The following is a 72,089-nucleotide window of genomic DNA, read 5'->3' on the forward strand; positions in this document are numbered from 1 at the left end:
ATGCCTGAATGGAGCCTCTGAGAGAGATAAACACACACACGCACACACACACACGCACACGCACACGCACGTGCACACACACACACACACACACACACACACACACACACACACACACACACACACACACACACACACACAGAGCGACGAGGGGATGTTTTTTAATTCAGTGGTTCTCAAACATTTTCATGCCAAGAACCCCCATCAAAAAAGAGTTTGCTGTTTTGATTAGCTTTAGTAGTACTAGTTCTACAACTGACTGAATGTGGAGAGGCAATAGTGGAGAGTGAAACCAATGTCATTGTTACACAATCTCTAACTTCTAGCCGGTGAAATACAAGTGAAATTAATCTGTTCTTCATTTAGCTGGGAAAACCCCTGGAAGCAGCGGCGTAGGAGACGGGGGGGTCCCGTACGTTTTGTCCCCCGTGGGCTGCGGACCACCAGTTGGGCTGCCGCGACGCTGAAATCCAAAAAGGAGAGGAAAAAAGCCTCAAATGGGGCCGGCACTAGGACCACGCGGACGCTAGAAGAGGCTGCGGTCAGCCCGTAGGCTTCCCTATGCTCGAAACCCACTCGAAACTGGTCGTGTCATGTAATTCTAATTAAGTCCATTACTTCCCAAGTTCCTGTAAGTAGACTTAAAAATAAAACCAGTTCCCAACGGGAGTAGCCTCTTATTTTGAAATCTAGAGAGGAAGTGAAGTGCTTCTGCTTGTTAGTAGCCCAATGTAAACAGAATAACTCACGTGTGGACCAGTGTGGATTGTACAAGCTTTTGACTAAACTAAAGTTCATATTATGATATGAAAACAATGCTCCTTTGACTTAAACAACGTACACCCTTTGAAAGTTTGTTAAACTTTGCACATCCGCAGAAGATTAGGTAAGGAGCTGGTTATAATTACCTTCTGCTAGTTGGCTTCTTGTTGTGCCTTGTGATAACTGATAAGAGCATAGATTGTAGAAAATAATTATGTTGAGAGGCATAGAGCTGTTGCTTTGGTGTTTCGACCGTCTCTTTCTCTTTATAGTTTTTTTGTCTCATCTCTCTGTGATACAGTAGTAGTTGTGCTCCGTGTGTACAATCATATACAGGAGTGTTATCAATTAAAACAAGCATGCATGTCGTCACTCATCATGCCGTCATGTAATTAACGGTTCATTGCTTTTAAATGTTCTAATGATATTTTGTATGGCTCTGTTGCACTGCACTGTTCGGCTATGTGCTCTAAATCAGTGCTGAAGTTTCTCCTCCATTCTGTTTTTGCACAGTTGAAATTGGCTTAAAAATCCACATTCAAAGATGTATTTGACATGTATTTAATGGCTGGGCTGGCTGGGCTGGGCTGTGAAAATTGATACTGTGTTGGGGCAGTTTGAGCTGGGCCAGAAAATGTAAATGTGTCCATCAAAACCCTACACGTGCATCACTAGTGTAGTGCATGTGTGTAGTGTGCACGTATGTACATGCTGCGCTGTGTGGTATAACTCATTGTTACACACCAGAACCGACCTGGAAATGCACACAGAAACCCAAACCAAACCGAATTTTCGGCCGATCCGAACCGACCCGAACCGCGATTTTTCGGCCGGCGCCGGCGAATAATACTGGACTAGGCTGTTGTGGGCTGGGCCGGTCCAAATAGGACCCCCCCACCTGGGAACCTAACGGTACGCCTATGACACTGCCTTAATATAGTGGTATTGAGCACAGCCCCTTCTTACAACATATACTGCAGTGCATTCCAGCTTGCAACATTTTATTGTTCCAACTCACCTTTCCCCTTTACTTAGTAGAATACAGCTGTATGAGGACGGTTATTTGCACCACATTACAACAGAGGCAGCTTATAGGAAAACAGCTCTAACCAGGGCTCAAGACTGCTGGACTTGATGAGGAGATGAACCCACAGGTGTCCAGGTAAAGGCCAGACCAATGCAACTCCTGGAGATAATGGTTGCAAGTAGTTGCATGTTGCAAGGAGTTGCATTGGTGTGAAGTCTGTGAACTGGCTACCACAGCATGAGGCAGAAAGGGAAAATGGCACAACACACAACAAGGGAAAACAAACAACCCTTGTAACAGATCATAATCATTGGTATAAATTCTCCTGCACTTTATTAAACAGAAAATATATTTTCCAATGGGTCGCTAAGTTCTTCGAAACAGGAAAGAAAACCCATTTATATCAGCTTCAATCTTATGGTGTTCCAGCTCTAATTTAGATTTTATTATGTTGCCTTATCTTATTTAATGTTTTGCCCCCCCCCCCCCCCCCCCCCCCAATTTAGTCAGTACAAAAATATGATATTTTAGAGATAAAATGTTTTTGTAATTTCTCTAAGATAGTTTTAACAGTATTTTATTTTTATTTAGCAATTTGACACAGCTCTCTCATAATTTTTATCCCACGATTTTGCAACCCAGCAATTTGACACAGCTCTGTGTATGCATGCCAAATTATGCCATCATTCTATTATAATTGTACATACATTGTTTAGTTTTGATTGTTTTATTTCACACTTGCTTTGGGCAATGTAAACATATCCCTCGCATGCCAAATAAAGCCCATTTGAATGGAACAGAACAGAATAGTATTCATTGAGTTGATTTGAATTGAATTGATGAATGGTCTCTCGGTCTAACTCTCTCACTCTAACAAGAAGTAAGTCGCAGTCACGCAACAAGACCACAAGATGTCGCCTCAGGACAACACAATGAGCATGGAGGTAGATTCCGCTTGGATCGTGCTGCTGCCAGTCAGCCAGTCTGCTCCCAGGAGGTCCGTGAAGTCAGCTGCATTAGCGTTTCCGGCCAGGCAGCAGGCTGCATTAAGCGAAGCTCCAGCCTTCAAAATAAAAGTCAACTAAATAATGTTTATTTAAAAGACACAAATGTATTTAAGAAATACGTGTATGATGTATGTCTCTATACTAGTGTACTTCTAATTGTCCTAACACATTTTCCAGGTTCTTTCAGATTGAAATTCGTGGTATGCGAGCCATTAAAGGCCACTTAACAAGTTAATTCCATTATTTCTATTGTAATCCATAGAAGAGCTTCAATTGGTTGTTGACACAAGTAGGCTACATCTAATGAGGTCCAGTTACTTAATTATCAATTTTACTTTATCTGTTTATTTAGATTGGGCAGATGTAATGTATGGTAGGCTACTATGGGCTATATCAATGTAAGTAATGAAAATACACTGTGTGTGCATGTACACCAGGGGTCTTCAACAGGGGGTCCAGGACCCCTATCGGGTCCTCAGAATTACTAAAGGGAAAGGCACCAAATCTATGTGTGATAGGACCATTCTTTTAGAATAAATGGACAACCCTCTCATCCCTTTTCTGAGGAGAACTTTAGCCAAAAATAGAAGATCTACAAGCTTGTAGATCTGCTATTTTTGGCAATAGGTTTGGTGTTGAAGTGAAAAAGCCGGAGACCAAGTACAGAGTGAAAGGTTAAATGTACTAAGTAAAAAATGGAACAAGGATGTAAGGAGTTCAATGTAAAAAAAAGACAACGCCCCCAAAAGCTCTAGTGGGCACTAGACAGGAGGCGGCCCTTTGCGTTGGCACTTTGAACACACGCAAAAAAGTGACATTTTCAGACAATTTCAAACTCTAGTTGGCGCTGGAGAGCAGACGGCTCTTTGCGTCGGCACTTTGGAGACACGCACACGTTCGGGGAGACCTCCTCTATCACTCCACACTCTCCGCTAAGCAGGAGAGGTGTAAAATCAATTTCTGTTGGCTTTCCAGTGCAGCCACTCGCTCAAAATAGTGACATTTTCAGGCATTTTCAAACTCTAGTTGGCGCTGGAGAGCAGACGGCTCTTTGCGTCGGCACTTTGGAGACACGCACGCGTTCGGGGAGACCTCCTCTATCACTCCACACTCTCCGCTAAGCAGGAGAGGTGTAAAATCAATTTCTGTTGGCTGTCCAGTGCAGCCACTCGCTCAAAATAGTGACATTTTCAGGCATTTTCAAACTCTAGTTGGCGCTGGAGAGCAGACGGCTCTTTGCGTCGGCACTTTGGAGACACGCACGCGTTCAGGGAGACCTCCTCTATCACTCCACACTCTCCGCTAAGCAGGAGAGGTGTAAAATCAATTTCTGTTGGCTTTCCAGTGCAGCCACTCGCTCAAAATAGTGACATTTTCAGACATTTTCAAACTCTAGTTGGCGCTGGAGAGCAGACGGCTCTTTGCGTCGGCACTTTGGAGACACGCACGCGTTCAGGGAGACCTCATCTATCACTCCACACTCTCCGCTAAGCAGGAGAGGTGTAAAATCAATTTCTGTTGGCTTTCCAGTGCAGCCACTCGCTCAAAATAGTGACATTTTCAGACATTTTCAAACTCTAGTTGGCGCTGGAGAGGGCCACTACATTTTCACACACTCCAGAGGGCCACAATGCATACCAAAAATAGAAGATCTACAAGCTCAAAACGTGTCGCATTTGCTATTTTTGCAAATGTTTTAATTGATATCCTTAAAAGTAATTGTTTTATTTAATTTCAAATGCATGTACAGGTTCTTATGTTACTTATGTTAGGCCTACTTCTTACTTTATGAACTTAATCACAAATGCATTTGACATAAAAAAAAGACTATAGTAGTAGGCTACTAGTCATCAAGAAGATACTAATATACAGTCGACTGACATAATGAAAGTGGGTCATGTTTTACATTTGGAATTATAACAGCAGAAATCAATAATATATCAGTATTCTGATATTTGCCTGTGGGTCGCATTAAGTGTAGGGCCCTGTTGCCCATGTATGCTCTAAGAACTCATTCGTTCTCATTATACCGTGACATGGTTTATAATTAAGTACAACTTGATAGAACATCTGTGTAGGACATATTTAAAATAACTTTATACTTGATGTTTAACCACTTGATCCCAAATTGGGGGGAATATTAACCAAAAGTGTCCAATCTACTAGCTCACTGTAGATCTGCTATTTTGGCAAGGGAGAAAAGAATGCAGAAAGTGCATTCCAACTCTAGCCACATTTAGGGTACTACTTTATGACTTTATGTGTGTGTGTGTGTGTGTGTGTGTGTGTGTGTGTGTGTGTGTGTGTGTGTGTGTGTGTGCACCTGTGTGATGTAGCCCTTGTTTCATGTTATTTTATACTGTTCATTATATTGCAATATATTTATTTATTTAGTATTACTCTCTCTCTCTCTCACACATTTGTGTCCACACACATATTTAAAAGATGAGTGAGTATATGATGTATGTCTCAATACTAGTGTTGTACTTACTATTTTCCAGGTTCTTTCAGATTGAAATTCGTGGAATGCAAGCCATTAAAAGCCATTTTACACCTCTCCTGCTTAGCGGAGAGTGTGGAGTGATAGAGGAGGTCTCCCCGAACGCGTGCATGTCTCCAAAGTGCCGACGCAAAGAGCCGTCTGCTCTCCAGCGCCAACTAGAGTTTGAAAATGCCTGAAAATGTCACTATTTTGAGCGAGTGGCTGCACTGGACAGCCAACAGAAATTGATTTTACACCTCTCCTGCTTAGCGGAGAGTGTGGAGTGATAGAGGAGGTCTCCCCGAACGCGTGCGTGTCTCCAAAGTGCCGACGCAAAGAGTCGTCTGCTCTCCAGCGCCAACTAGAGTTTGAAAATGCCTGAAAATGTCACTATTTTGAGCGAGTGGCTGCACTGGACAGCCAACAGAAATTGATTTTACACCGCTCCTGCTTAGCGGAGAGTATGGAGTGATAGAGGAGGTCTCCCCGAACGCGTGCGTGTCTCCAAAGTGCCGACGCAAAGAGCCGTCTGCTCTCCAGCGCCAACTAGAGTTTGAAAATGTCTGAAAATGTCACTATTTTGAGCGAGTGGCTGCACTGGACAGCCAACAGAAATTGATTTTACACCTCTCCTGCTTAGCAGAGAGTGTGGAGTGATAGAGGAGGTCTCCCCGAACGCGTGCGTGTCTCCAAAGTGCCGACGCAAAGAGCCGTCTGCTCTCCAGCGCCAACTAGAGTTTGAAAATGCCTGAAAATGTCACTATTTTGAGCGAGTGGCTGCACTGGACAGCCAACAGAAATTGATTTTACACCTCTCCTGCTTAGCGGAGAGTGTGGAGTGATAGAGGAGGTCTCCCCGAACGCGTGCGTGTCTCCAAAGTGCCGACGCAAAGAGCCGTCTGCTCTCCAGCGCCAACTAGAGTTTGAAAATGCCTGAAAATGTCACTATTTTGAGCGAGTGGCTGCACTGGACAGCCAACAGAAATTGATTTTACACCGCTCCTGCTTAGCGGAGAGTATGGAGTGATAGAGGAGGTCTCCCCGAACGCGTGCGTGTCTCCAAAGTGCCGACGCAAAGAGCCGTCTGCTCTCCAGCGCCAACTAGAGTTTGAAAATGTCTGAAAATGTCACTATTTTGAGCGAGTGGCTGCACTGGACAGCCAACAGAAATTGATTTTACACCTCTCCTGCTTAGCGGAGAGTGTGGAGTGATAGAGGAGGTCTCCCCGAACGCGTGCGTGTCTCCAAAGTGCCGACGCAAAGAGCCGTCTGCTCTCCAGCGCCAACTAGAGTTTGAAAATGCCTGAAAATGTCACTATTTTGAGCGAGTGGCTGCACTGGACAGCCAACAGAAATTGATTTTACACCTCTCCTGCTTAGCAGAGAGTGTGGAGTGATAGAGGAGGTCTCCCCGAACGCGTGCGTGTCTCCAAAGTGCCGACGCAAAGAGCCGTCTGCTCTCCAGCGCCAACTAGAGTTTGAAAATGCCTGAAAATGTCACTATTTTGAGCGAGTGGCTGCACTGGACAGCCAACAGAAATTGATTTTACACCTCTCCTGCTTAGCGGAGAGTGTGGAGTGATAGAGGAGGTCTCCCCGAACGCGTGCGTGTCTCCAAAGTGCCGACGCAAAGAGCCGTCTGCTCTCCAGCGCCAACTAGAGTTTGAAAATGCCTGAAAATGTCACTATTTTGAGCGAGTGGCTGCACTGGACAGCCAACAGAAATTGATTTTACACCGCTCCTGCTTAGCGGAGAGTATGGAGTGATAGAGGAGGTCTCCCCGAACGCGTGCGTGTCTCCAAAGTGCCGACGCAAAGAGCCGTCTGCTCTCCAGCGCCAACTAGAGTTTGAAAATGTCTGAAAATGTCACTATTTTGAGCGAGTGGCTGCACTGGACAGCCAACAGAAATTGATTTTACACCTCTCCTGCTTAGCGGAGAGTGTGGAGTGATAGAGGAGGTCTCCCCGAACGCGTGCGTGTCTCCAAAGTGCCGACGCAAAGAGCCGTCTGCTCTCCAGCGCCAACTAGAGTTTGAAAATGCCTGAAAATGTCACTATTTTGAGCGAGTGGCTGCACTGGAAAGCCAACAGAAATTGATTTTACACCTCTCCTGCTTAGCGGAGAGTGTGGAGTGATAGAGGAGGTCTCCCCGAACGCGTGCGTGTCTCCAAAGTGCCGACGCAAAGAGCCGTCTGCTCTCCAGCGCCAACTAGAGTTTGAAAATGCCTGAAAATGTCACTATTTTGAGCGAGTGGCTGCACTGGAAAGCCAACAGAAATTGATTTTACACCTCTCCTGCTTAGCGGAGAGTGTGGAGTGATAGAGGAGGTCTCCCCGAACGCGTGCGTGTCTCCAAAGTGCCGACGCAAAGAGCCGTCTGCTCTCCAGCGCCAACTAGAGTTTGAAAATGCCTGAAAATGTCACTATTTTGAGCGAGTGGCTGCACTGGACAGCCAACAGAAATTGATTTTACACCGCTCCTGCTTAGCGGAGAGTATGGAGTGATAGAGGAGGTCTCCCCGAACGCGTGCGTGTCTCCAAAGTGCCGACGCAAAGAGCCGTCTGCTCTCCAGCGCCAACTAGAGTTTGAAAATGTCTGAAAATGTCACTATTTTGAGCGAGTGGCTGCACTGGACAGCCAACAGAAATTGATTTTACACCTCTCCTGCTTAGCGGAGAGTGTGGAGTGATAGAGGAGGTCTCCCCGAACGCGTGCGTGTCTCCAAAGTGCCGACGCAAAGAGCCGTCTGCTCTCCAGCGCCAACTAGAGTTTGAAAATGCCTGAAAATGTCACTATTTTGAGCGAGTGGCTGCACTGGACAGCCAACAGAAATTGATTTTACACCTCTCCTGCTTAGCGGAGAGTGTGGAGTGATAGAGGAGGTCTCCCCGAACGCGTGCGTGTCTCCAAAGTGCCGACGCAAAGAGCCGTCTGCTCTCCAGCGCCAACTAGAGTTTGAAAATGCCTGAAAATGTCACTATTTTGAGCGAGTGGCTGCACTGGAAAGCCAACAGAAATTGATTTCACACCTCTCCTGCTTAGCGGAGAGTGTGGAGTGATAGAGGAGGTCTCCCCGAACGCGTGCGTGTCTCCAAAGTGCCGACGCAAAGAGCCGTCTGCTCTCCAGCGCCAACTAGAGTTTGAAAATGCCTGAAAATGTCACTATTTTGAGCGAGTGGCTGCACTGGAAAGCCAACAGAAATTGATTTTACACCTCTCCTGCTTAGCGGAGAGTGTGGAGTGATAGAGGAGGTCTCCCCGAACGCGTGCGTGTCTCCAAAGTGCCGACGCAAAGAGCCGCCTCCTGTCCAGTGCCCAATTTGTAAAGGCTATGCACTCCAGTGAACTGCATTTATCCATTTATAATGTTTTTCTAATGTTAATAAAACTTTCTTTTTACCCAGAAACACAATTAGCATTGTGTGTGTTCGTTTTAATGCTTAATCTATATTTTGAATGTGCATATCATGGGACAATTACTCGTTTTTCAACATTTTTCAATTGCCTCAGGGGTACTCTTATTCTGAAGAGATCGGCACCGGAAGTCTTATTGCAGCTAACGCTAATGCAGCTGACTTCACATAGGCGCTCCCAGGTCAGGCATGGAAGCATGTTTATAACCTGTGGATAAAACAGTCGTGCTGCATCTTCATAATTCCTGAACATTATAGCCTTCATACACACAGCAGCAAGCTATGTACACACTGCATCACTAAACATTAGGCCTTACTTCACTAGAACAAGGTCTGTTTGATTTGTAACTAGGGGTTACATGTGTAGGCTATTCTCTGGTGACCGAATTGTCACCAATGTCACGAATGGTGGATTTCCCCTGATGATCATCCATCTAATAGCTGGCATCATCTCCAGCACAGGTAAGATGAACGAACCGATAATAGGCTATGACGCACAGCAATGCGTTCCTGATTATTATTATGAATGTAATGAAGGCGACATTTTGCTTGCTTCTGCAACGCATATAGGCAGGTTATTATAGCCTATGCATCTTTCTAACTTCACGGTCTATTGACGCAGATTATGGCATTTATTTTGGCACCATTAAACTATAGGCTGCAACTGCTTCTCTAAATAGTCTTATAATAATAATAATAAACTAGTAGGCCCTACTACTACAACAACAACAACAACAACAACAATAATAATAATAATAACAATAATAATAATTATTAATAATAAGTGTAATAATGATAGACCTAATAGTAATATTGTTATAATTATGATGCTTATTATGCGTGCGCACGAGTAGCCTATAAAAGTAACCTATCCTGTGCTGACATCTCAAAATGCAAAAGTGGATTGGTCTTAAGCTTTTCATTTTTAATGAAAGAAGAATGAATGAATGCATTTGTGAATGAATTCGTGAATGAATGGCTTGCTCGGCAGATTGTAGTTGCACTAAATAAATAACAATCAGACCGTTATGGTTCCTATTTCTGCTCCTCTATCGCGGCCGGCCGCGGGTGTCGCTCGATCATGGAAAAGAACAGATCTAGAAGTCGTGACCGTGTTGTTATCTTGAACTGTCCCTTTTATGACAGGTTTTTGTCATACTGCGGAGCGGGGCTTTAACTGTGTGGAGGAGGTCTTTAGTGTGCGTGTGTTCCGCATTCCTCTCAGCTGGTTGGATGACGGTTTGAAAACACCACTCTCACTCACACCACTTGGAGTTTACACACCGGACGGACTGAGAGGACTGCATCAGATACACAGTCAGGTAGGCTACCTACAGTTATTACATAGGCTTATATTGAGATCAGTCCATTTACGATTAGGTCTAAACAGTTAGCCCATGGGATCAAGAGTCTCAGAGATCAGAGATTGTATTTGTGTGCATCTCTGACAAGCGCTTGAATGTGGTAATTTATGGAGAAGTAGTACGGGCGTTATAATAAACACAGCTGTTTTTGGGAAATGAAAGACTGACAGAGACAGATAGACGTCAGAATGGAAAAGAAAGCGAAATCTCTGACAGCTATAGGGTCTCTTTGTTGGGCTGCATTGCGCTCTTTCTTCTTTTTCTTTTATTGGCAAAAACTTCATGGTTTTGGTGGAGAACGATTACCTATTCGAGAGAAATAATTTGACAAAACGTAGGCCTAATACATTTTGCTTTACTTGATCATAATAATTCCACCTATAGGCTATTCTTTTTTTAATGTTATGTCAAAGTTCATTACATTTGTATAGGCCTATATGCTTTTAGGCTATCCTACAGGAGTAGCCTAACCTATGCATTCTTTGGCGTGTGCGTATCTACTAGTGGTTCTCAAAGTGGGGTCCGGGGACCCCAAGAGGTCCTTCTTTGGGGAAGCAGCAGTTTAACCACTTTAACCATACATGGTTATTTGGAAATAGCATATCTACAAGCTCACAATGCCCACATGAGCTTGTAAAATATTTTTGATTGGAATATTTATCAAACATTTTAACAACAAAATGTAGGCTAATCTTGTATGGCGGGGGTCCCTGGCACAACAATGTTTTCATATGGGGGCCAAACTCTCTCATCAACAGGAGTAAAAGTGAAGTTGGGGGACCCCCAAGCCAAAGATCCTTGCGACAGTGTAACGATTTAAGTAAACCTACTGAGAGAATAATAATGCATATCCAGATAATGGTAGCCTAGGTTTCATTCATGGGAAAATCTTGATAGTCTGACGTCCCATTAGCCCGACTAGGGGTTAGGGTTATGTTTAGGGTTAGGCATAGTTGTAATGAGGTTAGGGTTAAGGTTAAGGTTAGGGTTAGATATCTTCAGACTAATGGGACGTCTGAAAACAACGGTATGTCGGAACAACGCCACCCACCCCCCTGTAAGTGTCGAAGTGTCCTTGAGCAAGACACACCTCTTATCTGCTCCTGATGAGCAGATATGGACCCAGGGCAACAACGTTTTAAGTGGGGAGGGGGACATGCATAGACCCCTGGGGGACCCATGCAGCTCAACAAAGCTCATTGTTGAATGAATAGTGCGTTTATTCATTGTACTGAACTAACAGCCCCTGGCTTGAGATGATGGAGCTCAAGGGGTTTATCCTACTGAAAAAAGGTCTGCAGTAACATTTTCTTGGAAGCATGAAGTGTTGACTGTAAATAAATTCAACATTTATTAAGATGATGCGTTGACAGTAAAATATATCGGCATCCTACGTGAGCTAATATTTTCAAAACATGTCAGAGAAGAAATAGGAGCAGTTTCACCTTTGTAGACAAAAAAAAAAAGAATCATCAAAGAGATTTGTTTAGATGTACAAGAGTAGCCATAGGGGGCCATGGATCAGCTCGGTCAGCTGATTATATAATGTTTAAGTGGTTAGGAATACACCAAGAACATTATAAGCAGTTAATGTTGACATAAACCGAAATGCAAGTAGTTATATTTGTCATTCAGCCAGCATTCACAACTTTGTGCAATTTGGACATACAGTAGTATGGACTGATTCATTGACCAAAAATGGGTAAGACGATCATCGACTGTGGTTGTGGTTGTGGCTGCGAGTGTGGTTCTTCTGTATGAAGCAAAGAAACGAATGCAAACACAGCAAATGTGACACAAGTCACTAAACCGGAAGACTGGATCAGCAAAACGTCCTTTTCACCCAATCTCAACAAACTTGTTCGAAACACTTTTGTCTAACAGTCTGAATAGGTTAGTATCGAACCTGTTGTAGACAAAGGTGGATGCACCAGCTTGCTTAGTCGAGTGTGTGTTTGGGGGAGGAAAGCTGGACGGGGAAAAGATACCTTTGTCACTGCGGGCTGGGCCGCACCTATCAGCAGGGTGTGTTTGGTGGAAGGAATAGGACGGATGCCCTAGTCTACATCCTCCCGGTGGGGGCTCCTCACTGTCAGGAGAGCCAGTAGGATACACAGCACCTGGTCCTCGGGCCAAATACTGTACCAGTGTCATTTTGGGGCGGCATAGCTCAGGGGTAGAGAAACTGGTATTAGAGCACGAAGGGTATAAATCCCGAAGGGTTCCCAGTTCGAATCCGGGCTCCCCCTGAGTTAATGTCGAAGGGTCCTTGGGCAAGACTCTGAACCCCTAATTGCCTCCGGTGAGTAGGTTGGTGCCTTGCATGGCTTCCTCCGCCACCGGTGTATGAATGTGTGTGTGAATGGGTGAATGTAATGCACAATCTATGTAAAGCGCTTTGGATTAAAAGCGCTATATAAATGCACCATTTACCATTTACCATTTACCATTTTGGGGGTCCTTGGCACAAAGAAGTTAGTGAACAACTGATATAGAATTGATTGATTTAGACATTTGTGGGTATGTATTTGATTATAAAACAGGCAGTTCTGACGAAGCAATCCGATTGGTTGAAATAGCTCTCTACCCGTGATGATAATGAGCATCACGGGTCTCATCAAACAAATAAACTAGCTGTGCAGGTCGTGAAAGAGCTGCTGGGCTCCCTCCCCCAACATATGTTTTAAGGGTAACTGTTGTATAATCGCACTTGAGGGTTTGTGTTATCAATCATGATTATCGGCACTTCTACACTGCCTACGGAAGTCGCCTTCGGCTCATTCCTGCAGCAACGCTGGCGTGCCGATAATCATGATAACACACACCCCCTTGTGTAATATTGCTTAATTGATGCGAGGGTGGGGTTGTGATTAGGGGGATCGGCAGGTGCCCCAGGCCTCTCTGGGGGAGCAGGTCTTATCTTTATAAAGATAAGGGTGTGGCAGGCCAGGTGACAGAGGGGACGGCAGAGGGTTGAATAGACTGACTGCAACGGCGGCCTTGGGGAAGAGATGTAGGGCTGGGGAATTCACCCAACACATACCAAGAACGATGTTCTTCACAACGTGTCGCGTTATTTGAAAGATAATCACTAATCGTAATCAGGTTTGCAATAGTTGTGATATCAATTTGAAATCATATCGCCCAGCTTGTAGATCTGCTATTTTCAATGGATTTTATACATTTAAAAAGCTGTGAAGTGAGACTTGCTGCATAATGACTCATGAGTATACTTTAACTTTTGGTACTAGTGTAGCGGAGTGACTCACTCACTGCCTCAGTGTGATGACTTAAAAGTCTAATATCTCTTGCGGTGCCTGCTGGCCTAGTGGTCCGGGGCCTCCGGGCACACACCACATAATAGGCCTAGGCTAATGCAGCTTGACTGCAGTTTGAAAGAAAATGTGTAGAAATGTGAGTACTTCTTCTACCACTGGTGAGCGGACCACGCTGGAAGCCATGCAGGGGTGGGCAACTTTGATGATAGCGAGGGCCACTATATTTCCACCTTTACTCCAGAGGGCCACATTGCATATCGCTACGTCCTACTTTGTCATTCTAGTAACTCATACAAAAGAAGCAAAAATAGCAGACCTACAAGCTCAAAACGCATCGCGCTGCGATGCGTTTTGAGCTTGTAGATCGGCTATTTTTGCTTCTTTTGAATTGGAATCCAGAATTCTTTTTTGTTATTTTATAATTGGAATCCTGAAATGTAACAATTTGATTTAATTTCAATCGCATTTAGTTATATACTCATGTTAACTTTATGAATCTAAATACAAATACATTGGACATAAAAAAATACATTTTAATATAGTAGTATTAAAATGTATTTTTTTACATTAAGTTACTAATATAGACTGACAGAATTAAAGCAGGTCATGTTTAGATTTGTTACAGCTGAAATCAATAATATATCATTATTCCAGCATTAACCTGCGGGCCGCATTAAGTGAAGGAGGGGGCCGCATGTGGCCCCCGGGCCGCCAGTTGCCCATGTATGTTGTACAGTATGGGATTTTGGGCTCAGGGAGATTGCGGGCACTTTTTAAAATGACAAATGGGCTTAGTGTCCCAACTGGATGGCAAGCATTACAGCGGAGAGCTGCAATTTATTACGGTGTAATCCAGTGGTTCTGTCTTCTTTTTCTTTTTTCATCTCTTGACCGCAATCATAATTTCAAACAATCCTCAAGGTCCACCGCACCTCTCAACAACTATACTGTATACAGTTTATCATTGCTGTCTGGCAGAAACCTTTTATTGAAAGTGAAAGTGGTTATGTGGTGCATTCACATAGCGCCTTTATCCAAGGTGCTTTACAGAGATCGTGCATCACATTCACCCATTGACACATACATTCATACACTGACGGCAGAGGAAACCATGCGAGGCACCAACCTGCTCATCGGGAGCAACTAGAGGTTCAGAGATTAACTTGTGCTTGTGACTAAATGATAATTACACTGGATCCAAGTTTGGACATACAGTACAAGGTTTCTATTCTATTCTATACAGGCCTACACTACAGTATGTATTTAGTATATCCGAAGGCATAACACCTTTGTATTATATATTTGTATTGTATTGTATTAACATAACTGACCTTGAAGGCAGATTTATTGCGACCGAAGGTCGCAGTTTAGTATGTGAAACGGCACATGCTGACTCAGTCTTTCTGTATGTCTGGGCATAAAAGGGATTGTATGTGATGTACGATGTCAGATGTCATAGACGTCATAGGACGTTCAAATAACAAATAACTGAGTAAGCATGTTTGGGCTCTCACAGCATATCTCCATATACAGTACATGGATCTCCATATATGGGTAACTGGTCTGATATACACGTACATCACTGGCCAAGACATGGCGCGACCTCGCCGAGGTCGCTTGTCGCCCTGAGGCATCTTACTAGTAGTTGCACCAGAAATAGCCGATCAACAAGCACCCCGATGTTACTATAACTAATGGTACAAAGTTGATGGAAGTTGAACGTTTGCATGTGGTTCATGTGCTTGCCAGTCTTGGATTATTAGTACATCATGGCACAGGGGGGGCTAGTGGGGGTATATAATTCTGAAACAGGAAGCGGCCTTCCGCAAATAATTGTCATTGCAGCTGTAAGAGTTCCATTCACTGGAACAAAGGTCAGAAATGATAAACACTAGAAACACAATTTAGAAAGGGCGTCCACTGACTTTAGTTTGTTTCTGTTTCTGTTACAGCTTTTATATTACCAATATACCGGTATTCCGTTTTGGCCCACGTTCAAGAATGACTTGCGGTTTGACATTATTGTGGTTGGTTAACTTCACAGAAGACACACTGTGCATTGTTCTCTGCACTTTATTTGAGGGGGAAAGGGAGGGGTCTGTTATTGTGGTCACTGAATGTGTGTGTGTGAGTGCGCGCGCGTGCGTGCGTGCGTGTGCGCGTGTGTGTGCGCGCGTGTGTGCGCGCATGCACACCAGCAAGCAAGTTCAAATTGGGATAAACTTGTTGACATTTTATAGGGACTGACAGCACTAGGGAGAATGCAACAGTATGCAGGATTTTAGGCCTTAACCAAATGGACAAGAAAGGTTAGGAATATTTCACCTCTTTTGTCAAATGAACTTATTATGCATATTGCTGTTGTTATCATTCCGGGGGGGGGGGGGGGGGGGAGACGACACCCTGTGAGTCTGCGAAACTGTGGGCTCTCAGGCACTGATGGCCATATAACGCGAAACATGAAATGTACGCACATTCCCTATAGAGCATCGCAGCGGAAGTGGATTCCTGGGGTCACTACGTCATTCCCCATTCATTTTCGCCATAGACTTTTCCAAAAATATTTATAACAATTATGTTAAGCCTCGAACCAAGCCATCCAGGCTGGAGGTGAATCATGACCATATAACCTTTGATCCTATGTGAAAACATATTTTAATATTACATTATTTGATATACTACATTTAATAACTACCCTTTGTTTAGCGATTTTCAAAATGTTCTTTTCATAGAAAAAAAGGTTATATGGTCATGATTCACCTCCATCCTGGATGGCTTGGTTCGAGGCTTAACATAATTGTTATAAATATTTTTGTAAAAGTCTATGGCGAAAATGAATGGGGAATGACGTAGTGACCCCAGGAATCAACTTCCGCTGCGATGCTCTATAGGCCAAGGAAGAACCTCCTACCCCACATGGTGGCCTTATGGTGGCGCTATAACTGTCCGCTTTGCATTTTGGCCAATAACCCTTCAACCGTAGGTCATACAAATAAACCTTTCTGCCATTTTTCTTCAAGACAACCTTTTGCTACTACTCCTCCAGATTTCTTTTTTTCCAAGAGTCAAGATGTTTCAGTCAGATGGGTCATATTCCATTTCTGAGTGCAAAAAAAAGAATCATGAACAGCATTCGCTCTGCGAAATAGAAGCTTCAGTACCCCACTATGCCTGGCCCTGGGCTTTACTTGTGGTTATAACTGAAACACTTCAGTTGATGTGAGTCTGTGAGAGCTTCCCTGTGGTCAGAGTGTCAATGTTTTGCGACACAGAGCAAGACCAGTGGTTGTCAACATGTGGGTCGGGACCCCCAGGGTGGTCCCCAGATGATTTTGGGGGGTCCCACAGTGAAGTGACGTAAGACCTTTTTAATAATAATTAAAAAAAAAAATCAAATCAAAAGTAATTAACAAACTATGCCATAAAAACTGGTCAAACATTGCCCAAATTGTCAAATGATATAAGAAAGAGGCAAACACTTGAAAATAGCCAATCTACAAGCTCACTTGTGAGACACTGTGTTACATACAGTAGACTACAGGCACAATGTGAAAGCCACCTCTAATGTGCAACTGACTGGGTGCAGTGTGTCGATGTGTCTGTGTCCGACCACAAGCGCTACAATTTGTTTCCCCTTTTGACAAACAACTTAACAACACAACAAAATATGAACACAACGCAGCGCAGCACAGTAGGGCTGTGTCACGATCTTGAAATATTACTTGACAATTATGAATTGTCACACAAGTAATTGCGATTATGATTTAATTGTGTTTTTTTGGCCTTGGGCATTGGAACATTGGAACAAATTTAAACTAGAAATACTGTTCCTATATGAAACAGCTTTGAGTGAGCCCACAATTACATTTCTGTTTGGCTTTTAGGTGTTTGTGTTTTGAGAGGGCAGATAACAATAGTAGGCCTATACAAATAAATGACTGACATTATTTAATAACCTAATGCTTTAAAAAATAAATTGTACAGTAGATCGCCTATTTACATACACAACACAACAGTGCGTGGTCACAGGCGACTGTGTCGTCAGCCTTGCGGCTGTGACAGTGACAACTGAAATAGTGCACGCAAGACAACATCCCCATTTGACCTGACACGCACTGCAGGCTGGAGGCTTCACTTGGACTCAAATCCCAGCTCACAACAACAACAAAAACAACAACGCAGGATAAAGCGGGGAGGTTTTGGGGTCAGGAAAGCCCCTCCTCATAGGGGGGCTTTCCCCTTCTGAGCCTGATGGGGGGAGGGATTATCTGACCACATTATGTATAGTGATTATCAACAATCTTTTTATTAATTTCAAAGACCCCCAGTTTGACATGCGATAGGCCACATGCAGGGCCCCATTTGATGCCATCAAAAGTACAAATTTCAAAGTAATAAGTAAAACAAATTGCAGATACAAGCTCACACAACGCGTCTCAGTTGTAGATCGCCAAAAGATCGGCTAGTTTCACTATACAGTATTTGATTATAGGGCTTGAGTTGTTAATTCACAATATATTCTTTGTATGTTAACGCTTTGGTCCCAAGAGTCCCTTCCTACAATATTTCAATTTGAAACGCAGCAGAGACAAAGTCATCAACAATAATAATAATAAAAAGAAATACTCAAAAACTATAAGTAACCATACTTCTCAAGTAAATGTCCACCACTGACAGTGTTTAGCTTTGAGAGTGTACAAATGAAACCATTCATCAGTTCATTTTGTACCATTTCTCCCAAGAGTTACATACTGTACAATCTGACCCCTTTGACCCTTTGCTGGTCCCCAGACCCGACCGCTGAGAAACCCAGCTGTTCTGTGAGCGGTTCAAAGAGCTGATTTGATCTTAATCCTCCCGTTTTGCTCACAGATGATCACAGATGAAAGACCTTTCTACTATATTTAGTCTCTGACTGTAGGCTAGAAACCTCATTATGTCTGAAACTGTTACTTTTCAGGATTCAAATTCAAGTTCAAAAGTAGGCCTAGTTGTGATGCTTTTGTGTGACACTGTAGTGTGATTAAGTAGGGCATTCATTTACAAAAAAACAAAAAGTAAAAATATGGAGATTTGGAGATAAGATGTTTCTGCCAGACTGCAACAATTTGTTGATAGTGATCTGGAGGATTACATCTCTGCTGTCTTGAGTGGGGGGCGCTTTGGCACGTGTTGGGACAGCCGAGGCTTCTTGATATGTGACAAGATAAGAACTACATGACTGGCAGTGGCTACATTACATTTCGTCCAAGACATTATCAGAACCAATCGTCTGTTGACTGTTGCCGTTGCCAAGTTTAATCGGCTCTTTTGTTTGCAATCTGCTTCAGCGTGTGATCACGTGAGGCACTGCGTTGCTTTGCCTGGGCCTGATCATTTTAATAAAGTGGTTCCCAAACGTTTTCGCTCAAGACCCAAAAGAGAAATCAGATGTTTGCACGAGACTCAAACCAGTGAAAATAGCAGATCTGCGAGCTCACAACGTGTCGCCTCACGCTGTGTTGCGACCTTGCACATCTGCTATTTCCACTACTTCTGAGAAATGTTGAAAACGTATTTTTGTGTAAATCTTTAGAAATCTTTTAAAATAATTATGACAAAATTTCGTAATCAAAAAGAAATGGATATTCACCCACGACCCACAAAAATGGATTGGTGACTCACAAATGGGTCCCGACCCTGATAGCCCCATTATTATAAAATCTTGCTATTACTTAAGATTATAGAGAAGAGTAGGCTACATAAGAGGAAGAGTATAAGCTTAAGATAAAGTGCAGGACAGCTACTCGAGTCTTCAAAATTAGGAAGTGTGCTACTTTAGTGTGCCAGGACTGACGCAGGCCACTGTAAAAACACAGCTTCCGTTTAGAATCTTACTGGTTTCCTGTCGGTGTGTCGTTGACTAAACCAACAGACTACTGTATATATATAAGTTTCAAGGTGGTCTTTATCGTTACATCTTGTTTACAGGGACATGAGAGTATAGTAAAATATATTTTTGTTTCAGTTTCTCGTAGTTGTTTTCAAAAGGTCTTGGTTCCTGCCCGGTCAGCAGTGTTTAACCATATAAGTGAAAACAGCAGATCTACAAGCACACAGTGTGCTTGTAGATCGGCTGTTTTCACTAGTTTTGTGCGACAGTCTTGTATGATGAAGCAGGGCTTTGCTTTACCAAAAGACGTACACATTTGAAACTTGGAGATACGAGGTTTCTGCCCGACAGTGACGATAGTTAAGTGATTATGTTGCGAGGAAAACGTTGAGATAATAGCCATTTTGGTTAGAACTGACTGAAAATAACTTTGTAACAATAACTAATGATACTATATTACCAAAGGATCTCGCGGCACCCCTGGACTGCCGTCGCGGCACCTTTGAAAACCCCTGCTATATATTCATTGCTGTTGTCCTAAACGATACATTCCTTGGAGCATGTCATCTCGTCGTTGTTTTCAAAAGGTCTTGGTTCCTGCCCGGTCAGCAGTGTTTAGAAAAATATATATACTGTATACAACATCTCAGTCAGTGTACCGGTATATGCAGTCAGAACAAGTAACATTTCCTTCTAGAATAAACAGATTTGAAGGCTCTTGTTCTGCTTTTTAAAAGAATAAAAGGCAGCCATGCTGAGGTGAGCACATTCAGGACTAAAGGAGGTGCCTAGAACACTTATAATACTGTGCCTTGTAGAACAAATTAGATCCTCCTTAGAGGTGTTAGAGGTGCCAAAAGTAAATCACAGGAGAAGTGGTGGGGCGACTTTTAGCTCCAATGCCCTGAGGCTTTGGAACTCTCTGCCAGGCACAGTTAAGAGAGGCAGAAACGGTTAATGTTAATGCCTTTCAAAAAGTTATCAAAGCTGCAATTCAAAACTTACGTTAATGAACAAAACAGCATTTAATTATGTTTATTCATTTTAATCGTTTAAACCAGGTGCTCGGGTGCAGCAGACATCCCTGCTCACCACCACAGAGGTGGTGGGTTCGAATCGAACCCTAACCCTAGATTGGGGAGAAAAGGGGGGTAAAAATGAATTGGCTACTCCAAATTTAGAAAATAACAATAATTGTAGAACATGTTATTACAACATAACGTACATCTATAGTCATTGGAGGTGGTCTCCCTACTGCCCTGAAAACTCACCTTTCAGGAGGCCAGAGAAGGAGGTATCACTTCTCCCATAGACAGGCGAGAAGTGAGAGCCCCCTCCCTTACCTTAGCCCCACCCCCCCATCGAATAGCAAATGTATTTAAAAATGTCACTCCTAAAATGTACATGCTACAGGGAACTGGCACAGTGGAGTTGAAAACCCTCCTCTGCTGTGCGTGTACACACGTGCGTGTGTGTGTGTGTGTGTGTGTGCGTGCGTGCGTGCGTGCGTGCGTGCGTGCGTGCGTGCGTGCGTGTGCGTGATTTATGACCTGTCTTCCTCGCTTCATGTGCGTTCCAGGTTAGAGGCGTGTTTGGGAGCGCCATGCACCGGTAGGAGAGGACCCATCACACGAGCAGAGTGGATCCACCAGGAAGACGCTGGTCCTGGGGAGAAGAGCCAACATGACTGCCTTTAAGCCGGACAACGTGGAGGACCTGTACGAGATTGGAGAGGTCCTTGGAAGGTAACAGGTTTCTACTGAACTGTGACACAAGGGTCTTGAAAAGGGGGTCCGGGATCCCAAGGGGGGGGGTCCTCAGAGTTACTACAGGGGGTCCTCCAAATCGTTGTGTGATAGAAACCTTTTTCTCCTTTTTGAGCGGTGGTCACACCGTCTCCTAATACGTGGCCGTGTGTGTGGGTATGCGTGTCTGTCTGTCTGTCTGTATGTAGCCTGCAATACCTTTTCTGACCACACATGTTAATGGAGGGGCGCTGTTGTTCAGGCCAGGCCAGGCACACTCACACTCACATTCACATTCACACACACGCACGCACACACACATACACGCAGCCTCCACCGCTCAGTTCACTCAAGTGTGATTTTTTATATTAACCACTTGAACTTTAGCATCTATATTCTTTGCCAAAAAATAGCAGATCTACAAGCTCACAACGCCTCGCGCTGCGAGGCGTTGTGAGCTTGTAGATCGGCTATTTTTGGCAAAGAGGTTTGGTGTAGAGGGGCAAAAGAGCAGACTAAGTACAGACTGAAAGGTCAAGTTTATTAAGTATTGACGGTTCAAGTGGTTTAAAAAACAAGAATCCAAAATACACTGATGATTGTGCTGCCAAATGATGAAACTATATGCCTATATGGAATCTATGAAAAGGTTGTGGGGGTCCCTCCTTCATCTCTCTCTCCAGTCTCCACTAAGGGGTCCTTGGCCTGAAAACGTTTAAGACCCCTGCTGTAACATCTTCAGTGTTAATTGAACACTTGAGAGTGTGCAAAATCACACAAGAACTTGTCAGACCCCCCCTTAACTCTGAACTTGTGTGACGAGTTATGTTCCTGTATCGTTTGTTGGGCTGAATTTCCAAGTTAAAACCTTTTTATGTTTATTTTTGCAAATTAGTTACTTCACACAAAAGTAGAAAAATAGCTGATCTACAAGCTCAAGAAACTAACTTACTAACTATTATAAACTTAACTATTTTAGCTATTTTTGAATTTGAATCCTGAAAAGTATCCACCCGACAGCAAGGTTTTGCCGGTGCGTACGTGTGCCACTTTCAGGAACCAGTCGGTGCACATGATTACGAACACGTCGTACACCCTGGATCCACAGTGTGTGGAGGATCCTACCCCTGTGTGCACCCAGCACCACAGCCAGCAGCGCTGTCGCAATTAGACGCACGTCAACCAGGTTGACATGCTGCGAGACATAAAGGCCACATCCAGTCCTCACCAATGATTCACAAGGCAACTCCTTGTAACTCCTTGTAACTCCTTGGAAGTCCTTGGAACTCCTTGGAACTATTGGAACCGTCAGACCGCTGCAATGTCTTGCAACTGTTTGCAAGCTGCAACTACAGTAGTTGCATTGGTGGGGACTGGCCTTAATCACTCTCTCTCCCTCTCCCTCTCTCTCTCTCTCTCTATAAACAGAGAGAACACGGCTTAGAGGGATAAAGAGAGAGAGAGTGAGAGAGATTTCATTTCAAATCGTCTAATTCAATTGGCTGATCATAAAAATGTAACTGGCGCAAGGAATTAACAATCAGACTTGGAAGATTACAAAGATGTTTGAGTGACTGCCCATAGCACTTACCGTAGCACTTGCCTACCCTCAATGACCATACATGTAATTTATAAAGCATTTTTAGTTTTTATGTTGTAGTTTGTTAGGAGGTTTTTACTGATAGGTGCATGGTCTATGTACCTGTTTTCTTAGATTTGCCTACTATTTCTTTCTATTTGATGTATTGATGTTGATGTACTGATGTATTACCTTAGTTATTGTAAATCGCTCTGGATTAAGAGCGTCTGCGAAATGCTTAAATTGTAAATTGACATAAATCCGTTCGGTTAAATTCCCATGTCGCACTTTGTAAGTCACTCTCAACAAGAGCGTCTGCTGAGTGTCTAAACTGTAAACGGTTGTTCCTTCCAGCGGTCACTTTGGCCAGGTGCGCATGATGAAGGAGCGCGCCACGGGGGCCAGCTGGGCGGGGAAGTTCCAGATGATCCGGAAGAGCTCGTGCAGCCGCCTGGGGGTGGAGCGGCGCAGCGTGGAGCGGGAGGTGGAGATCCTGAGCGCCCTGACGCACCCCAACGTCATGCACATCAAGGACGTGTTCGAGAGCAAGGCCCAGGTGGTGCTCATCGTGGAGCTGTGAGTATACTGAGACAGAGAGAGAGAGAGAGAGAGAGAGAGAGAGAGAGAGAGAGAGAGAGAGAGATCTGACTGAATTTCAGATTACCAGTAAGACACCTCAGGGCGACAAGCGACCCCATGTCTTGGCCATCTGGCCAGTGATGTATATCGATGACATCAGGGATCTCCTATATGGGCATAAAAGGGATTTTGGGGAATACCCATATATGGACTTTTACATACCGTATATGGAGATCCAGGTGATGGCAGTCAGCTCCACATATTGAGAGAGAGACACATGGGTGGTGGAAGTGGTTTGGTTCCAAATATGGCACCGCACAGAGACAGACAGAAAGGCACAGACAAACAGACATAGTATTCACCATCAGGCCTGCTGTATGGATATCTAGATGTCACAGTGATGTGGACATTAGGGATCTCCATATATGGGCATAAAAGGGATTTGTTTCCATGGCATCACAGGGATCTTCATATCTCCATATATGGGCATAAAAGGGATTTGCTCCCCCTGGCATCACAGGTGTCTCTCTAACAGGGCAACATCTGGATACAATCCCTTTTATGCCCATATATGGAGATCATAGTTTGGTTCATCTAACAGGGCATCATCTGGGATACAATCCCTTTTATGCCCATATATGAAGATCCTTAACACTGTGATGTCACCTGTTTATGCCCATATGGAGATCTCTGCGCTGAGTATCTGACATCACCTGTGATGTCACCTGTGATGTCACAGTGATGTGTCAGGAGAACCACAGTGTCAGGCGTTACCCGTATACAGACCCATGTACTATGACGTTAGAGTAGACGAACATCAACAGACAGACATTCGGTAAATGAACAGTTAGTTAGAAGATAATTATACAGTATATATCGTTGTATATCAGGCAGACATCTCCATTACTGTTTTTACGGTAAATTAACACCCTACTTGATGTTACTTGTCAGGAAATGTGAAAAGAATAATGTGTTCCAATGGATCCAATAAAGTCATTATTTAGTCACAAGCTCTTGCTAAAACTAAGTAGGGCATTCATTTGCTAACATATAAGAAGTTGGAGATGCAAGGTTTCTGCCCGACAACATACTGTAACTTCTGCTGTCGAGCAGGGCTAGTGGCAGACTGGCAGTTATTAAAAAAACAACAAGATGGCATTCTAAACGCCTACACCTACGCAAAACACTTGCAGGTTAATGCATTGTTATGCAACAAAATGAAACATTGGTCTTTTGGCTTGCCAGTGGTTTAATTCAACATGCTGTGGTATTCCATGCAAATTTGTGCTGTGTTGTTCTCAGCTAGTGGGGGAAAGTAATTAAGTGCATTACTGTGTTGTCAAGTGCTGTACTTAATTCCAATGTTGAAGAACAGTAGTTTTTACTTGAGTGTGTCCATTTGTCTATAATTTATTACTACATATCAGAGGCAAATATTGCACTTTTTACTCCACTGCAATTGTTTGAAAAAGTTACTTCCTTACTTTGTCACAAGTTACTTTGCAGTGCGTAGATCTGCTATGTTTTTTTTATCGTGATATATATATATATATATATATATATATATATATATATATATATATATATATATATATATATATATATTTCTTTTGTTGCAAATCTTGAATATACTTTTTTTAAAGCAATGGGGGGGAACAAAATATTTTGAGATGGGGGTCCGACACCGTGGCATATCATTTTGGGGGTCCTTGACATGAAAAGGTTTGAGCACCACTGACATAGAAACATAAGTTTTTCAGAAACCTGTTAGGATTTAGGAGACAGTCTATAGAATCGGGTCAATATATTCAAAGACTTCACAATTTTTCAAAAATAGCAGATCTACAAGCTTGCAGCGCGGCACTTGGAGCCACACTGTGAGCTTGTATATCTGCTCATTTTTAATAGTCCATGCATAAAATAATGGTTAATGTGGTAAAAGTCTAGAGTTACACAAGTGCGTTCCAAGCCTAAATGGGTTATGTGATTAACTTATGTGTTGTTCCACCGCTGTGTTTGATCAGCATCAGCGGAGGGGAGCTGTTTGACTTCATCGCGGAGAAGGATTACGTGACGGAGAGCGAGGCCATCCAGTTCCTCAAGCAGATCCTGGAGGCTGCAGCCTTCATGCACAGCAAGCACATCGCTCACTTCGACCTCAAGGTAGACAACAAACCCACCGCTCTCTCACTCCCACGTACAGGGGCTGCACGCAGGACCACAGGGATGGTCGACTCACCACCCGCGGTCGTGGGTCCTTGAAATTAAAACCCATTTAGAACGGGTACACATTATTGTGTATCATTGTTTTATGCTTTAACCATTGAAAAACAGCAGATATACAAGCTCACAGCGCGGCACCGAGTGCCGCGCTGCGAGCTTGTAGATCTGCTATTTTTGAAAAATTGTGAAAATTAGAATTTTGACCCGATTCTATAAGTGTCTTTAGAATCCTTCTAAGGTTTTTAAAAAATAAAAAAAAACATGATTCTATGTCAGCAATCTGGCTAGCCATCGTCAAAGAAAAGGTCCTTTTCACTTCAACTGGAGCTCAGTTAAGCCCTTTGCACACAGGACAGTTGCGTTTTTTTCGTTTGCGGCATGAATAAAACACATTGGATTTGGTGTGCAAGGCTGTGCGGAATCGGCGCTGCGGATCCAAAAAGGAGTCATAAAAGGAGTGATGAGTTTTTTACCGCATGCGACAAGACGCACGAATCGAACTGAGTTCGATCGAGAAAAAAACGCACGGTGGCAGCCACTCGTCGCACGGCTAATTCGGAGCCGGTGTGCATGAGGTCATAGAGAATCATTGTTTTCTTTTCAAAAAAATATATTGTCCGTTTTATCCGTGCGGTTAAACGCGCCTGTGTGCAAAGGGCTTTAGTCTGTTCTTGACTACTATGTCAGAGACTACTATGTCAGTGGTTCTCAAACTTGTGAAGGACCCCCAAACTGATATTTATTTGGCCACGGACCCGCATCTCAAAATATCTAGTTCCAGGGACCTCCCAGAAGCTAAATTTGAGTTACAAACGTTCGCTTTAAAATACATATATTCAAAGATTTGCACACATTTTCACGACTTTTTCAAAAATAGCAGATCTACAAGCTCACAGCGCGGCACCGATAGCTAAAGCATTCAATAATTCTAGGCCTAAATGGGTTAAAGCAGTCGAGAATCACTGCCATGTCATGTATTCTGCCGTTGGATGTGCATCTGATCCTGATGATTTAGATCGGTGGTTCTGAGATGTTTTCGTACCAAGGACGACCAATTTTTTAATAGCCAGCGTATAAATGATGGATAGAGGGGTTCAAATTTTAATGGGGACCCCCTGGAAACCACTCAAGGACCCCTTTTGGACCCACTTTTAGAACCACTGATTTAGACATATTTAGACAGATGCTATGGTCATTGATTACCTGGTATCCTATACTTATAGCTTCAGATTTACAGAATGTTATTTACCGTAGGTAGCATGTTGTTTAGACAGGTTCATTGTTTACCCGGCATCATAGTTTCTTTGAGGCCCTACGCGGTTCTTTCTGAACTCATGGCCCCAATCACACTTTTAAAGCACGTGCTTTATACTTGCTCTGGGGCGAGGCGGGGGGGTAAAGCAGTGTCCATTTCATTCCCTATGGAAGTCACATGGTTTTGGAGAAGCAGGCTGCTTTAAGCTTGCTTTAAGGCTGCCCTTTAAGGCATGACGCAGCCATAAAGCAGGTTGCTTCTTCAAAACCATGTGAATTCCTTAGGGAATGAATTGTGTGTCTGAGGCCTATGAGAATGTTACCTGATTATTGATTAGAAACACTTGTTAGTCGCTCTTGATAAAAGTGTCTGCTAAATACCTAAATTGTTATTGTAATTTATGCAATTCTCTCTCTCTCTCTCTCTCTCTCTCTCTCTCTCTCTCTCCCTCCCCCCCCTTCCTCCATGCAGCCAGAGAACATCATGCTGTCGGACAAACACGCTCCTCATCCCAGCATTAAGCTCATAGACTTTGGCCTGGCCCACCACTTCCAGCAGGGGGTGGAGTACAAGAGCATGGGCGGCACGCCGCAGTACATCCGTACGTACCGGATATATCACCCATATACACTCAGGCCCGCGACCACGTCCTGCTAAAGGCTGCACATTTTAACCATATTAAGACCTCGAACGCGTTATTACGCATTATTACTTTAATCATTATTTGATACTTTAGCTATTGACAATAGAAGATACACAAACTCACAGCCAGGCACCGAGTGCTGCACTGCAAGCTTGTAGATCTGCTTTGTTTTGTTTTTTTGTTTTTTTTTATATACTCTTTTTATTGGAGTTTTGGCATACCACGGTATAATTTCACATTTTAATCGTGGAAGTTTGCGCAAGTCTTTGAATATTTTTTACCCGAATCTATCCACGCCTTCTGCATTGCGCAGAAGGCGTGCAGCATTTCCGGCGTCGCAGCCGAGTGTGATCTACAAGCTCACAGCGGTTGCATCTGCGACGCGACGTGAGCTTGTATGTCTGCTGTTAACCGGATGTGTCCCACAAATAATTCTACAGTAAATTCTGGCGGAAACAGGTGGATAAATGTCTCCTAAATCCTTTTACGCTTTTTTAAAAACTCTTGTTTCTGCCGACCCCCGGCTCAAAATATTATGTATCAGAGTTACAAAGATATATTCAAAGAGTTGCACAAATGTTCATGATTTTTCAAAAATAGCAGATCCACAAGCTCGCAGCGTGGCACTCGGCGCCGCGTTGTGAGCTTTTATATCTGCTATTTTTGTAAGTATAAAATAGTTCCATTATTTTCTGCTTTAACTATTCAAAAATAGCAGATACGGCACCAACTCAGCACCCACCACCTCACGCAGAGAAAAACAGGCGCAGTATTGTCGCAGTGTGAATGAGCAGCAGAGATGCGTGTGCGTGTTCGTGCGTGCAGAGCTTGACTTGTCGAGGTGTGTATAAGTCTCTGTACTCACACACCTGCTACAGGCTCTGTAAGTGGTTCCTCAGGCCTGGAGTTGCCATGGCGACCAGAGTGAAGTGAATGCTGTGTCATTGTGTCTGGAAGGGACTGGGGAACAGAAACCAGTCACGTAGACCCCCCAGTGGGACCCTCAGCAAAAGTAGTTAATACACATTTTAACTATCCGTTGATATGTTGGCTATTCAAAAATAGATAGAAATCTGCCATTTTATTTATTTATTCACTTTTAATAAACATAAACCTTCTCTCCTGGGGGGTCCCAGGCACAACACCTTTTCAGATGGGGGTCCCCGAGCCAAATACATACACATTTAGGGGTCCTTAACCAGTGACTAAGACCCTTTGACTGGTGTCCCACAGGGGTCTATGCTAAACCCCCTCATTTTCCCCTCTATATACCAAATCTCAAAACCCCCTTTTTTATTTTTTTGCAAAATCTTGGCCCTAGAATGGACTTCATTTCACTAAAGGGAAACTATTTATGCGCTTCAAAACAAACCACACAGAAAAACTAATGAATGAGTATTTCAAAACTATAATAACTCAAACACAAGCTACACCGCCGGCTTTTTAGTGTTAAAAAAGAACTCCTGGAAATGTTCTTTTGACCCATTTGACCTGGAATAATTAGGTATTATAAAAATAGCAGATATACAAGCTCACAGCACGGCACCGAGTGCGAGCTTATATAGCTTTTTTTTTTTTTTACATCTGTGAAAGTCGTTCTATGAATGTCTTTTAAATCCTTCTAAACTGTCAAGGACCCCCAAAATTACATGTATTTGTTTGGCCACGGACCCCCATCTCAAAATATGTTGTTCCAGGGAACCCCAGGAGCAAATATTTGAGTTAATGTCACAAAACAATTTCAGATTTTTCCAAAAATAGCAAATATACAAGCTCGCAGCGCTGCACTCGGCGCTGCGCTGTGAGCTTGTATATCTGCTACTTTTCAGTAGCTAAAGTATAAAATAGTCTCAGGTCTTGATGGGTTAACAGTGGTGTTGCACACACTCACAGACGTCAGGCTGATACAGCATTTTAAAAAGTCAAGTATGTTGTGTGCTCAAACTCTCATGACATTTGTTTAGTGGGAACAGTGCTGGCCACAGGCGATACTTTTTTTTGAGCGGTGGTAGACCGCTCCATAGCATGGCCGTGTGTGTATCCGTGTATGTATCCGTGTATCCGTGTATGTATGTATGTATGTGTGTATGTAGCCTGAACTACCACTCAGTGACCAGAAAGGGTGCTCTTGAGTCTAGTCTGAGCATCAACTGCAATATTCTCTCTCTCTCTCACACACACACGCACGCACGCACGCACACACACACACACACACACACACACACACACAACCACCGCTCAGTTCACACGGGTGTGATTTTTTTGCTTTACATTTGTATAATAATACTAATAATAGACTTCATAACTATTCATAATTAAAATGCACAGTTTATTCATCTTAGGGCAATTCATTTCTTACTTATTTATTGTATTGTAGTAACTCAAGTTTTCTTATAAATGTAGTGGAGTAACCGTACAATATTTGGATCCCAGATGTAGTGGAATAGAAGAAGTATTGGAAATTGGAAGTACTCAACAAATACCTCAATATTTCACTTAAGTACAGTACTAAAGTAAATCTACTTAGTTACTTTACACCACTGTTATTCACACGTGGAATGATAAATCTAATGCGTGTCCGTGAGGCTCGTGAGCCCTGTAGTATTAGAATGAATGTAATATAAAAGCCAAGATAAATACAATGGAAGCTCGCCACACAAGACCTTGTAAATAAATCTTCGTAATAAACCTGTCTCACCGCGCGGGTTATGTTGTATTATGTATCACCCTTATCAGAAGGTTATGGAAGTCTACTGTAGCTTTATTGTTGAGGTTTATTGACGGTTTATTGTATTCATTAAACACAAACGCATGCTTAATTGATGCTCTTTTGCACGCCACATTGCACGCAGAAAACAGCTGATGTTCAAGCTCGATGCGACGCGCCATGAGCTTGCAGATCGGCTATTTTCGCCGAAGAGGGAGAACAGGAGGGGGCCTACTATAGAGACCTTGGGAATCCGGTCAACTAAGTATAGGTTTAAACAGGTTAAGCTATTAAAACCGGAAAAGCATCTGTATCATTTTAGATTTTTGCTATTAAATGAGAGTGTCATGTTTTTTTCAAAAATAGCAGATCTACAAGTTCATAGCACGTCACTTTGTAGATCTGCAAGTTTTTTTTTTTTTATCTTGAAAATGTGTGGAAATCTTTGAAAATATATAAATTCTCAAAGCAAATTAACAACTCAAATGGGGATCGGTCCGCGTCCAAATACATATCATTTTGGGGGTCCTTGACAGGAAAAGGTTTTGATCATCACTGATTTAGTAATATACGTTTTTTCAGACATTGTAGAATGGGCCTCTGACAAGGTGCCAGCTGGACTAATGACAGCCGTGTTTAACCAGCACACTAATGTTTTACTCCCCCCCCCCCCCCCCCCTTTCCTTTCCTGTTATTTGGATAAGACTGGAAAGGACACACAGATAACAAAATGGCCAGACGCCAGAGGTGTTGTAAGGGAAATCTTTTTGTTAAAACAAAACATTTTTTTTTTTTCATAAGAAGTTAAAGCTCTGGGCGTTTGTTCAGCAACAGGCGGTCTCTCCCCTGTCTCCCAGGCTCTTTAGTAAACAGAAAATACATTTTCAGGTCAGGGTAACAATTTAATCTTTTCATTCCAGTATACATTTTGTTTGCAGATTTTCCACGTCCAATTTCATGTGTTTATCCTATTATGTCCTGTATGTTCTTTAATGCTTATTTTAAAAACAACAACAAAACAATTACTTAACACCAGCTGTAGTGATCGCACTGCTGTGTGTCAGACCTCTGAACCCATCAATTGCGCTACAGTTAAGAGTAAACATGTGCCACCCTAAACTAGAAGGCAACACTATTCTTATTGTCCAGTATCGTGTATAGATGCAGTGGGGCGTGGTCTGTTGTTAGATAGACAGATACCTTTAATGACCCTACAGGTCATAGAAGTACAGTAGGTACAGAAGAGTAACAATAAAGACACCCTTAGACAAATATTAATACAAGTATACAGACATATACACCCCACACAATCATCCAGCCTGCTGCAGAACACAACAACAGTTGCCTGGAAGCATAGTGTACCAGTCAAGCACACCAAGTGGGCCTTGTGCTCAATTAGGTCTCGTCATTCGCCTCCACCCTGTTCTCACATAAACTACGCTCTGCGTGTTTCTTCTGAAAAAAGTGTACTAAACTAACACTCCAGATACTGAGTGAAACTCTGAAGAATTTATATTTTGTTTAATATGTTGCTGTTTAAAGATGGTGATGCTGTTGCTTTTAAAGTAATCTCTCTCTTTCTGTGTGTGTCTGCGTGTGTGTGTGCGCGTGTGTTTGTGTGTCTCTCTCGCAGCTCCAGAGGTGATCAACTATGAACCTCTTGGTGTAGCAGTAGACATGTGGTAAGTTTGTCCCACGCACAAGACTGTACAGCATTTTCATTAGCGTACTGCACTGCACCAAAACTACAACACATTGCAACGCGTTGTGAGCTCGTAGACGGGGCTATTTCCACCCAAAGATATTGACAACATTTGAGAAAGTTTTGAGTATTTGTGAAAATGTTAAGAAAACAAATCTTGTATAGGGGATCCTGGCACAAAGATATTTTCAGATAGGGGTCTGTGGCCTCATGAATATCAATCTGGGTCTCCATGACATGACAATGTTTGAGAACCACTACACTAAACTGCACTACATACACTACACTGACTACAGTGTGCATTCCAGAGGGGAGGAACAGTTGGAAGCAATGCATTGCTAAATGCTCAACAGATGTAGATTCCACAGGGACAGTGTATTGCTTCAGGCTGTTTCCCCTGACATGTGAGGACCTGCTCAGTTCGGAAAACAATGTTTATGCTTGAGTAGACACTGCAGGGTGTGTCCCACATGATGTCACCCTGCTGACACCACAATACATCTGGACTATAATCTTATAATAACAATAATAATAACAATAATAATATTTCTATATTTGGCTGTTAGTGAAAGAGTAAGATGCACATCAACCTAGATTTTACTTTTTACTTAATTTTGACCCAGAATCTGGGCATGCATTAGCCAATCCAATAAAGCCTTCTTTTTTAAATTGTCCACATGAGTTTCCTTGGTCGTTTCCCTGTTTTGTCATTCATCTTTGTCAACCATGTATCAAAAAGCCCCTTGTTTGAATTTGTATTAATTTGCCAAAAACATGCGATCCTCTCTTTCTCTCTCTCTCTCTCTCTCTCTCTCTCTCTCTCTCTCTTTCTCTCTCTCTGTCTCTCTGTGCGTGCGTGCGTGCGTGCGTGTGTGTTGTGCTATGATATCTGGGGCCCTCAGTCATCAATCAAGCTTACTGTCTCATCTTCTGATGTTAAATAACGTGCTTATCCTGTTTTATTTTTCCAGGAGTACTGGAGTGATCACCTACATACTGTAAGTTAGTGTGCATGCGCGTGTGGGTGTAGGTGTGTGTGTGTGTGTTACATGTACACTTTAACACTTTACTGACTTCCACAGTAACAACAAACACTACAGTAGTCACAGTCTTAGCCTGACTACAACCAATGTGCTCATCTTAACTTTAATGTTACCCTTACATTTCCTGCTTAAACTAAATGTTTGACATTTAGCACGCAAGAGCACAACAGAGATGCTGTGCCTGGGGTGGATTTGACCTCACATGCTCTGTATGCAGGGTTAAGGTTCACACAGCAGTCAGGACAGATTTATACCCCGAAAACAGCCTGCAGGCTCATCGCGACGCCTCATGATCTTGTAAATAGGATATTTACGGCACGTATCAAACTATATAAAACACAATTTTATGTCACAATGCGAGGCAGGAGATGGTGGACCCGGAGGCATAACAGAGAGGCCGAGGCAGAGCAGGTCAAATGCACAAAGTGATGACCAACGCAAGGAGCATGAGGAGTTGAGAAACGTTCACACGAAGCACTGTAACTAAAGATAAATATAACTATATCATCCACCATTGCATTTTATGTATAGTTGGTGTGAACTCTGCCATCCACTTAGCTTCGAACGAGACAGAACAAGACACAGTACCTCCCAATGTCATGGTGCATTTATTTGAGATTTTCCCATAATCACATGACCAAAATAGGAACACCAGGTTGAAAGTACTCAGCCACTGATGCTGTAGCTCAACTACTTACAGTATGTTATTAACACAATCATAATGCCATCCTGGGTTCTAGATACTTATTTACTTATAAGTACATCCTGGGTAGTGTGGAATATGTCTCATCATGTAATAAAGTATTGACTGTCTGTCTGTCTGTCTCTCTGTCTGTGTTTGTGTGTAAAATGTGTCCTCAGTCTCAGTGGACTGTCGCCGTTCCAGGGCGAGACGGACGAGGAGACGCTCAGAAACATCATCGCCATGAAGTACGAGTTTCCCAAACACTACTTTGGCGAGACCAGCGACATGGCCATAGACTTCATCCAGAAGCTTCTGGTCAAAGACGCCAGGTGAGCCAGAAGTCACATTTTACTGTGATAGACATTCTTTTAGTTTAAGTTATTTTTGTTGAGCAAAACAAAATATATATTTTTTGGCTTTATCTGCCTTTATTGATAGTGAACAGTAATCTGACAGGAACTGGGGAGAGAGGAATGGGGAGAGACACACAGCAAAGGTTGTTGGGATTGGAAGTCGAACCCGTGACACGCTGTCAGGTGGCATTAGCAGCCCAGGTGCCTGGACCGCTACACTAGCTGCCTAGGCCAATGTTTATTTTTTATTTTTATTTTTTAATATTGTTCTCCCCAATTTAGTTGTGCCATTTAATTCCTCCCCACACGCATTTATTTGTGTTGTCACTGCTGATGTGAGCCCCCACCGGGAGGACGTACACCTCCCACTCGACACTCCTTGCTGACAGGTGCCGCCCCAGCCCGTAGGAGTATGTGCAGTGACAACGGCGGATGCACCGCGTTGGATTGGAGCACATTATCACAGCACTTTTTAAAATCTGCTTGAGTAAAAGCACAAAAGTATTTTCATTAGTATATAGAATGGTCCATTTCACAATCATATTATTGGATTGCAATTAGTAATGCGTTCATCACTTTAGTTTTGCAACGGTTTTATTGCAGCTTTCAGAATTAAAGTGTCTCCACTCTCCAACCAAGCTCAGTCCCATAACGACCACAACCACCACTCCTATCGCCATGGTTTCACAATCAAACCCATCCACATGAAACACATATCGTTGTTGTCGGCCAGAAACCTAGTATCTCCACATTTCAACTTTCTATAGTTTTTTCCCCCGCGCAAATTAATGTCCTACTTTGTCATAGTACAAGTGTCAAGACTAGGCATTCTACAAGCTCACAACGCATCGCGATGCAATGCACTGTGAGCTTTTAGATCTGCTACTTGCTGCTTACATCCATTGGAAAACAGGTTTATTTATTTTCTATTTCATGAAAAGTCCTGGACATACAAGGTTTCCACCTGGAAACAGCAATGACAACAACATCTAAATGACAACAAACACTGACACCGACAACAGCACACATCCCAAACCACTCTCTAACTCGAATAACAACCACAGCTAACAAGTGAGTGTGTGGGCGTGCACCAGAGGCATGCTGGGAACGCTTTCCATGCCAAATTGGCAACACGCCCCGGGACGATTCAGTATGAAGGCTTTAAGGCTTGTGAAATGTCAAGGATCTCAAAACAGCCCTTTGTTTATTCAAACATCGCCACGCAAAATACACTGGTTTGCTCTAGGCCAGTGGTTCTCAGAGCGGGGTCCGGGTGGGGATCCCCATGGGTCCTTGAAGGGGTTCCTGGGTGTTCCCATCAGTTTAACACACGCGCACACGCATGCACGCACGCGCGCACACGCACACACACACACACACACGCGCACACACACACACACACACACACACACACACACACACACACACACAAACACACACACATAAACATGCACACACACACACACACACACACACACACACACACACACACGAACATGCACATGCACGCACACACACGAACATGCACATGCACACGCACGCACACACATTGAATCGTTTTAGTTTTTTCTCCTGTCTTTCTTTTTGGCAGTAGCCTCATTTCGTTGTTGGGCCAATGAATTCCTCCCCACAAACACACACACATGTCTGTGTTCCCACTGCTGTTGCACCAAACCAAATCTACACCTTTTCAAAGACATTCCTAAATATTCAGTCAAGTTCAACTTGTAGACTGGCTATTTTCACCATTTTTGGAAATATGACTTCAATAATGTATATTAGAGTTTGGGTCAGCATCGGGAGACACCAAATGTATCTTTTGGGTCTGGAGTTGAAACGTTAGGGAGCCCCTGCTCTAATGACATTGTATGGTCTGATAGCTGTTGGCACAAGGGCCATATGTGGCTGAAGTGGGAATTGGGGTCAATCATTTCTTTATTTGCTCAAAATATTGCCAGTGGTGAAACGGCCAGCTGAGGTATATAGACAATATTTTGAACCAATAAAAATACTAGATGGACCCCATTTCCCACATGACCTGAGGGGCTGCAGGACTATCAGTATCACTCCATCTGGATCTTGGGTAGATCTGACAGCTTTGAATGTCCACAGGCTTTCAGAAGAAATGTTTATTTTTATGACTGTGTGATGGTGATGGTAATGATGATGATGATGATGATGATGATGATGATGATAATGATAAAGCAGTGAGCTGCTACCAAGCACGCAGTGGGTGTTAGTCAGAGTGTACGATATGCAGTGGTGGAAAAAGTACTCCAGTTTTTTACTTGAGTAAAAGTATCAATACTGCAATGTAGAAATACTCGTAAAAGTCCAGAATTCAAAATGTCAAAAAGTACAAAGGTATTGGCATCAAAATGTACTTAAAGAACCAAAAATAAAATGTTTTAAGTGGTTAATTTATGTTTTCTAATATATAATTTATATCTGCAAAGTAACTAGTAACTAAAGTTTTCAAATAAATGTAGTGGAGTAAAAGTAAAATATTTGGATCCGAGATGTGGTGGAGTAGAAGTAAAAGTATTGGAAATTGGAAATACTCAAGTAAAGTAGGCCTACAAATACCTCAAAATTGTACTTAAGTACAGTACTTAGTTACTTTACAGCACTGACAATATGTGGCAGGCATCAGCTCTTCATCAGCATTGTGTGTGTGTGTGTGTGTGTGTGTGTGTGTGTGTGTGTGTGTGTGTGTGTGTGTGTGTGTGTGTGTGTGTGTGTGTGTGTGTGTGTGTGTGTGTGTGCGCGCGTACGTGCGTGCGTGCGTGTGTGTGTGGTTCATGGGAATACATTTGTATGCAGACGGAAACACACACACTGAGGAGGATGTCTGGTGGCTTTGCTGACAGTAGAACATTTTATCACGACAAAAGGAGATGAAGCCTCAAACTTTTGTTTATTTGCCCTATGTGAAAAGTACAGTCTAGGAAGTGCAGGAAGAAAATGTTCTTTTCGGAACTTTGCACTTTAATTATATTCATTTAAATTCAATTCAGTCTTTATTAGCAGACTCAGGTCCATAGACCGGGTACAAGGAATAGACGTAAAAGAAACATCACTTTAGCCAGTGCACCCTTAGTCTGGATGTATAGCGTGAACTGCTCAATATGGGGCTGCAAAGCGCCACAATGATGCTGTAATAGGCCTACTGTTATACAATGAACATTCAAACAAATATAAAATACAGACATGACCTAAACTTATTTAACCACTTGAGCCCTATTCAAAGGTTTTGTGTGTGTGTTTGTAGATCAGCTGTTATAAATTATTCAGAATAATGATCTGTTCTGCTGTCTAATCTTCTTCTTCTTCTGTCTGTCTGTCTCCGCAGTGAAAGAATGACTGCCGAGGAGAGTCTTCGTCACCCCTGGATCAAGGTGAGAGTCTTGCAGACAGTATAATAACCTCAATTGTCTGACGTGTGGCTCTTCGCTCACCATGGTCAGTGTGGCCCTCTGGAGCCCCCAAAATAAAAACAAAACAACAACAATACTGCCCACCCCTTGATCTACATCTCCACCATGCCAACGAGCACCGTCCAGTACATTTTGCTCTCTTTTTTTGCATATTTTCCATTCCACCTACGAGGAGCTGCACAGGGCTGTGACTCAGTGAAAGTCTAATGTACCAACTATGAGCAAAAGTCTGGTATTTGAAACTTTACTTGAGTAAAAGTAATAATAATTTAAATCTGTAAAGTAACTAGTAACTAGAGCTGTCAAATAATTGGAGTGGAGTAAAAAGTACATTTTGTCACTGATGTGTAAAAGTATTCATAATGGAAATACTTTTAAGTAAAGTAAATGTATACATCAAAATTGTACTCAAGCACAGAACTTGAGTTAATGTACTGTCAAGTGTTATGTCAGCCTCTGCTGAAATGATGCATTTTTGTATACTTAATTGACCGGAGTTCCCCAGGGCCCTATACTAAGGACCCTCCTGTTTTACCACTACATCAAATCTCTTCGTAAATAGCTGAGCTCACAACACGTCGCGACGCGGCGCAGCGTGTTGTGAGGTTGTAGGTCAGCTGTTTTCGCCCAGTGTTCAGCACAGAATGAAACAGATTGGTGCAGTAATAATGTTGCATGGTGACCCGGGTTTGAATACTGACACGTGACGCTCTCTTTCAGCCAATCACCCGGCAGCAAGCAGCCTCAAGAAACCGCTCCTCCATCAACATGAAGAGCTTCAAGAAGTTCAACGCCCGACGCAAATGGAAGGTGAGTGTGTCAGTCGTATTCCTGCAAGCAAACTATCAAAGGCTTATTATCTTGAGCAAACCGATGTGACGATGAGTTGGTGACAGAACGACATAAAATATTACTAATAATGTAAGCATATACTGTAGCACAAAACAACATATCGTCAAGACAAACACATGAGGTCCCCACTGTGTACACCAAAACTATCAACGGAGCAGTCTGTTTAGTGCCGCAACGGCTGAGGGGACAAAACTGCTGCTAAAACGAACCTTTTCATACTTCAGGGTTCTGTATCTTCGCCCAGATGGCAGGAGGTTGAAGTAGCGATACAGCGGATGATCGGTGTCATTTGTAATTGAAAGTGCTAGGATGGCCTTATTGTTCATAACAGAAAGTGTAGGAGTGGGAAGTCTGATGATCTTGGAAGCAACATGGATAATACTGTAGAGTTTGTAGAGTTTGGCATGGACAATAAAGTTAGCTGCATGCTATACCATAATTATTCATATTAATTGACAATGCTGCTGAGTAATGTTTAACAGTGGCACATTTAGACCTAGAGAAAGTTCTGAGTAATGCTGAAGTCTGTCACTTCAAACTACAGGCACATACTGATACTTGTTATGAAACAAACAATACTGACTCACTAGGAAAACTAACTGTTGGTGCCACCTGCTGGTCTTATTTAGCAATACACAGAGTACAGCCTTAAAAACCCTTTTTCATGTGGGCAGAGTTGGCAGACAGATTTATTGTTTGTATTTTACAGTGCTGGGCCGGGCCAAAGTTTCTGGGGCCCCTAAAAACCAGTGGTTCTCGACCTTTTCAGGTCACAGCCCCCAAAATAAAAACTGTTGAACTGGGGACCAGCCTGATAAGCACTTGGAATTGTAGCAGTTCAGACATTCAGTTTGGTCTGACTTGGTTCCACAGATAAGAATTGTCAAAATAGCCAAAATACAAGCTCACAATGGGCGTTGTGAGCGTGTAGATTGGCTATTATATACAGTCACACATTTTTTATAGCATAGTTTGTTGATCACTTTGGTCGCAGTAATAGTCTTCTTTTGTTAAAATGGTCTTAAAAACCTTCAGTTGACACTTCACTGTCATCTGAGAATGACCATGTTAGCAGTTGGCTTCAGTACTGTAGCAGAGAGGCCTTGTGTAGGTTTAAACCCAAAGGAAGGTGTATTTATTCACAAAACCAACAAATATAACTTTCAATTCTTGTTACAAACATTGACATTGGCTCAGCTCTCTCATGTGCACAATGGCAGCCGCCTTTTATACCCAGGTGAACTAATGAACACAAACACATTATAAATTAAAAAATTAAAGACACAAAGATATTACAGAACTCTTAAAAACTACAACAATAATGATCATGTATCCTTCTTCCACTATAATGCAACATAATTAGAAATAGCAAAAGCACCCCCCCCCCCCCCCCCCCCCACATCCTGACTATGGTCCAGCCCAATCTACTGAAACACCAGGCATTCAATCAGACTCAACAATAAAACTTCCCATAATATTGCACTTCTCTATGTCACTCTAAACATTACACATTATATTGCACTTACAATTAAAGTGCCAATTTGTAGCTACATGGGTTAAAGTAACTGGAGTAGTTGCTTTTAAAAGGATCAGTATACATAAGTATTCAAAAGTGCAAATTATAAAGCACATTTGATTTTAGATATCCTTGCATTCAACGTTTTAATAAAAAATACAAATCTACAAGCTCACAACACTATTTTCAATAGGTTAGTAAAATATAAACATTTTCGTAGTACAATATTTGTCTTTGACATTGGAGTTAAAGTCACAAGTCAAACAGTACTCAAGTAAATGTACTTTTGTTATCGTCCACCACTGATTGCGACCCAAGGTCGCAGTTTACCATGAGAAATGTCACAGCTTGTCCGCGTGTAGACGGACGTGTACACATTTTTACGGTCTATTGGCAAACCCAAAAACGAGTCATCATGATGTCATCATGCTCTGATGTCACTGTGATGTCACACTAACAGAATCCCTTTTATGCCCATATATGGACATCCCTGATGTCCACATCACCCTTTAGGGCGAGGTCGCTTGTCGCCCTGAGGCATCTTACTAGTAAATTATGCTGTATTTCTGTATGATTGATTACAGATGTCTTATAACATGGTGTGGGTTTAATATGAACAACAATGCTGTGTTTCAGATGTCGTATAACATGGTGTGGGTGTGTAATCGACTGTGTCGTTTGAAGTTGCTGGGTAAGAGCAGTGAAGTGGCTGATGATGAGGTAAGACAATCTCTCTCTTTGATAACATTCTTGTGTTTAAAATCCATAAATGACGGCTGCAGCATTACCTCAAACTGTTTGGAGATGTTTTCCAGCTTCGGCACATCAAGGATATTTCAAGAAAAGATTGCTCATTTTGTTATTTAGGAAAATACAAGGATGCACAAAGCCAAGTGGTAATTTATTGTGAGTGGAGAAATAGTGATGGGCCGGCTTACTATGTCTTCGTTTGGAAGGAAAGGGAAAGCTATATTGCATTCTGTGACATTGACTGCGATCATTACATTTCATAGCACTAAGTTAATTGTGTTCTTATAATAGGTTGTTATTTTACAAACTTTAAAGCCATTTGATTGAGCTTAAAGGGATATTTCACTTTCTAAAGAACTTTTGGTCATTTCATCGTCGACTCAGTTGACACATACTGGCCCTCATTTATCAATGGAGTGTAAAAAATGGTCTATTTTTTTCACCAAATTTTGCGTAGGGCAACGTTTGCGTGGCATTTACAAACATGTCCTAAACAGACACACCTGGCGTACATTTGATCCCAGCGTTGATAAATGCGCAGGCTGAAATTTAAATAACACGCCTATAATTATTCTTGAAACGCCCCGATTTTACGACTAGAAGAACCTGAATACGACCTAACAACGAAAGAAAAGCCAATAGAAGAGTTCTCCGCACGCTTCAAGTTCACTCCCATGTCCGCGTCCAACACAGACCAGCACATATGCACCGCACGCACACACCCACACACGCAACTAGGCTACTTGGAACAGCAGCATTTTGGTTTACACAGCAGTCTTTGACAGTGGGAATGTGGGATTAACCAACGGTACAATCTTTGACGAGGCTATAGCACTGCAGCCGACATGAATGACACAATTAATTTAAACCATAGCCTATACGTGCCGTGCCGTGCGCAGACAGAGCGCGTTCATTTGGTTACAAGCATCTTGGTGTACGTCCAAATTTTGATCTGCACCACGTTGATAAATGAGGGCCATACTGTGTTTTCTGCCGTGTTCAGCTCATGTATTAGGAGGGCAGTATATGAGTCACCAGAACCAAGGACGGGTGTTTTACCGATGAATCTCACATGATTAAAATGGAGTTTGAAGTTACAATGGGTTTATATAGGAACTGTCCCAGGTGCTCCCAAAAGCCTGATTAGACGATGATAAATAATTAAAACTAGAAATACTGTTCCTTCGAAACAGTGTGGGCTCGCTTCCAACCCAACAAATAGGATACTTTAAGGTACTGTAAGGTACAGTACCTTACAGTATTGTACTGTACCTTACTATACTGTACTGTACTGTACTGTACTGTACTGTAACTTACTGTACTTTACTGTACTCTACTGTACTGTACCTTACTGTACTTTACTGTACTCTACTGTAACTTACTGTACTTAACTGTACTCTACTGTACTGTACCTTACTGTACTTTACTGTACCTTACTTTACTGTACTGTACTTTACTGTACTGTACCTTACTGTACTATACTATACTGTACTCTACTGTACCGTACTGTACCTTACTGTACTGTACTCTACTGTACCTTACTATACTGTACTTTACTGTACTCTACTGTACTTTACTGTACTCCACTGTACCTTACTGTACTTTATTGTACTTTACTGTACTTTACTGTACTCTACTGTACTTTACTGTACTCTACTGTACCTTACTGTATTGTTTTGTACTTTACTGTACCTTACTGTACTGTACTCTACTATACCTTACTCTACTGTACCTTTCTGTACCTTACTGTACTTTACTGTACTCTACTGAACCTTACTGTACTTTTACTGTAATCTACTGAGCCTTACTGTACATATTCCATTGTGATATCTCCCTGATAACCAACAACAACCACTAATACGGCTGATTGTCCCTGCGGGTTCTAGGATATATACTGTAAATCCCATTGCCCGGGATCCTAAAACCTTATTCTTTTTAAGTAAAATTTCTAAAACACTACAAAACATGTCTCAAAGACAAATACAAGCAAACGTCTCCACAGTAACACAGTAACAGGTGTGTGTGTGTGTGTGTGTGTGTGTGTGTGTGTGTGTGTGTGTGTGTGTGTGTGTGTGTGTGTGTGTGCGTGCGTGCGTGTGCACATTGTAGATCAACTTCATAGCAGTATTAAGTGGTCCATCTATGTTTTTTATTAATAATAAAATCTGCAAAGTAACAAGTAACTGAGGCTGTCAAATGCTGTATTTATAGTAGAGTATATGTAACAAAAATGGAAAGTAGAGTAAAAGTACCTCAAAATTGTACTGTAGGTACAAGTACTTGTATATACTTGAGTAAATGTACTTGGTTACTTTGCAGCACCACAGAACAGCCAATGACAGACAGGCCTTTAATCACAGCTGTCTCAATCAGTAGAGTGTAGAGGGACATTTAGAGATATTTGTAGTTTTAACTCATACATCATACATCACACAGCGTAGATATTTGGATCAAATCAGAGAGCAGACCTGTGTGAACGCATTGATATAAATAGCATATCTGAAGTGTGAACACTGCAGCCACAGCGCCTTAACATAAACATGGGTCTATTATCCTTCTCTCCACTCTGTCCCCACTCACCAAACCCATTGGAAATGCATTGGGTGCTTAAAGTTAAACATTTTTATTTTTTTATATTTATACTACAAAACATTTCAAAACCAAAAATACAAGCACACGTGTCCTCAGTAAGCTGAACACATAAAAAATGTAATGGTGCTGAAAGGTGTAAGCGTTTAAGAGATGAATCGCGCCAAAATATTGAGGAGATACTGACTGACTGACTGACTGACTGATAGATAAATAATGAAGATAACATACGTGTGCTCGCCTTCCAGGCGAGCCCACAATAATTGATAATAATTAAGTGAAATAAAACCTTTTGACTTAATATTTACAAGACAAAGTTATTGTGGAACACATTGCTTCCATTAGCTGCATTGTGCTGCATTTCTGGTGTGAAGTTGCTATGACATAGCTGTAAATCGGTGCGCGTTGCGTGTGCACACACACACAGACCATTTCCTTGCTACAGTTTACAGTTTAGGCATTTAGCAGACGCTTTTAATCCAAAGCGACTTACAATAAGCAGATAATACATCACTATAATAAACAAGATAACATGTCAGAACATCAACAACAATATAACAAATGCATATGAATATCAATCTAAAGAACCAATATAATCAGTAAAGAAAAACGGATTCTAAAAAAACCTAAAAACAAATGCTAACTAGCTTCATGTACGATCATTGAGTGTTTCAGTAGTGCTATGGGTTTAGGTGGAGTCTGAAAAGGTGAGTCTTCAGTCCACGGCAAAAGCTAGCGAGTGAGTCCGTTATTCTAAGTGCGACAGGGAGTTTATTCCACAGCTTGGGGGCCAGGAGGGCAAACTGTCTCAGTCGAGTGGATTTTTGTCCTGGGGCCACCTGCTTCTAATGATATCAACGCACTTAATGCGAAATATTCACGTGCTTTCAGACTCTTCAATGCAGAGGTATCCATAGATACAGCATACTAGTATCTCATCAATGCAGAGAAGTATCTCACCAAGGCAGAGATATTAGTAGTAAAATGACGACATCTAGTGGTCAACCTCAGAGGAGCGCAAAAATAAAACCTGAGGAGAATTCCAGCCTCGAACCAGAAGCCAGCTATTCTCTGTTCCCCCGTGCAACGCTCCACGCCACAGACCCTGACGGAGCGGCGCGGTATTGGGCGGCGATGACCCCCGTGAGTCGCCACCGAGGCGAGCGCTAGCGAGCCGAGTTGCCGCGACGAGCGGTGGGAACGCCGCACAATCCCACTCAGCCGCGTTACCGAGTTATGTGCCGTTATGGACAGAATAGTAAATATTCAGTCCCTCACTATCAACGTCTACCACACTATCCACGTCATAGATAAATGCACAAAAAAGGAGTCACATCATTCATCCGTTCATTAGCTCAGTCAGTAGAGCACGGATGCAATAAACCCACGGTTTGGGTTCGATTCCCCTGAGGGGAATAATATTCAAGGCGAGAGATATCGGCGCATGCGTACTTCAAAGTAGATACTCCTCCGTGGATACACTGTGGATACTATCTGCGTTCAAACGTCTGAAAAAGGGTGATAAAGTCCGGTTGAATGCGAAGAGAGCAGTCGAAGCCGGTGCTGGGGCTTTTAGCGAGGGTTCTGTCAGCATCCCTGTGTTGGCTGACCTAAGTGAACGGGTGGAACCCCCCACACCTTTGAAATCACTGGGACGCCCCTGTTGTTGACTCATGCACTGACCTCATGTTTTCCTTGTGTTTCTTTCATCAGAGACGGTGTGAGAGTGACCTGGAGGACAGCGAAACCAAGCCCGCCTCTCTCCTCAGACGGAGACTCAGCAGCAGCTCATAGGAGTGAGCAGCAGGGGGTGCAGAAGAGCTCACACGTGGCTGTGCTGAGAGAACAGCTGTGGTCCTTTTTATTATTGGTGGATAGTCAGCCTGTTCCCCCCCCCCCCCCCAACACCACCACCACCACCTACCACCACCGCCCCGGTGTGTATGACTATGAACCCAGTGAGCCGGGATCCAAAAGAGCCGAAAAGCGAGAAGTTCTGTTCTTTGGCAAGGGGTCGCGGACTATGAAGAAAAGAGGACTGTTATATTATTTATTACACCAGTTCTCTGACTTAATGGGGCAGTTGTGGGCTGTCGGGTGGAAACCTTATATGACCAAGACTGTTACTCTTCGGGAAACGGAGAAGGGAAACTGTTTTTCAATGGAGCCTATGCAGTTATGAGGCCTATCTAGTAATACTTTTCATTTACACAACAAAACATAAAAAAGTTGAAACATGGACATAATATGAGGTTTCTTGCCAACAGTGGCGCAATGCAAATGTGAAGGTCCTCGCGCCCTCTAGAGGTGTTATGAGGACACAGCAATGGCCACCACATGCGTTGGGCTCCACTGTAAATGAAGACTGGACTCTGAGCCTAACTGTTTTGGGACTTAAACTCTTGAAGTGGAATGGACAACAGTGTTTTTGTTGACATAAACAGTATGTCAGAGTGGCTGACTACATGCTTGGTGCACTTCTAGTCAACAGGGTGGTGGTGAGTGATTATTGCACATTCCGTAAGGGACCATACCGGTGTAATTTTGATTAAAGGTGGGGTAAGTGTTTTTTTCTCTCTCCAAGTGTTAAATAGCTCTGTATTGTGATAACAAATCATTGCTGTGTAGTGTTTGTTTAGTATCAAGGGTCTCTCTGTCTCTCCAAGTCTTTAGTAATCACTCCGATGCATTACAATTAGGGCTGGGACTTTTAATTTAGATTGATTTGTTAATTACAGAAAAATAACGCAATTCAAAGAAATTACACATTTAGTTTTTAGCTTAGTTTTTGCACAACAGAACCTTTCTCACGGGTAGAGTAGGCTACCGATCATACCGGTGCACCAACCAACCGATAACAAACCCCAGTGCACACGATGGGAGAAGAAGCCGGTCTGACCCCTCTGCTTGACCCAGTGGATGGGAAATTTTCTTAAAAAAACTCCATAGCAAAATGTTTTTTAATTGCAAAGAAATATTTGTATTTGCAATTAATTTTGATTAATTACAAAGCCTCTAATTAGATATTCCCAGCCCTAATTACAATACATGTCCAGGTCCTGACAGGAATGTCATCCAATCATACAGGATACAGAATAAACAAGTGAAATCAGGTTATGAAAAATAAATGAAAAAAGTAGACGGCATTGAATCTGGAACACTAAAGTTTAAGCCAATGAATGGGTTCTTTCTCTTGAGTAAATGACATTTCTAACCCGCCTGAAAAATCTATTTTCTGTTTGGGGAGGCCCTGTTACTGAACACAGATAATGACTACTGTCAAAATACAGAGCTTTGACAAAAAAGGAGGAAAAAAGCCTCTAGCAGAGATTTCCCCTGTCTTAAAAAAGAAAGATAAGAAAAAAGAAAATGTGTACATATAGGTGTATGCAGTGTAGTCGTAGATCTCAGAGCACATTTTTAAACGTCATTCATTGTCATTCACATTGAATCGGTGTTGGAAATCACGCCATGAGACTTATTTATAGGCCTACATACTGCATACCGCACCGCCGTGTATTTTTATATGAAATTACTGGATTACTCCAATACAAACTATTGGAAATTTGCACATTGATATCGCCTGGAAATAATTATTCCTTACACAAATGCTTCATTTCTAACACAGATTTGACCTTTTTTAGAGGCTTTTAAACATACAGTGCAGGTTTGAATAAAATAAACGTGATAAATGCAGGTATATTGTTTATTGAATATGGGCAGCATGTAAACAAACAAAACAATACAATTCTAAAGCAATTTTGGGGGAAATTGGGAAGGTATTAATGTGTGTGTCCGTCTGTCCGATGTTGATAGTGGACATTTTAGGGACAGTACAGTGGTATGGTCCTTAAATGCAGCTAATAGAAGAATGCAATGAAACAGTGTTAGCGTGTTCTATGGTGCTATTGGCGGGTTGAACAGTTTATTGGAGTGATTCATGTTGTTGATTAGATAGGGTTGGGACCTTTAGGATGTCAACGCTTCCTATAATGGACCCTACAAGTCTGATTCCTTAACCCAGTGGTTGTCAACAGTATTCACATGAAGGTCCATTATTTATTCAGCATTTGAGCCACGGACCACCTTTTCATGAGATTAAGCCTCTCAGACCCTGACCCAAAACGTAGAATGTGTTGTTGTCATTGGATAGGAGTTTGTCCACAATTCCATACTGTGTTGATGTGGTGCCATAGGAGAGATAACAGGCAAAGTTCTACATTCTGTAATCGTGACTTCTTAAGTAATGCAGTAAATTAAGTAATGCAGACTAACAATAATTTAACTCTTGAGAGTGTACAATGAAACCAAATGGACCCGTTTTACGCTCTCAAGAGCTAAGTATCTGTAAGGGTTCATTTGGTTACCAGCTCATCATTTAGCCCATCATTTAACTGGGGAGTGGGGACCACCTGGAACCCCCTCAAGGACCACTGGTGGTCCCCGGACCACTGGTTGAGAACCACTGCCTTAATGGTTCCCTCTATAACGATTCCCATAATGGCCCCTTACAGGTCTGTAACTCTGAGGGCGTACAAATGGAACCAAATGGACCCTTTTCAGAGTTATGGTGGTCCTTGAAATCAAAATGTTTGAGAACCACCGGTATTGTCATTGTATCACAGACGTGACGTCCACACACCAGCTCTGACAGTGTGCTGAAACCCGGTTCCGGAAATGGTTCCTAAAGTGATGTAAACCGATTCCGGTTCCTCGTTGCTGGTTCTGATTCCCAACCCTAGTTGGTGGTGATAACTCATGATGAATGTGCACTACAGGTAGACCAAAGCTCAAGAGCACAACTGGAAAAGAAGTCAAAGTCATTCACTGCCTCAGTCTTCCGTTATACTCAAAAGTATATTGCAAAGGTAAAAAAAAAAGAAATAGTACAGAACACAATAGTAAAATGTATATTATTTTATAATTGTCCGGAAGATGGGTGGCAGCTTCCAGGATTCATTTATTAAAATTGGACAAGGCAGAGTACACAGTATAATTAACCACATGAAACCCTAGACTCCCAATTCTGAGCTGAACATTTTGCAAAAATATAGATCGAGGCTATTTTTGGTGAAGAGATGGAAAATCAATCAATCTATCAATTACAATCTATCAATTACACACCCCACGAAGGCTTGAATTCATTGGGATATTTAGGTTTTGTCACTTTCCTAAGCCAATCATTTAATGACAGCCGGAAAGATGAAAGATGCTCTGGTAGGAGACTCCGCAAGTCTTCAAATTATTGCCTTAGGAATGCGAGAGAAAATAAATATTGGAAGTATAATTGATGTCAAAATAAGTAATTTCTTAAGTGAACTACTCCTTTAATTGTTTTAAACAGTGAATCATTAATACTGTAGGTCAAACCTTACAACAATCAATAACAATACATAATATAAAAGCAGACATTGACAATCACAAATATAGACTTGAACCCCATACTAGTTGATCGGGGTCGACTACATGTATCACTCCACTTGTATCACTCTACACCAGGGGTCTTCAACAGGGGGTCCTCAGAGTTACTACAGGGGGTCCTCCAAATCTTCCAATCCTTTTTATATGAACAACTTGAACCCTAGTGTCCATATGTGGAGAACTTTAGACAAAAATTGCTGATCTTCAAGCTCACAACGCCTCGCGCTGCGAGGCATTGTGAGCTTGTAGATCGGCTATTGTTGGCAAAGATGTTTGGTGTAGAGGGGGAAAAGGAGTAGACCAAGTACAGAGTGAAAGGTCAAGTTCATTAAGTATTGATGGTTCAAGTGGTTAAATATCTGAAAACAAATTGACATGAATCCAAAATGCGTGTGCCGTCTAACAATGAAACTATATGTAATCTTTGAAAAGGTTATGGTTGCTTCATCTCTCTCTCTCAACTAAGGGGTCCTTGGCGTGAAAACGTTGAAGACCCCTGCTCTACACCAAATCTCATAGACGAAAATCTGCAAGCTCACAGCGCCTCAGCATGTTTGTATTTCCGCTATTTTTGCTGAATGTTTACCACAGAATAGGGAAGGTTTTGTGGGTGTTTTTTGGAGCTGATATGAGATCCTGCATGCATTGTGTAATCTGCTGCATGATCTTTATGGCTAAATGATGTATAGAATTACTGTTTATATTAACTTGATGAACATGCGGTTTGTTTGTTTTTGCAATACCTGCAATTGTAAGCCAGGTCACAGTGGCATGATGTGCACTGTATGGAAATGTGACTAAATATTATATTTCTGATATGCAACATTTATGATAAATGTTTTATTTTGAAAGAATGGACAGTTTCTAATTCCTCTTTCGTTATATCAATTCAAACCAGACAACCAGAGAAAATAAAAATCCATGTGTCTGGACTGGAGTCTTGTCATCTGTGTGGGTGTCCCATGACATAAAAGCATGTTGTGTTGTTTGTGAAGAAGACACTTAGTCTAAAAGGATTACACCAAAAAAAGTCTGATTTCCATTGGGCTCGTTGATATTCAATTCATCAATATATAAAGTAGTAGGGGTGTAACGATACATTTTAACGATACGCATCATTATACAATATACATGGTTGACGATATGATACTTGGACGATATTGGTTCATGGAATAAGTAAGCACTGTGATACTCTAGCAAATGGACATTATATTTCAACACATAAGGACAAACCCACACCTTGACATGAACAGAGATTACACACATTTATCGATAGACCATGAGTAGCTATATGGAATGGAAAAGTAATTAAACCCCTCTTTTTAATTTTCCTTCTTAAAATTGCTAAACACAAGGCACAAATACTTCGATACAGATTATCTGCATTGTAAAACGATACAGATACGATACAAAGCCAAAATGGTACGATATGCTTGTGCATATCGATATAGATCATTGCAAATTAAAATCGATTTTTGATTGAGTTACAATATCGTTACACCCCTATAAAGCAGCATAAAAATATTCAATATCATCAAAAACATTCAATATCATCATTGTGGTGGAATTCAGATCAATCAATAATGAGAAAATGAGGAGACAAGACAATGTATTAGATGGTGGTGTGGTCAAGTTTATGTAAACATGATATCATGGACAGAAGTACAGTTTAACACTCTGGGCAGTGGTAAGGTTGTTCTGCCAAGAAGAATGGTCAGACACAAGAGGCTTCAAGGCCTCTGGAACGAGCTGTACCATAACAAGATAGGCTTTACCAAAACAGATAACATTTACAACAAATATCTAAATATTGAATCAAGTAACTTAAAAACTGTCCAGGGTGTTCATAAAAGCCTGATTAGACGATAAAGTGACCAAAAGCTTTTTTGAAAGTGGAGTATCCCTTAAAGTGTTTATCCACTATTTGGATAAGGGTTTCTCTCCTGCATGAGACCTTGTGTGTTTGTGTTTTTCAGTTGTGGAGATCTTGAAAGCTTTTGTTACAAACTGCAAAAAAAAAAGCAAAGGGCTTGTTTATTTATGAGTCTTCAAGTGTCTTTTCAGAGTTGTTGATTGAATAAATCTTTTGTTACAAACTGGACAAGAAAAGGGCTTGTCCCCTGTATGTGTCCTTATGTGTGTGTTCAGATTTGAATTAGAACTGAAGCTTTTGTTACAAACTGAACAAGCAAAAGGCTTGTCACCTGTATGTGTCCTCGTGTGCTTTTTCAGATTGTCAGATTGGTTAAAGCGTTTGTTGCAAACCGAACAAGCAAAGGGCTTGTCCCCTGTATGAATCCTCATGTGTGTTTTCAGAGTTGAAGATTGGCCAAAGCTTTTTCTACAAACTGAACAGGCAAAAGGCTTGTCCCCTGTATGTGTATTCATGTGTGTTTTCAGATTTGCAGCATGGCTAAATTGTTTTCTACACACTGAACAAGCAAAGGGCTTGTCCCCTGTATGTGTCCTCATGTGTGTTTTCAGAGTTCCAGCTTCAGTAAAGCTTTTGTTACAAAATGAACAGGCAAAGGGCTTCTCCCCTGTATGTGTCCTCATGTGATTTTTCAGATCTGAAGTTGAACTGAAGCCTTTGTTGCAAACTGAACAAGCAAAAGGCTTGTCCCCTGTATGTGTCCTCATGTGTTTATTCAGATTTGAAGATTGGCTAAAGCTTCTTCTACAAACTGAACAGTCAAAGGGCTCTCAAAGGGCTTGTCCCCTGTATGTGTATTCATGTGTGTTTTCAGATATCTAGGATTGTAAAAACTTTTGTTACAAACTGAACAAGCATTCATCCTGTCCCCTGTATGTGTCCTTATGTGGTTTTTCAGAGTACTGGATCGGTTAAAGCTTTTGTTACAAACAGAACAAGCAAAAGGCTTGTCCCCTGTATGAGTCCTCATGTGTGTTTTCAGAGTTCCAGATGCGGTAAAGCTTTTGTTACAAACTGAACAGGCGAAGGGCTTGTCCCCTGTATGTGTCCTCATGTGTCTTTTCAGATATACAGGATATTTAAAGCTTTTGCCACACTCTTTACAACAAAAGCTTTTCTTCCCTGTTTGACTCCTCGTGGACAGTGTTTGCTCTGATGATTTCATGTTCTGGGAAGACTTGGTTCCCAAAAACAACCCTTGTCCTTTCACACGTTGTGACTTGTGTGATTTCAGTCCGTTTAAAACAGACTGATCATCACTGGTCTCCCACTCATCACTGTCTTCAGTAGCAGATTCAGAACACTGTGAAGCCCAGTCATCACTGTCCTCTGTAATGTCCGATTCAGAACGGTGCGATGAGAGTTGTTGCTCATCAATAGTTGGTTGAGAATCTGATGTTCCACAGTTCTCTACATTAGCTTGTGTTTTCATGTGTCCTGTTGAGGTACTGGCTAGAGGCTCGGACTCTCTGTTTTCATCATCACCTTCCTTTTTCACTGCTAGTAATGTCGACGATGACCCTGCAGCCCCCTCTGGTCTTTGAAGTAACTCCTCCTCCTGTTCCTCTTTAATCAGTGGAGGTTCTAGTTTCACCTGGACCAGACTGATTCTCCTCTCCTGCTGTTCAGATGAAACCTCTTTACACACAGGAAGGTCTAGAAGGAGGAGAGAAGAGGGAGAACGTCAGGAGAGAGCAACTCAACAGTCCAATTCCAGTAGGATAAAGTGTAAGCAGTCTAAGCACCATGCAATTTACCTTGCAAAACTGTTGACAAATGTGTCTCAAACACCCCCTAAATATTTTAAACATATATTTTTTTATAATATTTATTTGAAAATAGCAGTTATATTTGAGGTTTATCAACTAAAATCTACTGCGGACATTTGGTGAAATATATATATATATTAATAATAATAATAAGTAACACTTTACAATAAGGTGTAAACTATTTATACAAGGAATGCAGCTCAATGTGCTTTACAGTGCAAAATGTCATTGTATAATACATGACATAGCACAATGGTGAGAGTCCATGATGCATTATGTAACCTTTTTAACGATTACAATTACATCTAATCTGTATAGTATGTTAATATGATATAATTAATACATCTGGGGTGGTTGTGTTTGGTCCCCCTGCTCTTCTATTTAGATGACAAGTGATACTGCCTGAAGGTCAAACTTCAATTTCTCCAGAGAGCAAGATGGCAGGCTGTATTAACTCAAAGGAAAAGATTTCAGCAGATGTGCAGGAGAGCGGTTTGAATCCAAGGTAAAACAGATACGTTATGGGAAGCTTTATGCTGATAAACATACACAATAAGGAGCATATGTTTAACTACCTGTAAATAAAAAACAGTTCATACCTATCCTGTACAACTTTACCACGGGTTGCAGCATTCCATCAAACAGTCCATGTCTGTTACAAAGACCCTCACACACGTGCTAGTCGTTAGGTAGCCAGTTACCCGTTGATGTTGAATCCCCATATATGGAGATAACCGACGCATCTCACAAAAGTCTGACCTCACAAGCCCCATATTTTGACACGGACAACCTATAACTCCATGTATAGAGACATAGCTGCTGACATCAGTATGACATCACACCGTACACAAAGGAGCCTTATATAAGACCGGCATTATCTACCAACGGGTGAGATGCGAGCAGGAGCTTGACTCAGACACAACTCATCGTCTCACTAGCCAGCTCTCCCAGAGAGAGACCCATAGCCTACTGTACGAGTCGGGATATCTGGCCTTACAACCCAGATAACTCATAAGCATGAGGGTTTGACATCTCGGTTAAGTTCTTACCGGACACCACTGTGGCGGGTCCTATTCCTGGACAACCAGTCCCTTTGAGTAGTAAATTACAATGTCCTTGGTCCATCTCTCGCCGTTCCTCTGACCGCTCTAAATATCTTTTGGAGGCCATCTCTCTTGATGGAGTAGATCTCCTCCTGTGGTGATCTGTGGAAATCACCAATAGAAAGAAAACATGTTTAGTTATCACTCTGCAACCTTACATACCACATAGAACATCACTGAAGCAGTCATGCCTGATTTACAGTAGTTGTCAACGCTGCAAAGCATTGTTTTGTTTGTAGATCAGCTATTTTATGCACAATTTTGACTGTCTGTCCTCACTCCTCACAAGTATAGTGTGTGTGTGTGTGTGTGTGTGTGTGTACTCCAGGGGGCAGCAGAGCTTAGGTGCCGACTCATTACAGCTTAGTCCATATGGTCCTCAGGGACATGCCCTGTCTATCTAGCCTGACTGCAAGTGTCAGACTCAATCACACACTTCGTTTTGGGATTGAGTCTGAGGGGGGGACGGAGATTCTACTTCAGCGGGGGCGGGGTAAAGCCTATTGACGTCACACACACACACACACACACACACACACACACACACACACAGCCCCGTGTGTCGCCGACGTGGTGTGACATTGCAAAAATACGTTATTTCTCATAACATATTATATGACTGCATGTTTACGTTAGTGCAAAATGGTATTAAAACGTAATGAAACAGCACTATTGTATAGTTTATTAAAATAATTAGAGTCGAGTTTGACTCCGCCATGACAGTCTTCACGGACCAATCAGAGTCTACTAGACTCTCACGTGGGCAGAGGACACCAATCAGAGTCCACTAGTGAATCTCACGTGGGCCTACACTGTTCTGACGTGGGCAGAAGAGCTGTTTGGAGGGGGCTAGGACCGGAGCAGCCAAACCACGTGCCCCAAGCATACAACCCTGATTGGCCCATTCATTTCGCCCGCTCTTCAGGCGAGCCTGAAATAAAATAAAATATCTGCGGGTTCAGTCCACACTACACACCACCCACCAACAGGGGGTGGTGATGTGCGGACTGAAGTATCAGGCTACTGTCTATCAGCATTGCACATCTGAGTCAGCACGCATGGCATGTAAAACCTGTGTAAAGCCCCCTACACCCCAAGTGAGAGAAAAAAACTTTTAATTTATTGTACTCTCTGTAGTATATTGACGAGGCTTGACAACGACTTTATAGTTCAGTGAGTTTACTTAGTCCACACAGCGTAGCATACAGCAGCATAGCATTCACATAGTAACAACTGATCTCTGAAAGTTGCACGACAGTACCGTTAAGTGTACTGTAGCTACGGGTGCCCAAGAGGCACAACTCCTAATATGTGACATCCCCCTTTTTATAGATTTTTTCCATTACATTTCATTTTCTTTTAATACATTTTTTTTTTTTTTTTTTTATGTTTTCTTTTTTCTTTTTTACACACTCAACCATTAATAACCATATCGAACAGGTGGTTTACTTTGCCGACCAGACCTGGTGTGATACGAGAGTCCAGGTTGTTCAACAGTTGTTGCTGTTGGGACTGTAACAACTGCGTGCTCAGGTGAACTTGGTGGTGGTGTTGCAGGTCTGACACTTGTGTCACAGTCTTTTGTCCCAGAGCCTGTGTTCAGATCACTGTCCTCCTGACCAATGTCACGTTCGATAGTAGCAGGAAAGGTTTCCTCACTCGTTGGTCTCAGATGTTTGCGGTTTCTCCTGTACTGTCTCCCATCAGGTGTACGGATAATGAAGGATCTAGGCAGCTCGTGTCTTTGCAGAACCACAGCTGGCTGCCAGGTCTTTCCTCTCTGCATCCTGACATTGTCACCTGCTTGCAACTCAGACAGGCTGGTGGTTTGCCTGTCAAAGTACAGTTTGTGCTTATCTTGTTTTTCTCTCAGCTTGCTGCGTACCTGATCAGACCCCTCTGGAGTAAGCAGTGTGGTTGAAGTTGGCAATTTTCCTTTTAGCCGCCTTCCCATTAGCAGCTGTGCTGGTGATAATCCTACACCCTCCAGCGGTGTGTTGCGATATTCCAATAGTGAAATGTAGGGATCACCATTGCTGTCTTCTGCTTTTTTCAGCAAGTTCTTAACTGTCTGTATTGCCCTTTCTGCCTGACCATTAGATTGGGCATAACCAGGACTGGAAGTGAGGTGTGTGAATTCCCACTTGTTTGCAAAGTCTCTAAACTCAGCACTAGCATACTGAGGAGCATTATCCGAAATCAACAAATCACAAATACCTTGCCTAGAGAAGATCGATTTCAGTGCTACTATGACACTGTTACTGGTGGTATTCTTTAGCTTTACGATTTCTGGAAACTTAGAGAAATAATCCACACACAGTAGAAACTCAGATCCTCTGAAATGAAAAAGATCAGTCCCTACTTTCTCCCACGGCCTGTGAGGTAGGGGGTGTGAGAGCAGCGGCTCTCTCGGGTTGCTGTTATGGTTCTCATTGCACGTGGCACACTGAGACACCATTTCCTCAATTTGTGAAGACATGTGTGGCCAATAAAGAATGTCTCTGGCTCTTTCTTTACACTTCACAATTCCTAGATGTGACTCGTGTATCTTGTTCAGCATCTCCTGTCTCATTTGAGTTGGAACAATGAGCTTGGCCCCTTTAAACATCAGTCCTGATGTGTGAGTGATTTCATCTCTAAAGGTCCAATAAGGCTGCATTGTTTTCGGTACTGCACTCCGTTCCTTGGGCCATCCCCTTAGTGTAATGTCTTTCAGTAACTGCATTTCGGGGTCGTCTGCAGATGCAGTTCTGAACTTGTGCAGTTTCTCCTCTGACACAGGTAGCTGAAGTGTGATTGAATTCACTTCCAAATCTTTCTCCAGCAGCTCCTCTTTCTGCTCATTAAGGAACGCACGGCTCAGTGCGTCTGCTATATGAAGCTCCTTGCCTGGACGATAGTTGACTTTAAGGCTGTATCTTTGCAGCCTCAGCAGCATCCTCTGTAGCCTCATTGGAGCTTGATGTAAGGGCTTTTTAAAGATGCTCTCCAGCGGTTTATGGTCACTCTCAACTTGAATGACCTTCCCATAAACGTACTGGTGAAACTTCTCACATCCATAGACAATGGCAAGTAGCTCTTTTTCGATTTGCGCATAACGGCGCTGACAGTCACTGAGTGCCCGTGACGCATACGCTACTGGCTGTCCCTCCTGCAGTAGGACTGCTCCGATGCCTTCTGAGCTGGCGTCTACTGACAGAGTCACTGGTTTGTTCACATCATAGAACTTTAACGTTGGAGCATTAGTGACCAGCTGTTTGAGTTGCTCAAAACTCCTCTGCTGTGGTTCCTCCCAGTGCCACTCGGTGCCACCTTCAAGCAGCTTTCTTAAAGGAGCACTGATTTCTGACAGGTTAGGAATAAACTTTGCGAGATACTGGATCATGCCATTGAACCTCATTAATTCCTGTTTATCCTGTGGCGGTGGAAGCTGTGTCACTGCTCTGATTTTTCCCTCTTCCGGTTTCAGTCCACTGGCACTGAGTTTGTGTCCAATGTATTTTATTTCCGTTGTCCCGATTGTGCACTTCTCTCTGTTGAGCTTCAAGTTATTGTCTTTTGCTCTCTCCAAAAGCAATCTCAGCCTGTGATCATGCTCTTCCACAGAGTTTCCCCACACAAGCATGTCATCAATGATATTCACAACTCCTTCAAGCCCCTCGATCATCTGTGCTATGGCCGTCTGGAACACCTTGGGTGCCGAGCAGATGCCAAACGGTAACCGCAGGAAACGGTACCGTCCAATTGGGGTATTAAAGGTGCAGAGCTTTGAACTCTCTTCATCCAATTTGATTTGCCAAAACCCTTTATTTGCGTCTAGTACTGAGAAATACTTAGCGTTTGGCATACGGGAAACTACTTCCTCAACAGTCAGTAATGGATAGTGCTCCCGTTTAACAGCTTCATTCAAGTCTTTTGGATCCATGCAAATACGGATTTTCTTAGGGGTGACCACAGTAACCATACTATTGACCCACTCTGTTGGCTCTGTCTGCCTTGTTATGACGTCCATTTTCACCATGCGGTGTAACTCCTCCACCACTCTGTCTCTAAGCGCCACCGGAATCCTCCTGGGAGCGTGCACGACAGGTGTGACAGTGCGGTCAATCTGAATATGGTGCTGACCAGGTATGCAACCCAGTCCACTGAATAACTCCTCATACTCTTTGAGGATGTCATCCTCCTTTGCAAGTTCATGCATCCTCTTCACCAAGCCTAATTTCACACAAGTGGCTCCCCCCAGTATAGCTGGTACATTCTCTTGTGTGATTTCAAACTCAATGTTGTGCTTCTGGCCTTTATATTCACAGGTTAGAGCTCTCTTGCCCAGCGGTGCTATTTTCTGCCCAAAGAAAGCAACAAGTTTGCTCTTACTCGCCTGGAGTCGGCCTCTGACCTCTAGTGCATTGAATGTTTTCACTGACATTGCATTACAGTCTGCGCCTGTGTCCAGTTTAAAAGTCACAACTTTTGAATTTATTTTTAGGCTTTCCATCCATTTTCCTCCCTCAGTTTCAGATGACTCCATCACACCGATGTGCTTGTACTGTGACTCCATCACACCGATGTGCTTGTCATGCTCCTTACTGAGTGTGCCAATAAATATCAGCATTTTCCTCTTCACCTTGCTCTACGGCATGCATTCTCTTTCTATATGGCTGCTGATTCTGTGTCTGACTCTGTGATCTACACATCTTGGCAAAGTGATTTTTCTTGTGGCATTTGTTACACTCTTGGCCAATTGCAGGACATTTATTTTGTCCATGTCTGAAACCACATCTGTTGCATTCAGAACCACTCTGTTCTGTACTTGATTTCACTCTAAAGTCTTTTTTTCTGACAGTTTTCACAGCATGCATTTCCACTTCTTCTGTCAGTGCTTTGACTTGAGTAGTAGTTATTTCACTTGCCCTGCAAATATCAATGGCCTTTTCTAGTGACAAATCTGATTCTCTTAACAGTCTGCCTCTCACTTGATCATTAGTAATGCCACACGCAATTCGGTCACGTACCAGTGAATCGTGCAGATCTCCAAACTCGCAGTCCTTTGCCTTGTGCTTTAAATCCGTCACGTAGGAATCAATGGGCTCCGACTGCTTCTGTGCTCTAGTGAAGAAGATGTGCCGTATATACGTTAAGTTTTTCCTTGGCTCACAATAGTCCTTAAACTTCTTCTTCAGCACGGCTATTTTATCTTCTTCCTCGTCGGCGAAGACGAACGTATTGGATACTTTAATCGCCTCCTCTCCCGCGACGTGTAGAAAAGTAGCGCACTGCACTCTTTCGGATTTCTCATCGACTCCACTGGCGACACTGAAGAGTTCATAACGCTGAATCCAGCTTCTCCAGTTCTCTGCGAGGTTTCCTTGTAAACTCAAATTTGGCGGTGGCTGGAACTGTGCCATCTCGCTCTTCCTTCTCCCGTCTTAACTTCTGACACCATGTAGTATATTGACGAGGCTTGACAACGACTTTATAGTTCAGTGAGTTTACTTAGTCCACACAGCGTAGCATACAGCAGCATAGCATTCACATAGTAACAACTGATCTCTGAAAGTTGCACGACAGTACCGTTAAGTGTACTGTAGCTACGGGTGCCCAAGAGGCACAACTCCTAATATGTGACACTCTCTGTGCAAATCAACTTTTTTAAATGTTTTATTTGCTTACCCTTTACTTTCCCCTTTTAAATTTTTATCCCACGATTTTGTAACCCATTTTTCATCTGTTGTCAATTATCTAACATATACCTGGGCGCTACACTCCCCTCGGCCAACCTGGAAAGACAACGGATTGACCTCATGCTTCCTTCTATGCATGAGGAGTCCAGGTTGCTTCTTTCCACCAGAAAGGGGGGAGTTTACCCGGTTGGACGTAGCACGTGGAAGGAACACGTTATTCCAACCAGTACCTTTCCCTTCCATCAGGTGCCCAACTGACCAGCGGGAGGCATTATAGAGACCAGGATTACTACATGTTTTATTGAGGGTACCTGGAGGACATGGGGAGAACATGCAAACTCCACACGTAAAGGCCCTTTTGCCAACCCCACCTATAGTAAGGGTATTTTATAAGATATTTGACCAATCTGCGAAGTAAATCGTTACTAGGGATGTGAAAAAAAATCGGAAATCGACGCGTCGATCGACTCATGCTCACCGCGACTCAAAAAGTACGAGTTGAAAAGTCGAAAAATATATATATTTTTTTATTTTTCTAAAGTTTTTCCCCCAAAAATGACTGTTTTAATCGTTGTTCAAAAAGGTTATAAGCGTTAATGTGTTCCAAATGTGAGAGGACCGTGGACCGGGTGTGTGTGTCTGTGTCGGAGACTGTTGTGTGCATGCGGCGCTAGTCAGGTCCGCGGACTAGTGGTTGAGAAACACTGCTGTACCGGGATGATGCGCACGTCATAGCAGTGCGACTCTATGGACTGGATGCGTTTTGTTTACCTCCTGCCTCTGCATGCACGCTTGACACGAAAGCTCGCTTGTTAATGGCAGCGTCGCCGTTGTGTGCGATGATCACAAACCACACTACTCGTCGGTAACGTTAATGCGACAAACCGGGGATATATGAGAGCGAGCGGTCAGCGCTCCCGCACGTTCCATGGACTTATTGTCACTCCGCTTCTAGTCTCTAGAGAACAGACTCCATGCTAACAAGGAAGAGCAATTATGTATTATCATTATTATTAGGGCTTTGATGCAAGTTCTGATGGGTGCAGCATACGTTGTGTTGTTTAAAGTAATGCGCCGTTGTGCTGCTCTCCTCTCAGCTGCTGCTTAGCGGGAAAAAAAGTGAAAAAAGTCGATCGACGCGTCGATTTTCGGCCACGACGCGTCGATTCGCAAATAATGCGTCGATTAACATCCCTAATCGTTACCAAGAAATTTCTTCACCAATGTGTTTCTAAAGGTTTGAAATAATATGTACTAAAAGGTTGAAATTCAACTCCCGGGGCAAACCTCATAAAAAACTGATTTGTGTTTTTGTACCATTAATTTACTATACAGAAAAAGAAATACAAAAAATACATCGCTTTAAGTGGGATGTAAGGGGTCAAACTAGGGGTTTTTCATGATGCTGAATCGATTGCAAGCATTTGTTTTGCATGAAAAACATTCATTGGGCTAAAATCGGACCCACAAAACGATGGTTTAGTGATGAATCATCACTTTTCACCGTTTTTGTAACGATTTACTTCGCAGATGTTCTCCTTACTACTAGGATATGGGCACTTATGACGCGGAGGAGGAGCACGCACAGCGTCCCCGGAAGGCATCGAACCCAGGACCTTCTAGCTGTGAGGCGTCAGCACTACCGACTGCGCAACTGTGCATTTTAAAGTAGCGTTTTTCTGCAATACAGGTTGTTTACCATCCTCTACTGTTAACAGTGACCCATTTGTGGGTCGCAGACCAATTTTCATCGTCACAACTTGAGTAAAAATACAAATGTATGTTCCTACAAATAGGCTAATAGGCTACATATTTCAAAAGATTGAAAATCTTTTGAAATATATAATTTTATTTTTAGAAATAAAAAAAGTATACATTTTCATACAAACAATCAAATACATCTAAATCTAAGAAATTCCATTAATAAAATATAATTATAACGAAGTATTGAAAATAGCTGATCTACAAGCCTTCAACGCAGCGTTGTTAACTTGTAGATTTGCTATTTTCATTAGTTTGGGTCTTGGGCGAATGTCTACTTCTCTTATGGATCACGTGCTAAAAAGTTTGGGAAACACTGCTCTAGAGTCTAGACCAGTGGTTCTCAACCTTTTTACTCCAAGTACCACCATAATAACTGATAAAATAGAGGTGCGTAGACCTACAGTAACTCATCCTATTCCGCTATGCACAAGCAAATAATTTGATTATCGCATCAATAGGACTTCAAATTATTGGCTTAGGAATGCAACAAAAACGTCACCATGAATTATATTGGTGTGTAACCAATAGAATGTATGATTTAAAAAAAGTTAATTACTCCTTTAACTCCTGCATTTGTCACACAATGCCACAGACAGACAGACAGACAGAGACAGAAATTGAGAGCCTTTTTCAACCAAGTGCTTGGTCAGAACTACCTGAAGTAGAATATGAATATTTCACCCCACTTTTATCTTTTTTCTTCTTCTTTGGGAGACACCTATGAGTACCACCAGAGGGGGGCTACATGTACGTACCACAGGTTGAGAACCACTGCTCTAGCGTTAGCAAACTTGGCCTGAGTTGTAACTGTACTTGGACCACTTGTTTATGTCTACACCAAATCTATATGCCTAACATAACTGCAAGCTCACAACACGTTGCAAAGCGATAGAAAACATAGCGGCCGCTGCCGCGTGCGTTGTGTTCTATGGAAAAGTAGCGCCTGTTTATAATCTCTAGATTCAATTCGGTTTAAATGAAAAACCTGTACCCATATAGCTTTTCCCGTTAGAAACAAGGACAGTCCATCTGGGTATCCTGAATATCAGATCGTTAACAACCCTACAATGAACGGTCGATGCTGTAAATGCTATCTTTAATAGCATTTACAGGCTACCACAATTAGTTGCATAGCTTGCGTTGCGGCCGCTAACATGGCACTTCTAACCCACTAAATATTCGGCCATTATGTTCATGAAAACAAAAACAACACAACAATGTATTCAACCATTCGAGAGCATAAAGTTACTCATTTTTAGTACCTGAAAAGTGCAGATTGTTGAACACCAGAGCTCCCACTGCTAGTTTCTTCCTCTGCCTGCAGGCGAGACCAATCGACTCGAGTGAATCGTTCATTATGAAGACTCAACACGCAGATCACAGATTCACTGATTATTATTAGGCCTGGTCTAACCATAGAGGTAGCCATAAATTATAACTTCCAGTAGAGGGTGCTAATATGCGGAGGTTACGTCTCTCCTGGAGTTATAACGCAGAGTAAAATAGCTCTCGCTGGTTGAGCCTCCATGTCCCTAATCGCCTCAAAACATGTTTAAATCATGAAGTTGCTCACCTCATCGTCGAAACAGCTTTATATCTACCGATGAGCCCACTCGTTGGCATGTGTTAGTCCATATGTTTCTAATAAATTAATGTTTACTAAAACTTCTCTGAGACTCGCGTTTCCTCGTCGGAATGTTTCCGCATACAGAGCGCTTCAGAACTACAGAACGTTGGAATACTTCCGCATACAAAAACGTCATGTCCTAGTATGAGCAAATCGCAACGGCGATCAACGTCACGTGATATGTAGCCTCGCGTAGCCAGGCTTTTACTCATCTCGCGTGATATGTTCGGCCATTTTACCCAAGCAGTTCAAAAACAAGGAAAGCGATGAGACTCAAAGAAGTTTTAGTAAACATTAATTTATTAGAAACATATGGACTAACACATGCCAACGAGTGGGCTCATCGGTAGATATAAAGCTGTTTCGACGATGAGGTGAGCAACTTCATGATTTAAACATGTTTTGAGGCGATTAGGGACATGGAGGCTCAACCAGCGAGAGCTATTTTACTCTGCGTTATAACTCCAGGAGAGACGTAACCTCCGCATATTAGCACCCTCTACTGGAAGTTATAATTTATGGCTACCATAGAGGTATGGGTCTAACCTCGCCTCACCATGCAGGCTTTCTAGGCCTGGTCTTTTAAACGTTTTAACCTTTATAGGCGGTATTGCGTTATAAGGAAAAGTGCTTAGAAAATGAATTTCGTTCCCACGTCTGGGCACTACTCATTCAATGCATTTTTGCATAGACAATACCCCTGTGGACTTTGGGTTAAAAGTTCTCCGCACGAAACCTGCACGACTTTTGTCACCAGACAGAATTGTATATAAAAGTGGATAACAAAAAAACGAAAATCTTGTGCTGCTGTTTTTGCTTGTAAAATGTACTATATTGATTTTGGCAACAAAAAATCTTTCTCAAATGTCATAAATACATCTACTTAACATCTGAAACAAGTATTGGTGCCAAGTATTCTCATAAGTGAATTTAGATCGTGAAATATAGCAAATTTGTTGAAGAAAACGCCTCAAAGTACAGGATGTGATTGGCACCCAGCAAAATGAAACATACACATAATTAAATTTAGCTAAAAGCTTATGTCTCATACATAACACATCTCACAGGCTCAGCCAACTGTGTAATGAAAGGTACCTTGGCCAGAAATGGATGAAAATCAATCTTATGTATTTAAGTACCACAGAGTGTCCCAACATCTGTCATTTGTAGGCTACATCAAGACACCCCCAATCTAGTCTCGCGAGGCCAGACTGTTGCCTCCGCGTTTTGGGCAAATGCTCCTGGCATACAGTCTGGCAAACGGAAATAGAAACGATGAGTGCGAGATAAAGCGGATGTGACGCAACCGCTCCCTTGGTGCAGTAGCAATATGGTCTGGAAGCAGGCTAGCAATAACATGTCCTACTGGAAGCTTTATGTCTCCTTTCAATATTTCTGGGGGCGTTATTTTGTCTTTCTCTGGCGTTGTTGGTGTTACCTCCATGATGTTTTCAAACGTTTTCTTAAACTATACACCCATAACAAGAATAGGCCGCTCGAATGACTTTGTCTGAGCTATTGTGTTTCTGTTATGTTTCCAATGGGACTACCAGGGGACTACAGTTCAGTGCAGCACTGGCTACTTCCGATACTCGCCGTTCGGGAGCTGCCGCTCCAGACTCCATATAGCATTCGGAGATTGTGGAATTGTTGTCTGGCTACGCGAGACTACCCCCCAACCAAAACAAAAATGCATACAAATGTTGGCAGCATAAGTAAACGTAAGGCTGTGCTGTGACAAAATACAGCAAATGTAAAGCTTTTCCCTCCCACATGTATGTATTGCATAAGCAAATCTTGAAATAAAACAAGTATTTAGAGAATTTTACATGCTGACATGGTGCGTATATTACTCATCCCTATCACGTTCATCCAGGGGTCATCAATATGTCTGTACTACGGACAAAATGTGTCAGTGGCTGATTTTATATCTTATAATGTTCTTGTTTTTGATCATTAGATCCAATTACTGAATTCGAAGTCGACAGGTTTTCTTCAGAATATCTATGACATTGTGACATTTTGGCAAAGTAGGAGTCCAACCAGTACTAGTACGCCCTTAACTCTGAGATTGTACAAATGGAACCAAATGGTTCTCAGAGTTACGCACATGTTATGGTAATTCAGGGCTTGCTCTACTATGTGTTTCTGGTATATATTATTGTCCACTCATTTAGTAAGTCCGTGGCAAAAAAGATATTTCAACATAAATCTCCACCAAAAGCCAGCATGGTGATGAATGACCCTTGCTTAATCAGAGTCATCATCCCATAAAGCTTGTTTCTTTTGAAACATTCTCACAGTTCTGGCACTCCGTTTCCGACCTGTTCTGGCACTGAAATAAATCAGTACAAGACAGTCTTGCAGACATACTATACAGGTTTGCTTGTCTTCAACTATAGTGAACAACATGCAAAACACTTGAATGTGGAATCAGCACACTGTCCTGTAGATATGTTGAGAAAGGATGATTTGGTCACTGTAGATGAGTTCGTTTTCACTGCTGACATGGTGTGGGTTGGAGGGGTGGAGGTGGAGCATAGACTTGAGCTCTGCAGAGACAGGGCTGAGTGTAATGCCACCCAGACTGCTTGCTTCCTTGGCATCAGCATTATATGTCTGTTCCAGTAGCATGTTAAAAGAAACACTACTGTTGTGGCTGCCATCTGCTTGTCAGCCAACAAATACACCTGCCATCAGTGCTTCATGTACCTCTGAAGCTGTTTCCGGTAATTTCTTCATCTAAGGAAAATACAAAGGTAAAGATTGCTGCCCGTACTTGTAGTGGCCTACTAAAGTGAGGTAGGGTAGCATTCTTGCTGATTCACAGAGATGTCCTGTCCAGTCACCTTCCCGCTCGTAGTAGATAAACCTGACATCTCCAGGAAGTTTGCCCAGAGGACTGCAGTTGGTTGCCCATTGAATGATTCCTGAAAGGCAGCAGCTGATCTCCTAGGACTGCCATCTCTGGATGCCTCTTCATTTCTAACTTCTGCCAGTTATCTCTTTTTCAAACAGGACTTTGAGGGCATGTAAAGTTTGGTAGTATTATGTCTTTTCAACAAACATCTTCTTGACAGTTCCTTCTCGACAAAGACTTGCTGCAACAAGCAGATCATCTGCCCCTGCATCCCTGATAATCTTGCAAATAGCCTTCATTCAGTAGTTGTGAGCTTGGTGGAAGCCTCCCAGCAATAGGACTACATTGCCAAACTCATCTTGGTGCTGTCTGATCTCCAGTGATAATGGTGTACTTATGTAGTGAAGAGTCATTTCATCTCTTTTCTGAGGACAGAAGGATCAGTTGGCGATGCTGGGATGAGTGGAAGGTAGCCAATAATGCTAGCCTGTGGGTGAAAGTTTACACAGAATGCTGAAAAGCCAGGTAAACCAGCTTCTGCATCTGGAGGAGCATTCAGCAACTGTGATGTTGGAAGCTATTCTGCCTACAGTAGGTGCCACACAAGTAAAAGGTCTTCAGCCAAGCCATCTGATGAAGTCACTAGAATCTCCAACTTCCCAGTGCTCAGGAGACCTGGACTTCTGTCTGTCTTTGCTTGCTGACAAGAAACACTTGGGAGTAGGTGGTTCAGCAATGTGATGAATTAAAAATGTCATCTTTAAGATACATTTAGCTGTATGTACGTTTTCTCTGATTTTTCTCCGCAATCATCCCCACAACTCTTGATAGAGGTAAAACTGACCAAATGTGTTCATATTGCTTTTGTCATAACAGCCAGCTGTCACTCTAAAAGTCATAGTAAAGCTCTCGGGTGGCGGGTGGCGTCCATCTTGGAAATATGTAAATTAAGATCCAGACACACCCAATCATGAAGATAAGTATTCCATTGAGTTTCTCTTGCTGTGAAATCCAAATAGACACCAAGTTTACTTGTCATTATAACAAAATTACAGTCACTGACACTCACTTACATTGAAGCATTTCCTTCAACAAATTTGCTACATTACATGATCTAAATTTGCATATGAGTATACTAAGGCACCAATACTTGTTTCAGATGTTAGGTAGATATATTTATGACATTTGAGAAAGATTTTGTGTTGCCAAAATCAATATATCAAATTTTACAAGCAAAAACAGAAGCACAAGATTTTCGTTTTTTTGTTATTCCCATTAAATACATTTCTGGCTGGTGACAAAGATTGTGCAAGTGACACGCTGAGAACTTTTTGTTTCTTACTTACTATCAATAGATCTTTCTAATGAAGCAAAGTTTATGTAGTGCCCATGGGGCGGGAACGAAACCGAACGATACCAGCCACGCAATACAGCCTATTATGACAGGATTTATGTGCATTCATTTATTCTCACATAATTATAAAATAGACATATAATTTGAAATTAATTGTCTTTTGTCCCTGGACCAGTTTACCCAATAACCTGAAAATGATATTAACATGTAGTGAAAGGGATTCATTCAGGACTATTGATTTGCTCGGATTTCCGCAGTAGTGTTATTTGTCGATGTTGCGAGACCCAGGTGCATCAATGTCATGTTTTTTCATTCTAGTTCTAATTTATTTATAGTGACTCATTGGAATAGACTACGTGACAACCAGGAATAGTCTGGTAACCACGGGAGAGATGGGTGACAGCCGGAATGTAGACGGCACCCAGGAGCAGTATGGGTTGGCGCCCAAGCCTGTGTCTTCCGTGAAGAAGAGGCCCAAAACACCCACGTGGGCCCTTTAGGAGAGCCCAATGCTCCTGGATTAAATGTTTGGTAGGTCCTGGACCTGGTGAGACGTAGGAGGGGCCTGGACAGGAGGCAATCCACAGAGCCTAGTCCTTCCACGTGTGAAGCCAAATAATATCTATTTGGTCTTTAAATACAAATTACAAAAGTTTGAGAAATACTGATCTAAGTATCTATGATTTGTGTCAAGTGCTTAAAACAGTGAATCCTTAATAGCCTACTGTGTGTCAAACCTTACAACAATGAATATCATAAAATCATGAAAAGCTTACATTTACGAGCATCTTATGAGCATCATAAAACATCATTAGCACATAAAAGGCAAACACAAACCATAAAATGTATAGGTTACAGTTCAAATAATTTAATCACTCAAATCCTATTTACCGGGGTGGGGTCCCCCAGGGCTCTATACTAGATCCTGCATTATTTCACTCTTTCACTTTTAGATCGGATATTTTCAGAGGTTTTTGTGAGTATTTATCGGAGCATGCTGTATCAATATTGCATCCAGCATCCATTCTATATGGCTGAATAGATTTATGTTTATAGAATTGGATGAACATAATTAGTTTGTTTTTACAAACTGATTAAAAAAAAAATAAGTGGCATTTCTTCCTCAGCCTAGTGGGAACGCGTGTGCGATTTCATGATAATTGCACTTTGCGTTTGTGATTTGAGGAATTTTGTTCAAAACGGCTCAATCCTACAAACTTTGGATAAGCCAATCTTAGCCAATTGAGTTAGGGGTGATTACTACTGTATTTGGTGTGAATAAGTATTTTAGTATATTGTTAAATTGTCTCGTGTATGTTTGTGATGTATTGCCAATGTTCATCCTTTTAATAAAAAAATATTGAAACCAAAAAGCGGATTCACCTGAAATCGCTTTGTATGGATGACTTCTTAAAGGGTCCAAAAATCGGGCTGAAGAGTAGGGGGACACCGCTCCTTTGCTGCGGCCGCTCCTAGGCTTTGGAACTACCTGCTCTTCCATGTTGGTGCACTAACATTATGTTTTGTTGATGTTTTTGTTACACCATGTACAGCACATAGGCTCAATTTCTTTGTGGGGTTTGTGTCCCATGATGTGTTAGTAGTAGAGTAAATAGTTACATAAGTAGAGTGCAAAGAGAACTATTAGGCTATGTACATTAGTGCCTCAAACAAACCAAGTGTGTTTTGTATTTGGCACAAGATAAAAATATCTTGTGCCCATTGATTCCGGATGGGGACCCGAATTAATTTGGGTCCCCATCCGGAATCAATGGGGTACATTTATTGTAATCTAATTATTGTCTTAGGAATGCGACAAAAATATTATTCAACTCAAGTCCCCATGGCATGTAACCTGATCCCACCAGATGGTGGCAGCAATGCGTATACCTGCTTAAATAGAAAAAAAGTCATTTTGGGGGTGAAATACTCCTTTAAAGGGGCCCCACCATGCTTTTCAAAATATATAATTTATATAAATATTGGTCCATAATACGGTTTTATACAGGTTTTAGCCTAAACAACCACTCGAATAATGATATTTCATGTTCTGTCTGTCTCCAATTCCAAGCCGTTTCAGTTGCAATACCAAAATGCCCTTTGTTGGTAACGGGGCGCTGTCTTTGGGCTAAAATTGGAACGATACAGAGAATATTAGAGAACCATGATGACAACCATGTAGAGATCGCAATCTTCTCTGTATCGTTCCAATTTTAGTACCACTTTACCTCATGGTTCCACCTCATATATAAAGTCTCAATAGAATATAACCTCCCAAAAAGTACCGCCCCCTTCTCGAGGGGGCCCAATAGGAAATGAGCCTACTGCCTATACCTAGGCTGTGGGAAGATTTCAAAAGAGTACCGTTCAGACACACACATTCAGAAAATCACTTAAGTGTTGAAAAGAAAAGGCTGTGGCAAAATGGAAGGTCTTCCATTTATTTTATTTCAAAAGCAGTGACAGTATTTGCGTTAGATAGGGTTGAAGGCTGTTAAAATACTGTGTGTGTTTGTGTGCACAGTAGAGGTCTTCACGGGTCCAATTTGAACTACCCGAACCCAAAAGGACCCGGGGGAAATGGACCCGGACCCATATGGCCCCGTCTATCATTTGGAATTTGAGAACCGTTACCCGATCAGCCCCGAGACGTGATGGATCCGATCCGAACGGCCCCGCCTGTTATTAGAAAAATTGGATCCGATACCCGAGCAGAACGAGAGATCCGAGACCCGAACCTGTCGCCCCGAAATGAAAGAATGCCAACGTTATTATATTAAGAGTTGTATCAGACATATTTCTTACCTAACGTCGCCACGGTGCTGCTGTTGCTGTCAGCGGCGCTGTGCCTCTCGCCAAAAGATGATCTTTTCCCAGACCAGTAAGTCAATGCGGACAGTTTGTAAATACAAATAAATCCATGTTTTTATTCCTTCTTCTTTGGCTAGCCAATGCTAATGCTATCGTTTTCTGTCGCATGTGTTGTTCATTATATCTTTCTGCTTTGAGTGTCCATTTTGCTCTGCAGAGCATGACAACACGCAATGACAACTCCATTGTAAACCGTTAACCAAAACGTTACGTTAATATCTTTGATAATAATAACAATCCAACTAATACAGTCAGTGTTGTTGTGACTGAGTGAGTTATACTTCTCAGTTCTCACAACCAATGCAACAGATTACATGCTGCATCTTTAGTGCCATCGTGTGGCGTTATCTATTTGGTGCAGTTGTTGCGTTCGCTTTCACTTCAATCTCGGCCTGTCTCGGCTCCACTCGGGTAACAGGAGATACCCGGGGAACCGGGGCAGACCGCCCCGGCCCCGGCCCGCCCCGCGGTAAAAGCTCGAAAACGGCCCCGTTACCCGGCTCGGGGCGGTTCGGATCGCGGGTAATTCCGGATCTCGGGCAGGTCCGAAGACCTCTAGTGCACAGTCTGCATACACAATAATGTTGATTGATTGATTGAAGACTTTATTAGAAGTTTGCATAGGAAAAGTTAGTTTCATGAATCTTTATGGACTTCGGTAAGGCGCTCCACATTTTGGTGGTATAGCAGAAGAACGAGTTTGACCCTTTGTTGGTTTTGACTCTGGGTTGAAAGTGATCTGTGGCGCTGCCTCTGTTGTTGTAAGTATGGACATCCTTAACGTTTATAAAGTATTTTGACAGGTACTTGGGTATCATAGTGGTGTAGTGTATCATGTACACCAGGCACATTGCAAGTTGCTGTACTCTGTCATCTACTCTGAGCCATCCCACTCTTAACTGGTGAGTAGCGGTGAGGTGAGTCTGATAGGGATGTATGGTGATTAAGAGCAGTGCAAATAATTAATCACACAAACTGCAACTAACAGTTTTGAATTACCATATACAAGTCTTCATGTGCATCTTCAGATATTTTCAAGCTTGTGTGTTTTCAGAATTTTGAGATTGATTAAAGCTTTAGCTACAAACTGAAAGAGTAAAGGGCTTGTCCCCTGTATGGGTCTTCATGTGTGTTATCAGATTTGAAGATTGGCTAAAGCTTTTCCTACAAACTGAACAAGCAAAGGGCTTGTCCCCTGTGTGAGTCCTTAAGTGTGTTTTCACTTGTGAAGATTGGCTAAAGCTTTTTCTACAAACTGAACAAGCAAAGGGCTTGTCCCCTGTATGTGTATTCATGTGTGTTTTCAGATATCCAGGACATGTAAAACTTTTGTTACAAACTGAACAAGCAAAGGGCTTGTCCCCTGTGTGAGACCTCATGTGTATTTTCAAATGTTCAGATTGGTTAAAGCTTTTTCTACACACTAAACAAGCAAAGGGTTTGTCCCCTGTATGAATCCTCATGTGTATTTTCAGATTTCCAGATGCGGTAAAGCTTTTGTTACAAACTGAACAAACAAAGGGCTTGTCCCCTGTATGCGTCCTCATGTGTCTTTTCAGATATACAGGACATTTAAAGCTTTTGTTACAAACTGAACAAGCGTAGGGCCTGTCCTCTGTATGTGTCCTCATGTGTGATTTCAGATGTTGAGCATGGTAAAAGCGTTTTCTACACACTGAACAAGCAAAGGGCTTGTCCCCTGTATGAATCCTCATGTGCATTTTCAGAGTTTCAGATGCGGTAAAGTTTTTGTTACAAACTGAACAAGCGAAGGGCTTGTCCACTGTATGTGTCCTCATGTGTCTTTTCAAAGACTGAGAGGTGCTAAAGCATTTTCTACAATCTAAACAAGCGTAGGGCTTGTCCCCTGTATGTGTCATCATGTGTCTTTTCAAATTCTTAGAGTCGCTAAAGCATTTTCTACAAACTGAACAAGCATAGGGTTTGTCCCCTGTATGAGCCCTCATGTGTATTTTCAGAGTTCCAGATGCGGTAAAGCTTTTGTTACAAACTGAACAAACAAAGGGCTTGTCCCCTGTATGTGTCCTCATGTGTCTTTTCAAAGTCTGAGAGTCGCTAAAGCATTTTCTACAAACTGAACAAGCATAGGGTTTGTCCCCTGTATGAGCCCTCATGTGTATTTTCAGAGTTCCAGATGCGGTAAAGCTTTTGTTACAAACTGAACAAGCGAAGGTCTTGTCCCCTGTATGTGTCCTCATGTGTCTTTTCAAAGTCTGAGAGTCACTAAAGCATTTTCTACAAACTGAACAAGCAAAGGGCTTGTCCCCTGTATGTGTCATCATGTGTGCTTTCAGATTCCCAGAGTCGTTAAAGCTTTTGCCACATTCTTTACAACAAAAGCTTTTCTTCCCTTTTTGACTCCTCGTGGACAGTGTTTGCTTTGATGATTTCATGTTCTGCGAAAACTTGGTTCTCAAAAACAACCTTTGTCCTTTCACACGTTGTGACTTGTGTGATTTCAGTCCGTTTAAAACAGACTGATCATCACTGGGCTCCCACTCATCACTGTCTTCAGTAGCAGAACACTGTGAAGCCCAGTCATCACTGTCCTCTGTAATATCCGATTCAGAACGGTGCGATGAGAGTTGTTGCTCATCAATAGTTGGTTGTGAATCTGATGTTCCACAGTTCTCTACATTAGCTTGTGTTTTCACGTGTCCTGTTGAGGTACTGGCTAGAGGCTCGGACTCTCCGTTTTCATCATCACCTTCCCTTTTCACTTCTAGTAATGTCAACGATGACCCTGCAGCCACCTCTGGTCTTTGAAGTAACTCCTCCTCCTGTTCCTCTTTAATCTGTGGAGCTTCTAGTTTCACCTG

The 72,089-nt window shown here is 42.3% G+C and overlaps 1 protein-coding gene across 1 annotated transcript; it reads left to right on the forward strand.

The window, feature by feature from the left end:
* The first annotated feature begins 9,984 nt into the window (after positions 1-9,984).
* On the forward strand, positions 9,985-44,676 carry LOC308292241 (death-associated protein kinase 2-like). Its single transcript, XM_080734550.1, has 12 exons — positions 9,985-10,016; positions 20,788-20,953; positions 22,887-23,108; positions 25,136-25,274; positions 27,061-27,190; positions 31,573-31,621; positions 32,613-32,639; positions 33,546-33,698; positions 37,075-37,120; positions 37,880-37,969; positions 40,164-40,247; positions 44,580-44,676. Exons 2-12 carry the CDS (start codon positions 20,892-20,894, stop codon positions 44,658-44,660), a joined length of 1,083 nt encoding a protein of 360 aa, XP_080590676.1. The 5' UTR covers positions 9,985-10,016; positions 20,788-20,891; the 3' UTR covers positions 44,661-44,676.
* The last annotated feature ends 27,413 nt before the right edge of the window (positions 44,677-72,089 follow it).

This window comes from Nannobrachium achirus (assembly GCF_963921795.1).
Source record: "Nannobrachium achirus genome assembly, chromosome: 10".
Lineage (NCBI taxonomy): Eukaryota > Metazoa > Chordata > Actinopteri > Myctophiformes > Myctophidae > Nannobrachium > Nannobrachium achirus.

Bases quoted from the DNA above. Each gene is read 5' to 3' on its own strand.
- LOC308292241 (XM_080734550.1), top strand. From the start codon at position 20,892: ATGACTGCCTTTAAGCCGGACAACGTGGAGGACCTGTACGAGATTGGA. The intron at 27,191-31,572 runs GTACGTACCGGA...TCTCTCTCGCAG, and splicing joins CGGCACGCCGCAGTACATCC to CTCCAGAGGTGATCAACTAT. The intron at 40,248-44,579 runs GTAAGACAATCT...TTCTTTCATCAG, and splicing joins GTGAAGTGGCTGATGATGAG to AGACGGTGTGAGAGTGACCT.